Raw genomic sequence first — 72,089 nt, forward strand, 5'->3', positions numbered from 1 at the left:
AAATGTATTCAAAAAATTTAAAAAGGTAGGAAAGGGGGAACAGAGGAACTAAAAACAAAGTGGACAACAAAAAAATGCAGTCTATTAACAATCATATTAATAATTACATTAAATGGTAGTGGACAAAATATCCCAATTAAAGGGCAGAGATTACCAGAATAGACTGTTCTTTAAAAAGCAAGATCCAACTCTGTGCTGACTAGAGGAGATGAACTTTAAAAACAGAGTCAATTAATAAGGAAGACATAATCATAAATGCATATGTGCCTAACAATAGATCCTCAAGATACATAAAGCAAATCTTGACAGAATAAAAGAAGAAATAGAACATTTTACAATTATTGTGGGGTATTTGAATACTCTCTCTGCAATTGGTAGAAAGCAGGACAAAAAATTCAGTAAAGTCATAGGGAATCTGAGCAGCCATATCAACATCCCAGCCTAATTGATGTCTATAGAACACTATACCCAGCAACTGGAGAATACACATTTTTCCAGCTGTACATACCAACAAGGACCATATCCCAGGCTATAAGACAAATCCTAAAATAAATTATAGGATTGAAATAATAGTAAGATAGATCCTCTGATCACAATGTAATTAAATTAGGAATCAATTAAAATAAGTTATCTAGGACAATTAAAACAAGTTATCTAGGACAAATCCAAATAAATATATTGCACTTCTAAATAATCCATAGGTGAAAGAAGAAATCATAGAGAAATGATAAAATATTTAAAACTTAATGATAGGGAAACTACAACATAAACTAAAACAGTGATTAGAGGGAGTTTTATGGCTTTGAATTCTTACATTAGAAAAGAAGAAAGGTTTAAATTCAGTGATTTAAAATTCCACCTCAAATCCAAAGTAAACCAAAGTAAGTAAAACAAAGAAAATAATAAAGAGCAGAAGTCAATGTAATAAGAAACAGATAAGCAATTAAAAAAATGAGTAAACCCTAAAGCTAGTTCTTTGTAAAGAATATAAAACCTGATAAATTTTGTCAGACTTTGTAAGAAAAATGGAGAACAAAAATTACTAATATCAGGAATGAAAGAGGACTTATCACCACAGAAATCACAGACATTAAAATGTTAAAAAGAGAATATAAGAATAGTTTAAGGAACTTTATACTAATAATTTCTGCAAAATAGTTGAAATGGACAAATTTATATAAATATAAATCATCAAAATTTACACAAGATGAAATAGAGAATCTGAATTATAGGCCCGGGTAATTCACTGATAAATTTTATCAAACATTTAAAGAAGAGATAATATCAAACTTTCACAAACTTTTAAAAACTAGAGGAGGACAGGGTACACCTCCCAATTTGGTTTATGGTACCAGCAAAACTCTAATACCAAAGCATGACAAAGACATCGCAAAAGGGAACTCTACAGGCCAACATCCCTCATGAACACAGATGCTAAAATTTATAACAAAAATATCAGCAGATTAAATCCAACAATATATTAAAAGGAATAAAACATCATGAGCAAGGGAGACTTATCCTGGGAATACAAGGTTGGTTTAATATTCAAAAAATTAATATAATATACCCCATTAAGAGAATAAAGTAGAAAAACCATGCAATTATTTCAATAGATGCAGAAAAAGTATTTGACAACATTTAATATATGTTCACAATAAAAACTCTCAGCAATCTAGCACAGAAAAGAACTTCTTCAACCTGATAAAGGGCATCTTTAATGATGAAATATGGAACGGTTTCCTAGCAAGTCTGGAAATAAGGCAAGGATGCCCATTCTTACAACTTCTATGCAACATTGTACTATCAGTCCCAGCCATTACACTAAGGCAAGAAAAAGAAATAAAGCTTTTAAAGATCAGAAAGACAGAAGTAAAATTGTGTCTATTTGCAGGCGATAATTTTTTTGTGCAAACAATTCTAAAGAATCTACAAAACTACAATTAGAACTAATGAATTTAGCAAGATCACATGTTACACGGTGAATATATAAAATTTGATTTTATATTTTATTAGTTTGCAGCAAAAACTTAGAAAATGAAATTGAAAACCATTAATTTACAAAAATGACAAAAATACTTAGGAATAAATTTAACAAAAGATGTGCAAGACCTATACACTGAAAATGACAAAATATTGCTGAAATAAGTTGAAGACATAAATGTATGGAGAAATATACTGTGTTCACAGATTACAAGACTCCATGTTGTCAAGATGTCAGTTCTCCCCAAATTTGTCTATAGATTCTATGTGAAATTTTAGTAGGCTCTCTTTGTAACAATTAATAAGTCCATTATAAAATGTATATGAAAGTACCAATGACCTAGGATTACCAATACATTTTTTATAAAGAAAGACAAAGTTGATAGTCTTCTTGACCAAAGAACAGATGTGTAGATCAGTAGAACGGAATAGGGGGTCCCAAAATAGATCCATAAATATACTGTTGATTGGCTTTCAACAAAGGTGCAGGGGTAATTCAATGAAGAAAGAATGTCCGTTTCAATAAATGGTACTGAAACAATTACATGTTCATATACTCAAAAAAAAAAAGAAAGAAAAAGATGAAAGGGAGGAAAAAGACAAAAAGAGAGAGGAGGAACCTCTCACTACCCTCCTTACCTTGTAGCATATTCAAAACTAAAAATAGATCACAGACCTAAATATAAACCTTAGACTCTACAATATCTAGCATGAAATATAGGATAAATTGTTTGTGACCTTGTGTTACGGTTTTAATGTATATTCCCTTCAAATCTCAGATTGAAATTTATTGACAATGTAATGGTATTGGTGGGCCTTTGAGAGGTGATTAGGCCACAAGGGCTCCACCCTCATAGATGGGTTTAATGCCTCTTGAAAAGGGCCTTTGTGGGTAGGTTCTCTCCCTTTGCTTTTCCACTCTTCTTCCATGTGAGCAACAATGTTCCTTTCTCTGGAGAATACAGTGTTCAAGGCACCATCTTGGAAGTGGAAACCAGGCCTTCACCAGACACCAAACCTGTTGTTGCCTTGATCTTGGACTTCCCAGTCTCTAGAACTATAAGAAGTAAATTTCTCTTCTTTATAAATTACCCAATCTCATGTATACTGTTACAGCAACCCAAATTGGACTAAGACACCTTGGGCCATATTTCTTAGATACAAAACCAAAAACACAATCTGCAAAAGAAAATAAGATAAATTGGACTATATCCAAGTTAAGCAGGAAGCAAAGTATCACTTTACTAATAGCTTAAAAATTGAGGCTCGCCCAGGTCACATAGCCAGCAAATGGCAGAGCCTAGAAATGAACTCAGGGCAGTCTGACTCCAGAATCTACAATTTTATGCATAGTATTCTAACAACTCTACTTGTAAGATACAGTGTAGGGAGCATAGACTTCAACAGCACAGCTGTGCCTCTGAGCTAATTGGCCAAGAACTGCCTGCCTACTCCCCACCCTAATCCTCTGCCTAGACCTGAGAAATGCCTGAGTGCTTGAGTGTTAGCAACACTGAATGAGCTTTCAGCAAACCCAGCGATGCTTCATCACCAAAGAAAAATGTTATGACAGAGTTAGGACCAGGTTGTCTTCCCTGAAGATTTGCTAGCTCAATCTTGATAACTTGTTCTTGCTGAAAACAAGGGCTGTCCATGTGACTGGTGTCACTCCGGGGGCTATACTACAGTGAATGCAGTTAGGCAAGAGCTTACGCCTCAGTGAGAGCTTGTGCAGGGAGGGATGAGCAGGGTGTAGGACTGAAATCCACAGTGTGGGCCCTTTCCTGCCATTCCTGCCTCTGCTTTTTTCCTTTCTACGGTGCCTACCTTGAGACTAGGCACATAGTGTGTTTCAATAAAGACTCATTGCAGGCCTTGAGTCCAGTATACGGAGCTGCCTGGAATCCATGCAATGGCATTACTTCAGAGAGGGAGCTTATGGTGGGTGAGTTCATACACCCCTAAGACCAAACAGCTGCAGCACAGCACCATTTTGAGAGCCCAGACCCCATCAGACTGCATCCTGTCCTGGGGTCCAACAGCTCCTGTGTCTTCACGTCCCTAGAGCCCCACTGACATCGTCCTACATCCACCCAGAGGACTGCAGTGGCACGAAGCCAGCTGGACCCAGCAGTATGACAGGGGCACCAACACTCTAGCACACCTAGTGTCCTGCACTTTGCAGCTCACTGGGGAGGCTACCCCAGGACAAAGGGAACTGAATGTCATGCTCTCCAGCACCTGAGAGTCACCTGCTTGGGGGCACTGCCACTGACAGCAACCCCAACCCCCAGCAGCAGGGCTGCAGCACACTTATACATACCCTGAGGACAGGGTCTCCCCATCCGCTGCCACCATCCAAGCACTTTGCCTGGGGATGGGGGCATTTCCCTACCCTGCCCATTACAGCCTGCACCCATGTAGGCCTGGGGACAGGCCCATCCCAGTTGGCACCACCCCTCTCAGTGCCCAAGCATGCTTCCTGGGGACCTGGGAATCATCTCACCCCATCCACCACTGCGGGGATCTGTGCACTCCTCCTAGGGCCTGAGGATGGGCCCACCCAGCCTGCCACCACTGCTGGCACCAACTCACACATGCTACCTGGGGCCTTAGAGACTGGCCCACCCAGCCCATTGCTGCCACTACTAACACCAGCACCTTCCACCTGGGAATGTCAGGATTGTTCCACCACCATTATTGCCATCACATGCTGCCCAGGGGACGCAGGACTTTCCCATCTGCCTGGCTCACCACTGCCACTAATGGCAGCTGAATACGCTGTCTGAAAGCTCAAGAATCAGCTCACTTGGGCCCACTAACAGTGGTGTCCATGTATACTACCTGGAAACTCAAGGACAGGCACATTTGGTCCACTACTGTCACTACTCAGGTATGCTGGCACCTCAGTCTCCAGCAAAGCCTCACCATGGCCTCTGCTAACAACCACAGCCTAAGTCACTGAGGAAATCACAGACGTCACTGACACTGTTTACAGCCAAAGAAATCATACAGAGAATACACACCTGCATGCACCCAGAACCAAAGCTAATGTACTCTACCCAACCAACACCAGCGATACATCTATAGGAAAGAGTCTTCCCCATGAAAGCCAATTCAAAAAATTGGAAGAAATTATTATTACACCAGATGCACAGATATCAATGTAACAACACAGGAAACAGAAACAGCAAGGAAATATGACACTTCCAAAGGAACACAATAATTCTCCAGCAACAGATTCCAGTGAAAAAGAAATTTATAAAATGCCTAGAAAAGAATTCAAAATAATGATATTAGAGAAGCTCAGTGAGATACAAAAAAACAGAGATAAATAGTACAAAGAAAGCAGAAAACAACTCAGGATATGAATAAGAAATTCATCAAAGAGATAGATATAAAAAAGAACCAAACAAATCCTTGAAGAATTCAATGAATGAAATAAAAAATACAATTAAGAGCTTCAAAAATAGACTAGATCAAGTAGAAGAAAGAATTTCTGATCTTGAAGACAGGTCTTTTGAAACAATCCAATCAGACCCCTCCCCTGCCAAATAAAAAAGTGGGGGGAGAATAAAAGAGAATGAAGAAAGAGTACTGATATATGAAGCAACACTATAAACTGACCAAATATTCATGTTTTGGGATTTTCTCAGGGAGAAGAGATGGACAAAGGCTCAGAAAACCTATTTAACAAAACAATACCTGAAAACTTTCTAAGTCTATCAAGAAATTTAGACATCCAGATATAGAAAGTTCATGGAATCCCACATAGATACAACCCAAAAAGGTCTTCTCCAAAGCACATTATAGTCAATTGTCAAAAAGTCAAAGACAAAGGAAGAATTCTAAAAGCAGCAAGAGAAGAGCATCTAGTTACATATAAGAGGGTATTGCTCAGTAAAAGCCTAGGAGAGAATGGGATGATATATTCAAAGTGCTGAAGGAAAAACATTAGTAGCTAAGAATACTATACTCAGCAAAGTTTTCCTTCAAAAATAAAGAAGAAATAACATATTTTCCAGACAAGCAAAACTGAGGGAAATCATAGACCAGCCCTACAAGAAACATTCAAGGGAGTCCATCACCTGGAAGCAGAAGAACAATATCTACCATCATGAAAGCACACAGAAGTATAAAACTCACTAGTAGAACAAACATACAAATGAGGAAGAGAAAGAATTCAAATGTTACCACCACACACAAAAAAACACCAAATCAAATTGATAAACAATGAGAGAAAGGAACACAGGTTATACAAAACAGCCAGAAAACAACAAAATGACAGAAATAAGTCCTCAAATAGCAACAATAACCTTGAATGTAAAAGCATAAGATATTCTACCAAAAAGATACAAACTGGCTGAATGGATTAAAATTGTAAAAGGCAAGACCCAACTATACGCTATAAGAAACTCACTTCACCTGTAAAGACACATATAGTCTGAAAGTGAAAGGATGGAAAGTGGTATTTCATGCAAATAGAAACCAAAACCAGGCAGACATAGCTATACCTACATCAGATAAAAAAGACTTTAAGTCAAAAATAGTAAAAAGAAATAAGGTCATTTATATAATGATAAAGAGATTAATTCAACAAGAGGATTTAATAATTCTAAATATATATGCACCCAATACCAGAGCACCCAGATATAGAAAGCAAATCTTATCAGATCTAAAGGGGGAGATAGATTCTAATACAATAATAGTTGGGGACTTCAACACTCCACTCTCAGCATTAGACAGATGATCTTGACAGAAAATCAACCAAGAAATATTGGATTTAAACTGTACTTTAAACCAAATGGACCTAACAGACATCTACATAACATTTATTCAACAGTTGCAGAATACACATGCTTCTCATCAGCACATGGAACAGTCTCCAGGATAGACCATATGTTGTGCCACAAAATAAGTCTCAAAAATTCTCCTAAACATCAAAAGTCATATCTAGTATTTTTTCAGACTACAGTAGAACAAAACTAGAAATCAATAACAAAGTGGAACTTTGGGACCAGTACAAATACATGGAAGTTAAACAACATGCTCCTGAACAACCAATGGGTCAAGGAAGACATTATAAATAAAATTTAAAAATATTTAAATAAATGAAGATGGAAGCATAACATACCCAAACCTGTGAGATATAGCAAGCAGTGCTAAGAGGGAAGTTTATAGCAATAAATGCCTGCATTTAAAAAAGTAGAAAGATTTCAAATAAATAACCCAATGATGCATGTCAAAGAACTAGAAGAGCAAGAACAAACCAAACCCCAAATTTGCATGAAGAAAGAAATAATAAAGATTAGAGCAGAACTAAACCAAATAGAGACTAAAAAAAAAGGACCAACGAAAGTTGTTTTTTGAAAAGATGAACAAAGTTAATGAACTATACTAACCAAGAAAAAAGAGAAGACTCAAAAAAAGTAAAATAAATCAGAAATGAATAAGGTAATATTACAACTGATACTGCAGAAATACAAAAAAAAACCCTCAAAGACTATTATGAACAACTACAAGATAACAAACTGGAAAATCTAGATAAAATGGAAAAATTCCTGGACACATGCAACTTACCAAGATGGAATCTGGAAGTAACAGAAAACCTGAACAAACCATAAGGAGTAATGAAAAAGTCTCCCAGCAAAGAAAGGTCCAGGACTGGGTAGAATAAAGCAATGAAGCTTTATTCTACCAAACTTATAAAGAGGAACTAACACCAATTCTCCTCAAACTATTCCAAAAAATTAAAGAGGAATGAATTCTTCCTAACTCATTCTACAAAGCTAGCATTATCCTCATACCAAAACCAGACACAGACACAACAACAAAAAAAGAAAACTACAAGCCAATATCCTGATGAACATAGATGCACAGGTTCTCAACAAAACCTTGCAAACCAAATCCAACAGCACATCAAAAAGATAATACATAATGATTAAGTGGGATTTATCCCAGGGATGCCAGGCTCATTCAACATATACAAATCAATAAATGTGATACATCACATCCACAGAATTAAGGACAAAAACCACCATCTCAGTAGATGCGAAAAATCATATCATAAAATTCAACATCCTTCATGATGAAAACTATCAACAAATTAGGCATAGAAGGAACATACCTCAACATAATAAAGACCATGTGTGACATACACATAGCTAACATCATGCTGAATGGGGAAAAGCTGAAAGCCTTTCCTCTAAGAACTAGAACAAGACAATGATGCCTACTTTCACCACTCCTATTCGACATAAGCATACACCAAACATGCTCATGCCTTGATCTGGAACTTCCCAGCCTCCTGAACTGTGAGAAATAAATTTCTTCTGTTTATAAACTACCCAGTTTATGGTATTTTGTTATAGCAGCTAAAACAGACTAAAGACAACGCTCTTCAGACAAATCTGGGCACATGCATTTAAAGGTCATGCTGAGCTTTGCCTGGTGAAGGGAAAGAGTAGCCAAGTCTTCATTCTGTCTTCCTAATCAGTTTGGCTCTGGGCAAAACTTACCAACCCCTTAGGAAAAAATGTGTTGCCACTGTCTATTGGGAGTCCTTGAGCATCTCTCCCAGCCACACTTTGCTTCTCATGAGATAGATCAGAGTTTACTGCTTCCCCTTCATGTCTCTGGGAAGAATCCAGTAAATATGTTTTCCATCGTGTGTGTGTGTGTGTGTGTGTGCGTGTGTATGTATTAGATCAACATCCTGGGGAAAGGCCTTGGCTGACCCATCTTTTAATCAGTATAATTAATATTTTATGCACCTACACTGTATACTAGCCCAATGCTGACAAAACATGCTCTTTGCTTTCAGCAAGCTTTCCATCTTCATAGGGAAAGGAGGCTCACTGGTAAGCAGCGAGAATGTTCAACTAAGTCCTGGATCATACTGTACATGGTCTGACTCTTGTATGAGCAGATACAAGCCACTGTGGCCTGGAGGAGCTTGTGGAAGCCTTCATGGAAAGGACTGGGAAGGGCTTGAGGGACAGGAACATATTGTGAAACCAGAAAGCATGAACTAAAGCCAGGGAGGAAAAATTGCTGTCTGACCAGATGCACACATGACCAAGCCCGCTGGTGGTCGGTAGCCAGTTCCTCTGGGTTTTGGGGGCCTCTCTAGCCACATGCTCCTCTTAGCGGGGCCAGGCCAAAATTTCCACAAACATTTCCATCCTGAATTCAGCCAGGTTGGGATATTTCATTCTACCAAAAAGAGGAGCCAGAAACTTTGACCTGAATGCATAAAACTAAGGTGGAAAAACAATGTTTGAAATTTTTCTTCAGAAAAAGAAAGCCCCACCAATAATCTGGAAATTCTTCATAGGGCAGCAATTTAAACCAGCAGCTTAAAACTCCTTGACAGGGGAAAAACTCTGTGAAGCACCTTCCTGAACTTTGATCATGATCCTCTTGTTCCTGGGAGAAAGAGAGCCGGAGACATGGCCTTGCTGCCTTGGGTCTTTAAGAATTTGGGTCTGCCTCCAGTGTCTGATGCTACAGCCAAACCCCAGCCCTTCTCTTGCAATGCACCCACAGTAACACTGATCCCAGTGCATTCCTGCCATTCTTCCGCCTCGCAGCAAGCTTCAGGTCAGAGCAGTTGCAAGATCAGATTTGTTTGTGGAATAAAATGCTTTAACAGTTCAGCAGAGGATGGACGGAAAGATGAAACCAAGATGGCTGAAGCACTTATACCTGATGGAATGCTGTTTGCAAGACCACAGAAGAATGGTTGGGCAGTAGGATAGAGGGAGGCCTAGGGCCCCTTAGGGTCAGCCCTCAACTCTAGGCAGCGCTCCAAAACCTATAGTTGGTAAGGTCCACTTGGAAGGGCAACTGAGCAATGAGGAAGTCCCTGAGTTTACAGTAACCGCAGTGTCAGAGCCACAGTATAGGCGAGCTGCCTATGGGGTGGCCAAGGATCCCAGACCCCTTCTGCTTGGAGCTCTGCTTCAGAGATCTTTGAGCACCTTGGCTGCCTGGGTGTTCAGATTACCAGAAGGAGAGACAATGGCAGGGACAACGTTGCAGTACCCTTCCATAGATTTCCACGGCTTATGGGACATATTACAAGCCCATAATGACCAGAAAATCAAGGCCTTTAAATGTGGCCCTAATCCACCTGCCCAGCTTAGGTGCACCCTTGCACACTCCCTGTGTTTCAGCGAGGACAGTGTTCTCAGTTCCTCCCTGTTCCTCCCTCTGGACATACCCTTTCCTCATTTCTCTCCTTTCTTAATCCCACTGTCTTTGAGGTCCATGAAGCATTCTGACTTGATGGGTCCACAGTAAGCTCTTCTTTCTTCAGGGCTGAATTACACTAACTGAAAATCACCCTAGAGTTTGCACCAGCAAAGCATGAGCCACTAAAAGCATTGTTTGGCAAGAATTTGTTCTGAGAAATTTTCTTTTAAAGGTACTGAAATAATCATAATGGGAAAGACATGAACTTTCTTGGACGTCTCTACTATAATTTTGTTGTTTATCACTTATTTTTAATAATGGGGAAGGGCCCCCCATAATTTTTTTCAGTGTTTCTAAATCCCCTGGATCTGAACCCCGACTGTCCCTCTCTGACCACTTTGCCAAGTGGCAGCCTGTCTCGCACATAAGAGCTGTTAATCACATCTGCCTTGCATATGGTTATGTAACTGTTTCTGGTCTCACTTCCCAATTAAATAAGAATCTCCTTCAAGGCCAGCAAGAAGCGTTCTGCATAGTAAAGAGGTGTGCTGCATGGATGGCTGCTAGTACAGTGCCTGGCACACAGTCAAACCTCAACACGTTAGGTATTTCTGTTATTATTATTTTACTTCTTGGTATCACTGCAGAGATTTTTATTTTCTTCAAAGATTGAGTATGGCAACTGACAGGAGCCGTCAGTTGGATACTTGTTACATTTTATTGCAATGATATAGTACTTACTAAATTAAATGGTGGACCAGAGAGCCAGCGTGGCGTGATGAAAAGCAGAGTCTCCAGAGATGTGATAGTTGGGTCCAAATGCTGGCACCACCACTTGAGGCAGATGACCTGGCCGCAGGGGTCTCTGTTTCCTTGTCTGTAATGCCTACTTCATAGTTTTGTTATGAGAATGAAGTGGATTAATACTTCTGTGGTGCTTCAGACTGTGCCTGGAACATAGTAAGCCTGACGTGCATGTCTTAAATAGAGATATTACCAAATAGAGCTGGGGAGAAGTTTACCTAGGGAAAAAGTTTTCAAAGTAGTACCAACAAGACTGGTGCTATTTTACTGATTTGAGAAACTAAGTCCCCCTTTTTGGTAACACCATTTGCATATAAGCATCTAGCATGCTAATTCCATCAACTCTCACCTCTTTTTCAAAACAGATGCCGCAGGATCTCTGGCAGGATTTGACTAATGACTGACCTTAAAGTACATACCTTTATACAAATATTTTTAATTCAGACCCTCCTCTCCTTTAGGGCTGTGGATGCTGTGATATACCGCCCTGACCCCTCTTCAGGACTTTTGGGAGTCCTGCCACCTGTCAGCACTCTCCAGAAACCTACTCTCCGCTGGAGAGAGCGCTTGGGGCAGCCAACTCCAAGACTGGTTGATGTGGAGAATGGAGGCCCATCCGCCTCACCCCAACTTGGGGCAGCTCTGCAGGTCATCCCGGCCCAGAGTTCCCCATGGGGTCAGCTGAGGCCTTTGATGAGACTGACGGACATTCCAGCATCTCCTTTTGCCCAATCCTGTTTTTCTCCCTTCTCTTCCACAGATGTTGATCCTGGGTGCACTGTCTAGTAAGTGTCCTGCACGCTCATCTCTATCTCAGAGTCCACTTCCAGGGAGCTCTGCCTGCACCACCAGTTGCAGCAACGCCAGCAAATTCACTCATTTTTACTAATTCTGATTTGACTTCTAATTCACAATTACCTGCATTGCATCTGTAACTAAGACGACCCTACAGACTGGTTTGGCTGGGACAATCCATTTGTGACTTTCATTACCAAGAGATTTAATTATTATTAGTAGCAATGCTTTTTACTTTTAAAATATCCACAGTTTGAACAATAAATTATATAGCCACCCTACCTATATAAACAGTCCTAATGTTCCCAGGCCTCACTGCCAGCATGAAAAAATAGTACATTGACATAGTGTAAATTTCCTGAGCTTAGAGGTCCCACTAAATATAACTTCAGAACCTCAGCCCCCTTGCAGGACTCTCCACACTGACCCTACCCTTCTTCCTCCCCAGAACACCTGAGTGACCATCAGGAGCCCACACATTCTCAACAGATCACACTGCTGCTTGGCCACTGCTCTCCACCCTCTTCTGAGGCTGCTGCTTATACCCCAGTGTTGATGGCCTCCTCTCTGTTCCCCGGAGCAGAGGCTCCCACCAGCACTGTTGCTCTTGGGCATCAGATAGGTTCTGGGAGCTTCACCCTTGTCAGAAGGCCTAGATGGCTCTGGGAGGTCCCATGGATGCTCAGCCCAAACCAGGTTTTGAGTCTTTATTTCGGTTGTAGCTTGATATATCTATGCACCCCACCTCCATACAGTAAATGAAAAATCATCATTCCTCTGCATAGTAGACATTCTTCTCTCTGGATCCCACAGCAGAGTGGTGGGCTCTATGTGGGTGCAGTTGGTCTCATTTTATCTACAAAGCTCTTTCTCACTCAGGGTCACACATAGGCCATCAAGGTGGCTGGATCGGGTTAGGGTTTAATAGCCTCCAAACTATACCTGGAATCCCTATTCCTACCTAACCCTATGGCTCAAATTCTTTTTTCCAGGAGTTTTCTCACACTTCGTGCAAGTGAATTGGCACAGACAGACATGGGGAAATTGGAATCTAATTCCACATAAACCAGTTATGTATACAGGAAGTCCTTGTTCTGCATAGTAGTGCAAGACCCTTAAAATGACTGTGTAAGCTGAAACCCCGCAAAGCAATCTTAATAATGAGTGGGAAGAATTACAGTTGTTCTGTGACCTTTAAACATTTTTGTCAAAACATTAAACATTCTCTTACTGTTGGTTATAAATGCATAGGGAAATGAAAAATTAACAAAACTAATATTTATTTATTACATTGTAATTTAAAACATTAGAAACATTGAGAATTAAGGTGTTTTATTTCTTTGTAAAACACATATCAAACATCGTTTGCCCAGTTCTTGCCTTTTTTCCCTTGCTGTATAGCTTATGATACAGCTGGAGCAACTTTTCTATGCCTTGGTGAATTGTACTTTGTTCTAAGTGTAGTCTAGTTCTAAGTCAGCTCGTGATGTTTTATCCTTTGCTCTTGCAATGTCACAAAGTATCTGTAAGAATTCCTTGAAGATGAAGTTTTTTGCCAGTGCCACTTCCACTGGGACATCTTCATTTTCTTGGGATCTGGATGCAAATTTCCCAGCTACATCCTTACCTGTGCTAGCAGCTTCATTAGTAGCTTGACATTAATCAGTTCATGCTAAATTCTGGAATGGGGAAACAAGCCTTTACTGGCAGTAAAAGATTGTTCTTCAGTATCCTTGTAATTACCATTTTCTCTCAATGTGGCAACTAAGATCAATGCCTTGGCCAGGATGCAAGCCAAACTACTTCGGATTTTGAAATATTACAGTCTTCAATCCAAAGTGGAAAACTCTCAAAGCATAAGCAGCTTTCTGTTCGTATTGTAATTTAAACTAAAAGATGAAGCAACATTACCTTGTTTTTAATACACATTGGATTTTTCCAGTGCAGTTTGTTCCATAGCTCCATGCAGGCCATGGTGCATCTGATCTTTGCTCTGCTCTTGCCAATTTCAAATCTTCAGTCTAATCACATACAGTTTACTGCCAGCGTTATCACATTCTGTTTCTTTGTTGCATTTTTATTTTTGTTAGCTTACCCTCTATCAATGATCCAATTTTGTAACATTTTCGTCACATGGATTTATCACTGGAAGACAAGGAAGCAACACAACTTCACATTTTGCTGTCTGGGCATGAACTGAATAACAGATGTGCAATGACTAATCATGGACAGGCTTTGAAAGAAGTGATGTGATTGGTTCATCATGATGTGCATCTGTTGTTTATGTCATAATTTGTGGACTGGCAAGCAGGCAATGAAGTTTGCACTTTATGCAATTATAGTTAATATACTGTGGTGACTGAAATTTGAACTAGTTGTTGGGAACTGGTATTATTTTACTAAACTGAAACTTGTGTACATCAGTTCCATAAAAAGCAAGGACTGCTTTATTAATGTATACCAACCAAATATTTCTGGGCATATTTACAACACAGCACTTCCTCCTCCTTGTGGTTGGATGGTTCCACATGACCAGTCTAGCCAATGGATTGTGAGCAGAAGTTACATGTGTCAGTTCCATGCCAAACCATTTGATGGACAATCAGTCCTGTCCTAGACCCTGAGGATATCAGAGGAGGTGGCTGCTCTGTTAGCCTAAGTCTGTGAGCAACAAGGGTGAGCAGAGGCCCCCTGCTGAGATATGATGGACATGTAGCATAAGCAAGAAGTAAACCTTTGTTTTAAGCCACTGAGATCTTGGGGTTATTTGTTTCTATAGCATAACAACTCATTATGATTGATATAAAATATAATCAGGAGGTAATCTAGGAAAAGGAGGATAGAAAGCTGGGCAGAATTTAGAACCCAGAAATTGGCAGCTGATAGTCAAAAGGGCTCCAAATTTGTGGGACTAGGAGTAAAGGAAGAATCAGGGGCATGTACTTAAAAAAAAAAATTTCTATGATAAAAAAAAGAAATTAGCACAGACACAGAAAAGAAATGTATAAGTTAATAAATCATTAAAAAGTGAAGGTTATCCAATGGCTTAATGGGTTAATGGGCTATCATGGAGTGGGACTGGCGGCTTTATAAGAAGAGGAAGAGAGACCTGAGCTAGCACTCAGCCCCCTTGCCATGCGATGCTCTGTACCACTTCAGGACTCTGCCGAAAGTGCCTACCATCAAGAAGTCTCTTGCCAGACATGGTGCCTTGACCTTGAACTTCTCAGCCTCTGTAACTGTAAGAAATAAATTCCTTTTCTTTATAAATTACTCAGTTTCAGGTATTCTCTTATAAGCAATAGAAAAAGACTGTTTCCTCACCCCTCCCTCTTTGCCCTCTAGAGGTGACCACTTACTTGCCTTTTATGGAAACACCCTCCTTCCTTTCCTCATGCCATTATCAGTCCACATGTGCATTCTTCAACACTGTGGTTTAGTTTTACTTTTAAAATATTTTAAAGTCTCTTTTAATGTACAGACTTCCCCTTTACTGCACTCCTTTCCCCTTGTGAATGTATGTGGTATAAGAACTGGATCATTGGTAGAGTTTCCCACAGCGTGGATTTTGCCACTTGCACCCCCATGGTGCTGTTGATGTGTTCCTCTGGCCCCTGTATTTCCTGTATATTGCTAGTTGGATCTATAGGCTTGATCCAATGTGGGTTTGATTATTTTTGGCAAGACAACATCATAGGTGGTAGTGCCTTTGTTCTCCAGAACGTGTAATCATTTTTAAAATAATTATTATTTTAATAATAACCATAGATGTTTAATTCCAAGATTCAGCCTAGACCCATTCATTTATTTGGGGTTTCAGAATGGCAAAATTCCAATTTGAAATGTCTCCCGTTCTACTCTGGTTACCAGTGATGCAGTTCAAATGGGACCATCAGGGTAAACGCCGATTTTTTGTTTGTTTGTTTCTTCAGAATTCAAAGCTTTGTCACATCCAGGTACTAGCTGCTAAGATCTGAATGTTGTCGAACTGTTGTAAAGGCCAACCTGGGCCCCATTGGCCCAGCCTTCTCTCCCCAGGTCCTTTGACCTCCTGAGAGGTCACCCCAGGCCCTGTGAATCTCAGTTTTTCTTCCCATCTCCCCATCCCATCAGAGCCCACCTTCAAGGAGGGAAGGTCCTCATGCTCGCTCACCTTGGGAGGTAAATTGTGGGCATTTTCCACTCTAGGGAATGTGGATTTTAAGGCCTCTCTCTCAAATATTGTCTCACTTAGTCCTTGTGGAGTTGAAAACAGGTAGCTTCAAGCCCAAATTCACCTTGCAGTTGTGTTTTGTTTTGGCCATCACAGAGTGTTTTCACTTGTTGGTTTGTTTTGCTTTTAAGTGGAGCAAGACTGCATATAGGCAGGGGCATATTCTCTGCAGTTAGATCAGAGCCCACCGCCTCCCCTTGCATTGTACCCACCCTGTGTTCTGAGTCCCTTTGTGTTGCAGCAACCTTGTAGGTAGGTGTTACTAGCCCATTTTGCAGGTGAATGGACAAGAACTGGAGAATTGATGTGGGGGACTTAGGTGAGGCACAAATGGAAATGGAACAGCCATTGAGTGCTCTGGGAAGGAGACTACAAGTCAAAGGAGAGAGTCCACACCGGGAAGAGCCAGCTATAGGGCCCTCTCCATCCAGCCTGGTGCAAAATAAAACCCACATTCTTTTTTCTTCCCTTTTACAGAGACAGCTCAAGGAAGCATGATAAAATGAGGCCTAAGATAATATTTGGGGGGGAAAGTTTATTTTTTTATGGTCTGTTTGCATTACACCATCGGGTGAAGAGAGGAGGAGAAAGACTTGTCCCAAATGGCAGAGTTGGAGAAGCACAAATCCAATGTCAACAGTTGGAAATACAAGTGTTTGGTTTCATTAAACTTCTTTTTTAAAAAAACGTTCTTCTTCCTTTTCCTGAGGCAGTCCTTTTCCTGAGGGGACATAGAGGTGGAAGAAACAGGGAGGGAGGAGGGAGCAAGCCAGGGCCAGCGAAGGGGGCTTGTCTTGAGGAACCTGCTCCCCCTGTGAGTGTCCTCAGCCAGCCCAGGAGGCTGGCAGGCCTGACCAGAAGCAGCCAGCCGGAGCCTTCCCCTGGTTCCAATGACGGCTGCTAAGCAGGGGCAGGCAAGTCAGAGTTTCAGCATTTGTCTAACAGCTTTTTTTGAAAGGATTTTTTTTGTTTTGAAAACCTGAGTGAAAATGAACAAATAATCAAATCCAGGTCACCCTGGGGAAAAGTATTTGGCTTCTGTGTTCTCCTGTGGCCCCACTGGGCCATAGCTGGCCCCTTCTCCTTCCCCACTACCATGCTGGCCTTTGGCTGCCCCAAGGCAGAGGCCATGTCTGCAGAGGCAGGAGAGGTAGGTTAAGAATGCAGGCTCTAGTCAGACAGCCTGGGGGTTCAAGTTAAAATATCAGCTCTGGCACTTATTAAATAGGCCACCTTGGACAGCTTCTTAGTGCCTCAGTTTCCCCATTGTAAAATGGAGATGTGATAGTACCTCATGGTCTGTTGAAAGAATTCAATGGAAAAAATGCTTACTACAGTACCTAGCATGTAGTGTTCAGCAAATATTTGCTGTTATTCTATTATTTTTAGAGCCCTTTCTGTCTCCCTCCCTATGTCTTTCCATTACATGCCACTCCTGAGCAATCCCACTGGATTTGTCCAAATAGATAAACTCACTCAAAGAAATAAAAATAGGTGTTATCTTGCAAGGTATTTTGCACACTGTCCACTCAGACCTTCTCTCTCAAGCAGTTTCTGCACAGCTCTGTGGATACCACATCCTTCTCTCATCAACATGCCCTAGTTCTTGTGGCACAATCTCCATGGATTACCCTCTCTATTCATTTCCATCCACCCAAATCTAGTTCAAGGCCCACCTTGCAACAGAATGTTGGGTCGATCTGGCTTCAGGAATGGCTTGATTCAGGGTCTTGCCTAAAGTCACTAGGATCTGGTTTCATCTCTTGGTTTTGCTTTTTCCATGTTGGCTCCACTCGTAGACCCTACACACCTGGTGGCAAGAGGTTTGCAGGCAAAATGGGCTGCAGATTCAAGCCCAGTGAGAAGGATAAGTTGCCTTTTTCTTAATAGCCCCAGCAGACCTACCAGGTGTTCCTTGGCTATGATTGGGTCCCAGAACCATCCCTGGACCAATCTTATGGTTGGGGGATAGGGAAGGAATGTGGTGCTTCCACCTGCAGTTCATGGGCTGATGAAGAGGAAGGAATGTTTGCTAGAAAGAAATCAGGATAGTTTCCAAAATAAGGGAGAATGGGGAGCCCAATGGAAGCAAATGTTCACCATGCACACAGCCTTTCCAATATCCATCGCCAACGATTCCAGCCAGTTCTCTTCTCTGGATTCCTGATCTGATTCATCATGATGTCATTCATCTTGGCAATGTCTTTTCTACCTGTTTGTTGAGAATAAGTCTCACTATATCCCTTACTTTGCTAACTGCTTTTACCTAAAGATTGTTTCTGTGTCCTTCACTTGGCAATGAAGCATGCCCTGACTTCTTGAATGGCACTGTCGTCTCTCTTACTGATACTGTATTTCCCATATATACATGTCTTACCTTTCTTACATATTGTAAACTCCCCCAGGCAAGAAACAAGAATACTTCTTGCCTAGCACCTTGTATATAAATGCTTGGTTATATGTTGTTGATTTATTGAGAATTTAATATTTCTTTTCTTATACTTTGCCTTGGTTAAATGCCTAGTAGGTACTAAATAATATTTTTTGAACCATAAAATCTAGAAGGAGCACTGAATTTGGACAGGCTCTTATAATCTAATGCAGCTCCCTCTTTCATAGGGGTTAAAACAGCCCAGAGTAATGAAGTGAGTATATAAGCAAGTTAGGAAGACTAAAAACCAAGATGCTTTGGATCATAGTTAGCACTTTGTATTTGTTGATTGACTGATTGTTATTTCAGTGCCTTTTCCACTGAAACTCTTTGTAAGATGAGGAACAAGGCAAGGATACCTACTCCTGCCACTTCAATTCAACATAGTACTGGAAATCCTAGCTAGAGCATTAGGCAAGAAAAAGAAATAAAAAACATCCAAGTTGCAAAGAAGTAAAATTATCTTTGTTCACAAGTGTCATGGTCTTACATGTGGAAAACCCTAAAGATTCTGCACAAAAAGACCTGTTAGGATTAATAAACAAATTCAGCAAAGTTGCAGGATATAAAATGAGTATACAAAAATTAGTTGCATTTTAATACACTAACAACAAACAATCCAAAATTAAATTAAGAAAAGAATCTCATCTATAATAGCTTCAGAAAGCATAAAATACTTAGGGATAAGCTTAAAGATTTGTACTGTGAAAAGTATAAAATATTCCTGAAAGAAATGAAAGAGACACAAATAAATGCAAAGACAGCTTTCATAGGTTAAAAGAGTGGTCCCCAATCTTTTTGGCACAAGGGACTGGTTTTGTGGAGGACAATTTTTCCATGGACTGAGGTGGGGGTGTGGAGATGGTCTCAGGATGAAATGGTTCCATCTCAGATCACTAGGCATTAGATTTTTGTAAGGAGCACACAACCTAGATCTCTCATGTGTATAGCTCACAATAGGGTTTGCACTTCTATAAGAATCTAATGCCACCGCTGATCTGACCGGAGGCAGAGCTCAGGCAGTAATATTTACTCGCCTGCTGCTCACCTCCTACAGATCTCTGGATCTCACTCACTCTCTAGACCCAGTCACCTCCTACAGATCTCTAGATCTGTGTGGTCAGGTTCCTAACAGACCAAGAACCAGTACTGGTCCACAGCCCAGGGGTTGGGAACCCTTGAGTTAAAAGACTTAATATTATTAAAATGTGCATATAATCAAAAATGATCTACAGATTTAATGTAATCCTTATCAAAATCCAAATGCCATTTTTTTGCAGATATAGCAAAAATCCTAAAATTTATGGAATTAAAAAGGACCCTAAATAGCTAAAACAATCTTGAGGAAGAAGAACAAATCTGGAAGCCTCACACTTCTTGACTTCAAAGCATATTCCAAGCTACAGTAATTAAAACAGTATGGTAGTAGCATAAGGTCAGACATATATAGACCAATGGAACAGAATAGAGAGCCTCAAAATATACCTATGCCTAGACAGTCAAATGATTTTACCTAAAGTACCAAGACTACACATTGGAGAAAGGACAGTCTTCTCAACAAATGGTGCTGGGAAAACTGGATAACCACATGCAAAAAAAATGAAATTAGACCTTTATCTTACACTATACACAAAAATTAACTCAGATTAAAAATCTAAACATAAGTTACATGAAACTATAAAACTCCTAGAAGAAAACATAAGGGAAAACCTTCATGGCATTAGATTTGGCAATGATTTATTGGCTATGACACCAAAAACAGACAACAAAAGCAAAAACAGACAAGTGGGCCAACATCAAATGAAAAAGTTTCTGCACAGCAAAGGTAACAATCAATAGAGTGAAAAGGCAACCTATGGAATGAGAGAAAACATTTTCAAACCATATAACTGATAAGGGCTTAATAAGCAAAATACAGAGTTTTAAAAACTCCTACAACTCAATAACCACACAACAAAAGTAAAAATAATCTGATTAAAAAGCAGGCAAAGGACTTCAATAGACTTTTCTCCAAAGAAGTTATGCAAATAGCCAACAAGTATATGAAAAGATGCCAACATCACTAATCACTCAGGAAATGCAAATCAAAACCACAATGAGCATTGTATCTGTTAAGATGGCCATTGTCAAAACAAAAACAAAAACAACAAAAAAACAACCAAAATAACAAGTGCTGGTGACAATGTGGAGAAATTAGAACCCTTGTATACTGTCAGTAGGGATGTAAAATGGTGCAGTAGCTGTGGAAAATAGAATGAAGGTTCCTCAAAAAATTAAAAATAGAATTATCACATGATGCAACTGATATAGTTTGTCTCTGTGTTTTCACCCAAATCCCATGCAGTGTTGGAGGAGGGGCCTGGTGGGAGGTGACTGGATCATGGGGTTGGTACCTAATGCTTTAGCAGCATCCCCCTAGTGTTGTCTTGTGACAGACTTCTCACGAGACCTGGTTATTTAAAGGTGCGTAGTGCTTCTCCCTTCGCTCGCTTCCTCCTGTTGTCATGTGAAGATGTGCTTGCTTCTCTTTCGCCTTCTGTCATGATTGTAAGTTTCCTGAGGCTTCCCCAGTCATGCCTCCTGTATAGCCTGCAGAACTGCGAGTCAATTAAACCTCTTTTCTTTCTTTCTTTCTTTTCTTTTTCTTTTCTTTTTTTTTTTTTTTTTGAGACAGAGTCTTGCTCTGTCACCCAGGCTAGAATGCAGTGGCGTGATCTCGGCTCACTGCAACCTCTGCCTCCAAGGTTCAAGCAGTTCTCCTGCCTCAGCCTCCTGAGTAGCTGGGATGACAGGTGCATACCACCACGCCTGGCTAATTTTTTGTATTTTTAGTAGAGACGGAGTTTCACCATGTTGGTCAGGCTGGTCTCAAACTCCTGACCTCGTGATCTGCCCACCTCAGCCTCCCAAAGTGCTGGGATTACAGGTGTGAGCCACCATGCCTGGCCTAAACCTCTTTTCTTTATTAACTACCCAGTCTCAGGTAGTTCTTTAGAGTAGTGCGAGAATGAACTAATACAGCAGCATTCCTCGTTCTGGGTATTTATCTAAAAGAATTGAAATCATAATCGCAAAGAGATATTTGTACTCCCATGTTCATTGCAGCAGTATTCACAGTAGCCAAGGGTTCCTGCTCCCATGAGAATCTAACGCTGCTGGTGATCTGATGGGAGGCAGAGCTCGGGCAGTAATGCTTGCTCCCCTGCTGCTCACCTACTACTGTGCAACCTGGTTCCTAACAGGCCACAGAGAGTACTGGTCCACAGCCCAGGACAACCTAAATGTCCATTAACAGATGAATGGATAAAGAAAATGTGGTCATACATGCAATGGAATAGTATTTTGTCTTTAAAAAGGAAGGAAATCCTGTCATGCTACAACATGAATGAAGTTTGAGGACATTATGCTAAGTGAAATCAGCTAGTTGCTGAATGGCAAATACTTCATGATTCCACTTGTATGAGGAATCTGAAGTACTCAAACTCTTGGAAACAGAAAGTAGCTGTCAGGGGTTGGAGGGGGAAAAGCAGGGAGTCACTGTTCAGTGGGTACAAAGTTTAAGTCATGCAAGATGAAAAAGTTCTAGAGATCTTTATTACTGTATAACAGTGTGCATTTGGTTAACAGTACTGCACTTAAAACTTTAAGAAGGTAGATTTCATGTTATATATTTTTGTGCCACAATAAACAAATAGGTTACTAATGGTCTAAAAGAAGTTGATGGAAGAAGGAACCTTATATCTACTGGTGGCATTTAGGGTCTTCAGGCATGTGGAGTCAGGAATATCTGGGGTCGAGGAATTGATCCCAAGTTCCCCTAATCACACATGGGCTAAAGAGTGGGCCTCATATTCTAACCGCTGAAATGATTCTGCATCTGGGTCCACACATCACTAGAACTCCAGCTTGCCAGCCGGGGGCCTGTGGGCTGGGGGCCCAGAGTGCAGACCAGCTGAGCCCAACATAGGAGACACAAGTACAGCCCTTAAACAAACAAAACAAACAAAGGAAACCCCTATCCAGACATTCATTCTTCAGGGAACAGAGATTAAGGAAGGGCAGGTTCTTAACAGGTGAATGAAATAAACCCACAAAATAAGAGGCATACCAAGAGGGTGTTAAACCAGTTTGGACACTTCATCCAGAGCCTTTGCCACTACCTGCGATGACAGCCCAGCGGGCTCCTTTATCCACAGGTAGTTCCGTGCCAGGCCAAAGACTCCCGTTTGGGACCTGGCCGGGTGCTTGGTCCCAGTCTAATCCACGCTGAGCTCTGGGAGAGCCCCGAGGTGAGACCTGCCTAAACTGGTTCCCAGACCGGCCAGAGGGCCCTCAGGGTCATTGCTCAGCCCTCACCCCAGGGAGAGCGGAACCTAAATGTCTCTCCAGTTCTCCTCAGTCCTCTTTACAGTGGACCCGATGGAGGTAAAGACCAGATAGAGGGGAAACCGAGGAGCCAGAGCCAGAGCAGGGGCTGGCGATCAGTCAACACGGCCCCTCTCTCCCAGGAAATCTCCAACAGACACCTGCCACTCACCACCCCCGCCTTCCACTGTGGGGCCTTTGGCTTGTGGGGGCCGGCAGGGACAAAAAAAAAAAATATGGAACAGTTGACAGGATACTGCCAGGAGACCTCGGATCTGATCCTTGCTTTGCCATTTTCTAGCTGCATGACCCCAGGCAACCTCTGCAGGCCCAGCAGCCCTAACCTTAGGAGGGTGTCAGGTTGAACAAGATTCCCGCCCTGTTCCAAGTGAGGTGATGGTTGATTCTGATGCCATGCTATCACCTGTGCCAACTAAACATCCACAGATCACATCTCTAGAACATTTGGGTTCCTTGGTGCATGATGCAGGCCAAATCTCCACCCTGGCTTGTGCTATGGAGACACGGGGCAGTGCCTGCCAACAGTGAAGGGCACTGCTCTGGAGCCAAACTGCTATATTCGAATCCCAGCGCTGCCCCCTTTCCATGCCTCAGTCTCCCCATCTGAAAAATGGAGATAATCCCCATCTCGTAGGGCTGTTATAAGGATTCAATGAGATGAGTTAGACAAAAACTCTCAACAGTGCTGGCACTTGGGAAGTGCACTGTAAGGGCGGGCTGTTAACTACCCTTAGTGTAGTGGCTCCTGAGGACTTCACCTCCAGGAAAGTTGAGCCTTGCACAGACCTGGGGCTGGGAAAAGGTGGCCTTGGATGTTCTCACCCTCACTCCAGAGGAGAGGATTGGCCTTGTGGCCTGGAGAGTGGACCTCCCTCCCACCCCCAACTCCAGGGGGCAGTTGGGAACATGCTGTTGACACTGACCGGCCACACCCCACGTCTGCATGGTGCAGCCTGGCAGGCCGGATGTGGCCTCCTTTCCCAGAGGGCTCGAGCCAGACGCAGCTCGATTACTGTGGAGTGCATTTCAGGCCTCGTCGCTATTATCAGCTTCTCACTTTCAGCTGCTGGATCAGGGGCAGAAGCCTTCCCTTCTTCCCTCTGCCCCATGGCTGGGTGTTTGTTTTCACCGCAGGTGCAGATGTGAGTGTCTCCCGTCCTGGAGAAGAGTCGGCTCAGACCCACCCCAGACACTGCCCCACATCTTCTAAATTGGAATCCAACTCTCACCTCCCAGTTCCAATCCAGAATGAATCTGTCCTGAGTGAGAGCTGGGAGGTGAGGAAGGGGTTTTGTCACGACTGTCCAGTCCTTGCTACCAGCAGATTGAGGTCTCTGAAGAAAAAAGCCTTTGCTGTGGTGATGACTAACACACCAGGAAAGATAAAAGAGAGGGAGAGGAAAATGATAGAGAAGGAGAAAACAAGATTTCTGCTAAAGCTATAAGCATTAGCTTTCCCAAATTTGCCATTCCCGTCCTAGTCCTTTACTCATGTGGTACGCCCCTGCCCTTTCCTCATCCTCCCAGAAGCACCCTCCCCGCCGCATCACGCCTCCCCTAATGGACAGTAAATTCTCTCCCTGCCACACCCAGGTTAGTAAAACTTCCATATGTCAGATTAATTCCTTAGAGGAGCGGGGGATGGGTGAGTACATAGAATTTTGGCTTTGAACAGACAAACCAACAAACAAACAATTCTTTCATCAAAGTGCTCCAAAGAGAAGTTCTTCCAGGGAAAGGGGACAGTTTGACAGATAGTCCCATATCTTCCCTAGGTTTCTGTCTTCATTGGCACTGCCCTGTTGTTCTCACTGCCACTAAGTCACCTTGTCCGCCTTGTTCTCTTGCCCAGGTGTGGGCTGTGCCCGCCAGCCCCCTTTGTACAGCTCAGACAGGCTGGAATTCTCTAAGAATAACCTCACAGGAAATCAACGAAATGAACAAAGAGAATGCAAACAGCTGAACAACAGATGTGCTTACTGAATGCAGGTACCTAATCCTAAAACAACCAAAGTCTCGCCACCATGGCTGGCCAGGTCTGGGTTCCTCCCTGACTACTCCCAGGCCCCGCCAGAAAAGACCCTCCCAAGTAAAGCTTTTTGATATCTCCCACCCCCTGCAGCCCCCCAGCCCAGAAGGTGGTAAAAGAAAGGATAGGTGGTGTGCAGAGTGCAAGAAACAGCTGGCGGTGTGTCTGAGCCGAGGTCCAAGGGTGGGTGGGGAGCAGAACCCTGCTCCTGGGAATCCTCCCCCTGCCATACCCAGGTTAGGAAAACTTGGAAGTTTCAGGCCTTGTCACTATTACCAGCTTTTCACTTGGGAGTTTTACTAACCTGGGTATGGTAGCAGGGAAGTCGCCCCCATCCCCCAACTTGTGATTTTTGGAGAAGGGAACCTAGCGAGGGGATGGGAATGGTGAAGCCAGGCTTGGAGCTGAAGCTGAGGTCTAAAGGTTGGGGGCAGGTGCCTGCCTCCAGTTCTGCCTCTGTCTCTCTGGCCCACTCTTCCCTGGGCCTCAGTTTCCCCATTGGTAAAAGGAAGAAGTTTGAGTAGGTGATCTTTGAAGTCTTTTTCACCTGTATCATTTTCCAGGTTTGCAATTCTCTCTCTTTGACCACCGGTTCCTACAAGTTAGAAAACTCCAGGCCACCCAGATAGGTCTCAGTAAAGACATACACTCCCAACACAAGAGTGACAGCTAACCTTCCTGCAAGTTGAACAGGTGCCAGAAACCACTGTAGCTACTTTACCTGTGTTGGCTCATTTCCTCCTCACAGGAGCCCTAAGCCTCGTATCCCCATTTCACAGATGAGAAACTGCAGCAGAAAGAGGTTAAAACATGTACCAACATCCCAGGTGGTAAGAGAAAGGACGGGGCCTCAGGCAGTGTGCTCCAGAGGCTGTGCTCTGACCCCCCAGGCCAGACTAACTTCTTCTTCATAGATGAGTGACTATATAACACCTCTAATAGACACAACATGCCAAAGGTGCAAACAAACCAGATGTCCATCAACAGACAAATGGCTAAACAAAACATTCAGTGGAATATTATTCAGCCTTAAAAAGGAATGAAATTCCGATCCATGCTACAACATGGATAAACCTTGAAAACGTTACAAGTTTATGCGCTTTTAACATTATAAGCTTTAAAATATTATAAGGCTAAGTTAAACATGCCCAGCCGCAAAGGACCAATACTGTATGATTCTACTTATATGAAATATCTAAAATAGACCAATTTATACAGGCAGAGAATCGATTACAGGTTATCAGGTGCAGGGGAGAAGGAGGGATGGGGGAGTAATTGGAAAAGAGTTGCTGTTTGGGATGATGAAAAAGGTCTAGAAATGGATGGTGGTGATGGTTGTACAATAGTACGAATGTACTTAATGCCACTGAATTGTATACTTAAAAATGGTTGAAACTGTAAATGCTGTGTTACGTTAAAAATAAATTTTGGCCAGGTGCAATGGCTCATGCCTGTAATCCCAACACTTTGGGAGGCCAAGGTGGGCGGATCACCTGAGGTTGGGAGTTCGAGACCAGCCTGACCAACATGGTGAAACCCCGTCTCTACTAAAAAAATACAAAATTAGCCAGGTGTGGTGGCGCATGCCTATAATCCCAGCTACTTGGGAGGCTGAGACAGGAGAATTGCTTGAATCCGGGAGGCAGAGGTTGCAGTGAGCTGAGATTGTGCCATTGCACTCCAGCCTGGGCAACAAGAATCAAACTCCGTCTCAACAAATAAATAAATAAATATTAAAAATATCATAATAAAATAGATCTCACTTATTGAGCTGTTGCTAAGACCCTACTGTGCTCAGTGACTTACAGACTTCCTCGTTTAACCTTTACAGCCACCCTGTGAAGGAAGCTCCCCTGTCATGCCACCCACTTCACAGGCAAGACAGCCAAGGCTCAGGGAACAGATTCCCTCAGGACCCACGGGCAGTGAGTGGCGGAGGGGACACACACACCCAGGTAATGCTGAGAGCAAACTCAGAGAGGAAGGTGAAGGACAATCTGAGAAGGCTATGAACAAGCTGAGGCGAACCAGGGCATGGGGCCCACACCCTACCTGTGCCTGCCAGGTGCCAAATTCCAAATTCCACGTTTATCTTTTCTCACATTTCTCCCTGCATTCGTTGTATGTTTTCTTCCCTGTTTTACATCCAAGCAACACCTTCCTTCCTCATTCCTCCACTGATATCACTGCGTCTGCCTTGCGTCTGCTCAAGACACCTCCCATCCCTTTGGGGGTGGGAGGGGGCTCAAGGCCTGTGAAGCCTTATTCTGTGCTGAGGGGGAAAGAGGCCCAGATCTCCACTAAAGGGGACCAGAAGTGGCCAGCTCCTCCCACACCCCCACTGAGGGGCCTGCCAAGGCCAGGGGCAGCTGGCTGATGGTTGACTGTCCCCAGGAGAACCTCGGCGAGACTGGCCGGGTGACTCTATGGGGGTGCTAGGCCCTGGTGGGTTACCAGTTTTGCCCAGTCTTGGCTGACCTCCTATGTGAGTAGTGTCAGGGCAGTGAGCTTCCTTTGCAACTTAACTTTTTCTGTTCAGAAAACAAAAGTGCAGCTCGCTGCCAGCCTCATTTAATTTTACATCAACATGCTCTTTGAGGCTGAAGCAAATAGACCGATTTTCAATGTGAAAATAAAATATAAAAACTGTTCTTGGAGTTATTCCTAAACACAACTAACACCGGAAGTATCTGTTTCAGAAAAATCAGAGTCATCAAATGAATCTTTGGTCAAAAATTGTCTGAGAACGGTGTTAACATCACTCATAAGAATGCTACGTTTTCAAGGATTTGACATTTTCGGCAATCGAGAATTGCTATACTTTGTAAATGGAAACACCACTACTAAAAACAGAATGCTATAAATAGAATGATGTCTTTTGTTGTCAAAGTCAAGACATACTAGAGTGATGCAAAAATAATAGTAACAGCGAGATATTTTGTGGCAAAGTTATCATGGGGTAAAGGTTGCAGCTGCAAGTGCAGCTGGCAAGTATTCTCAGAGCAAACAGGAAAAGGGTTAAATAACTGAGAAGTGCCCATTCCCACCAAGGCACAAGACATTTTGCATACAGGTCGCCCAGAAAAGCCAAGCACAACTACACCCAGACTGCCTCACTCATGTTCAGTTGTAGCCCCACCTGAGGCATTAGCCTGGCCCCAAAGGACCTTAGACACTCCTCACACAAAAAAGCTCAGGCAAAACTGCCAGATGACAAAGGCTGTGACTCTGGGGGCTGGAGGGGATTTTTGTGTATCTATGACTTGCTCTCCCCACCCGGCATCCCCCGAGACATTTCTGCAGCATTCCATTCCCCCTGCACCCTGTAGCCCGTGACCCAGATGTCTGCGGATGAGCTGTGACTCCGCTCAGCTGGGATAAATGCCTAGTTTATCCCAAGAAGGGTGACCACTTGCAGATGACAGATTTCAAGTGTAGGCTTCCATGCTCTCAGGAGAGTCACTATTGCCTAACAGAAAGGACTCTGGTGTCCCGCTTCTGGGGTCTGACTCCTGACTCTGTCACTAACCAGCCCACGGATCTTGAGCAAAGCTGTGGCTGAATTTTCCTCATTTATAAACTACAGATGATGATATTACCTACCTTGTATATTTAAGAGAATTAAATGGGATGAAGCATATAAAGTATTTAAACCAGTGCCTGGCACAAAGGTCCTATTTTATCTATATTGGCTGTCGTTATGGCAGACAGACATTGTTAGTCAGTCAGCCTCAGCCCCAGATTCCTTCTCAATATAAGCAGCAAAGTAAAGCATCCAGGCTAGAGGATGTCTAATCTTGCTTTCAGCTCGAGAAGTTTCTGACTGGTAGTACCGTTCCCTTCTCACTGAGCTGAGACTCCTCTACTCCACCCGTGTCTCCTATTATGCCAATGCTAGAACAACTACCCTGCACCCACCCCCAACACGCACTTTAGATCCAGAATCGGTCCCTGGTTTCCCCATGCATAATTTTAAACAATTTTATTAAGAAAGAATTTGCATACTATAAAATTTATCCATTTAAACTGTAAAATTCAGTGCCTTTAGTATATTCAGAGATGTGCCCCTATCACCACAATCAATTTTAGAATATTCTCCTACCCACCCCCCAAAAAACCCTATACCCCTTAGCCATCACCCATCAATCTCTCCATTTCCCCACCCCCACCCCTACCCCCTGGCAAACACGAATCTACTTTTTGTCTATAGATTTGTCTCAGCTGGACATTTCATTTAAATGGAATTACATAATATGTGGTCCTTTGTGACTGGCTCATTCACTTGGCATTGTTTTCAAGGTCCATTCATATTGTAGCACGTTATCAGTATTTTGTTTCTTTTTATTGCTGACTTCTATTCTACTGTACAAATATAGCAATTTTATTTATCAGTTAATAGGTTGGTGGACATTTGGATTGTCTCCATTTTTTGACTACTATAAATAATGTTGCTATGGACATTAATGTAGAAGTTTTTGTGTGGATGTATGTCTTCATTTCTCTTGGGTTGATGCCAAGGAGTGGAATTGTTGGGTCATGTGGTAGCTCTATGTTTAACCATTTGAGGAATTGGCAGAATGTTTTCCAAACCAGCTATACCATTTTAAATTCTACCAGCAGCATATGAGGGTTTCATTTATCTACATCTTTGCCAACACTGTTATTAGCTGTGTTTTTGATTATAGCTATCCCAGCAAGAATGAAATAGTATCTCATTTCCCTGAATAGCTAATGATGTTGAACATCTTTTTATATGCTTTTTGGCCATTTGTATATCCTCATTAGAGAAACATCTATTCAAATGCTTTGCTTTTTTTTTTTTTTTTTTTCTTTTGAGACAGGGTCTTGCTCTGTCACCCAGGCTGGAGTGCAGTGGTATGAGCATGGCACACTGCAGCCTCAACCTCTTGGGCTCAAGTGATCCTCCTGCCTTAGCCTCCCAATAGCTGGGACCACAGGCACATGCCACCATGCCTGGCTAATTTTATTTTTTTAACTTTTAGTAGAGATGAGGTCTCGCCATGTTGCCCAGGCTGGTCTCAAATTCTTGAACTCAAGTGATCCTCCTGCCTTGGTTTCCAAAGTGCTTGGATTACAGGTACGAGTCACCACACTGGGCTCTTTTCTCACATTTTGATTGGCTTATTTGTCTTTTTATTATTGAGTTGCAAGAGTTCTTTGTATATTTTAGATACAAGTACCTTATTAGAGATATGATTTGCAAAAATTTTCTCCCATTCTGTGTGTTGCCTTTTTACTTTCTTGATGTATCCTTTGAAGCATAAAACTTTTTAACTTTGATGGCATTCTGAATAACTTTTTTATCTGATATGAGAAGCAGAGGTAAAAATATCATGATTTGTAGATGACATGACTGTATATCTTGAAAACCCAAGAGAACCTATTGAAAAACTGTTGAAAACAAGAGAATTCTGTAATGAATCCGGTTATTAAATATATAGTAAACAATAGCCTTTATAGAAATAAATATGTAACAGAAGATATAGTAGAAGAAAATGCTCTATTTTCAATAGCAACAATAGTATAAAATACCTGAAAATAACTTAAAAATTTCAAGAAATATGTGAAGGAAACTTTAAAATACTCCTGGGGACACAAAAGGAGCTTGAAAAGAATAAAAAAGTATATTATATTGTTAGATATGGAGATTCCACGTCATGAAAATTTCAATTTTCTATTCAGTTATTTTATAAATAATGTAAATCCAATACGATTACAATAAAGACATCTATAGGACCTTTTTCATGGAACTAGAACAGATGATTGTAAAGTTCATATTAAAAAATAAACAAACAAGTATAGTCATAAAATAGTGAGCAAGCTTTGGAATGAGAATCAAGAAACCAGGGCTTTAGGCCCAGCTCTGCCCTAACAAATGGAAGGACGATTCATCATTTCTATTGGGACTGCAGTTTCCTCATCAGCAAAAACATCCAGGCTAGAGGATGTCTAACCTTGCTTACAGCTCTAGAATTTTCTGATTGATTCTGTTACAAGACTGTTAGTTCAGATACTCCAGACTTGGCCAGTGCCACATCCACTCTAAGTAAGTCAGGACAGTTCAGCTTGGCAAGGCACCTAAGAGAATGCTTGGCCATGTAGATGAGCTTCTGGGGCACCAGGGAGGCCCTTTACCAATAAGCAGACTTCATCTGTTTCTGGCATTGCTCTATGGGGTTTAGTTGGTTGATTTGACCTGACCTCTCTCTCCATTACCTGTCCACTGAAGAAGTAAGCAATGTATTTGGGTCTTGGTGCAGTTCCTCTCAGATCCTTTCTTAGAAGCCAATATGAATAAGAGAGGGGAGAAGAACGGGGAGCACAGAGAGCCCACCAAGGGAGAGTGAGCCACTCAGGGCAAAAAAAGAGAAAACGGAGGCACAGAAAACCGACACTGCAGAGCTCTTAGTCCGAGAGAGACTGACATAGTTTGGCTATGTCTCCACCCAAATCTCATCTTGACTTATATCTCCCACCATTCCCACATGTTGTGGGAGGGACCCCGTGGGAAATAATCGAACCATGGAGGCAGTTTCCCACAGACTGTTCTCATGGTAGTGATTAAGTCTCACAAGATCTGATGGTTTTATAAGAGGAAACCCCTTTTGCTTGGCTCTCATTCTCTCATCTGCCGCCACGTAAGATATGCCTTTCACCTTCTGCCGTGATTGTCAGGCCTCCTTAGCCACGTGCAACTGTGAGTCCATTAAATTTCTTTTTCTTTATAAATTACCCAGTTTAGGGTATGTCTGTATTGGCAGTGTGAAAATGTACTAATACAGAGTCCATTCCAAGAGGATCACCCCCATTTAGCCTGATATTGGAAACATACACTCAAGCAGAGAACCCAGATAAAGGTTAAGACCTAAACTTAAAGTGAAATTAAATCAATATCTTTATCTTTTATAGATAAATCAATATCTATAAAAGAACACGTGCATCATCAACTAAACTCAGTATTTGTTGCTTTGAACAGAGTAGAATAATTTGCACAAGAAGAAAAGGAAAACTTTATCTTCTCTACCCAGACAGGAAGGACTTTTTAGGGAAAGGAAGCTGTAAAAGAATTCCTTGAAGGAAGAAGAAGATAATACTTGACAAAGCTTGCCAGAATTTGCTTTCTCCAAAATCCAGAGAATACGCAGGAGAGAGCGATGAGTGTGTGACAAGAGAGCAAATAAAAAGTTGAACCTTCGCTTGAAGAGAGGGAGGAGCCAAGGAAGTGGGGAAGAAATACTAGCCACCATGGCCAAGCACACCGAAAGGTTCTGCAAATGTACTGACATAAAGTAGGTTAGACAACTCTTATTTTCCTGGGAGTGGGACAATTCCCTAATACCAGGGCGCTGCAGGGAGTTTTGGAGGTGACATTCTGGGGACTGGCATAATTCCCTATGATATCATTGCAGGACATCTAGAGAGCTGGGGGTCTGATCACCTCCCATCATACCTCAGAAAAGTTCATATTACTATATTGCTAGTAGCTGAGCGATGGCTTGAATTTAGGTCAACTCAAGTAATTGCTAAACTTCTACCATGCATCCAGATTCATGCTAAGGACTGTGGTAAACAGAAAAGAAGCTAGAGTAGAAGTTTATAGCTAGAAAAAAGAATAATTCCATATTGGAAAGTTAATGATTTGTAAAACTCACCCAAGTCTAGCATTCAATGTAAAAATGGGTAGAACGGTGAATGAAGTAGGAGTTCAAAGGTTCAGAAGACTGAGTGGTCAGGGCGGACTTTACAGAGAAGGTGGAACTTGACCCTGCTCCGCATCTCTGACAGGAAGGCCTCTCTTCCTTCCCATCTGCCCCCAGGCATGCAAGGACCAAGCCAGGGTCAAGGAGTGGAAGAAGCAGCTTACCTTCTGGAAGCCTAGAGGTAAGGCTCTAAGTGAGAACTTTCTCCTGGCCTAACTTTTTCAGTGCTGTTTGTTTGGAAAGGGAACAGATTTTCCTGTTACAACAGCCAAGAAAACAGAAAATAAATCAAGGAAAGAGTGGCAAGGACCGGCCTGGAAATGAAGTTAAAATATCTAGGCTTGGTGAAGACACCACAAAATGGTTTTCTCCTCAAAGTGGCTGCACAGCTTAGAGGGGCGGCAAATCAGACTGACTGCTCTAATGGATCTAGGGACATATTCTTCTCCCTGACAACTCCACCCACACCTCTTCCCACCCCATTTCCTCCAAAAGCCTTTTGCAGATGGTGCCTCTCAGTTCCCAGAACCAGTCTGGAGCAATGATTAAAGGACAAAAATTCCAGGAACCATTTTTTTCTTGTTGTACACTTTGGCAAATGCTTCAGCTACACGAAGACACAGTGAATCATTTAAGAGTAACAATCAAGATGCTGGAGGGAAATTAAGGATTCCACTGAGCATGGGGCCAGTCTTCAAAAAAGTGGTTGTTAGCGAAAAGGTAGGATGCTGTGAACACTCTTTTTGGGCACCCTTCATCCCCACAGGCACTCAGGCCACACTTTTGCCTCCTTGGATCCCTCCTCCCTTTCCCTATTCCTATGGACAAGAATCATTTCCATTACTACGAAGTCTCTACATATTCCAGATTTATAATATAATCATGAAAAAATAAATAATGAAAGTCTCAGGACCTTATAGGATCAGATAACCACAAATAGTTCTGTATACCATGGGTTCCCAACCTCTGGGCCGCAGACCAGTACCAGTCCATGGCCTGTTAGGAACCAGGCTGCAGAACAGGAGGTGAGCAGCTGACCAGGGAGCCTTACCACCTGAGCTCCACCTCCTGTCAGATCAGCAGCAGGATTAGATTCTCATAGGAGCACAAACCCTATTGTGAACTGCACAAGCGAGGGATCTAGGTTGCGCACTCCTTAGGAGAATCCAATGCCCAGTGATCTGAGGTGGAACAATTTCATCCCAAAAACACACCTCCCCCACCTTTTGTGGAAAAATTGTCCTCCATGAAACTGGTGCCTGGTACCTAAAAGCTGGGGACTGCTGCTCTATACAACATCCAACATTCCACTGAAAAGACACCAGGTTATCTTTTGCCCATTTCAGTTTTTCACAATGTTTCCTGACATTGGAGAAGCTCTCTCAGAATGCAGAGATAAAGAACAAAGAGATCAAAACAATTAGAGAGAACATAAAGACAAAAGACAGAAAACAGAATCATACTTGTGAATTCTAGGTGATTTGAAGAAGAAATGAGAACAATTAAGTACTGACCTAAAAAGGTCTGATGAAGGGACTCCTTTATCCAGACTGAATAGTCACCTAGGGTGGCTGTAACAAACTGGGTGGCTTAGAACAACTGAAATTTATTCTTCTATGGTTCTGGAGGCTAGAAGCCCAAAAGCAACATATCAGCAGGGCCATGCCTTCTCCAAAGGCTCTAGGGAGGAATACTTCCTCGCCTCTTCCAGCTTCTGGAAGCTTCCTTGCCTCTTCCAGCTTCTTGGCTTGTGGCAGGATTACTCCAATCTCTGCCTCCATCCTCACTTGGCCTCCTCTGTGTGTCTCCTGATGCATTCTCTCTTTAGAAGGACACAGTCATTGGATTTAGGGACCACCATGAAACCAGTGTGATTTCTTCTTGAGATCTTTTAACCACTTCCATCTGCAAAGAACTTATTTTCAAATAAGGTCATATTCTGAGGTTCTGGTGGACATGAATTTTGAGGGACTTTACTCAGCCTACTATACAGAACAAATCAGTTAAGACACTGATAGGGAGACATATCCTGGCAAGATTCTGGAAATAGAGGGATAAAAAAATTACACAAGCAGTAAAAGGTAGTTTTAGCTACACAGAGTCAGCTAGCCTTTAAACATCTCTACATTATGGCAAAAATCAATTACACAACATCTCCTAGGTCTTAAGGGAAAGACATTTTTAACTTAGCCAGATGATGATTTTACCATTCATGTATGAATGTTTCAAAAAAATTCTTAGATATTCTCAGGTGTAACTTTTCTGAGAAAATTGCTCTAAGATCCATGCCAGCCAATGGAGAGGTAAAGTAAAATGAGCTACAGAGTGGGCAAGTCATAATGTAAAGGAGTGTTGGAGGGTGGCGAAGTTATTTAATCATAGCAATAAGTTTAAATAAATATTGTAAATATAGCTTCAAACCAGTGTAAATAGTAATTAATTTTTCAGAGAGAATGTGAGTCATGTAAAATGTTTGTTATGTAATAGTAATGCATTGGGTCCTCACATCGCAATCACACAACACACACACATCCAGAATAAATAGATGGGAAGAGGTAGAAGGAAGTACAGTCAGCCCTTCATATCTGTGGATTCTGCATCCTTGAATTCAATCAACTGGGGATCAAAAATTGTTGGAAGAAATAAAAATTAAAAATAATACAACAATAAAATGATGCAAATTTTAAAATACAGCACCACAACTATTTACATAGCATCTACATTGTATTAGGTATTGTGAATAGTCTAGAGATTATTTAAAGTAGATGAGAAGATGTACCTTGGTTATATACAAATACTGCACTATTTTATATAAGGAACTTTGGACTTCAGTATTTGGTAGGGGGAGGGATGTCCTAGAACCAGTCCTTCACAGTTACTGGGGAAGGACTATAAAAGAACATTAATTTCTTCTTCCAACATGTGGCTTTTCAGGATTTTTAAAAATTCTCAGCACTGGTATTTAGAAAAAATATGGATTCACATATGTCTACTTTTAGTTTTTAAAAATGACAAAATGGGCCAGGAGTGGTGGCTTACGTCTGTAATCCCAGCACTTTGGGAGGCCGAGCCGGATGGATCATGAGGTCAGGAGTTCGAGACCACCCTGGCTAACACTGTGAAACCCGGTCCCTACTAAAAAATACAAAAAATTAGCCAGGTGTGGTGGCGGGTGCCTGTAGTCCCAGCTACTTGGGAGGCTGAGACAGGAGAACGGTGTGAACCTGGGAGGCGGAGCTTGCAGTGAGCCGAGATTGCACCACTGCACTCCAGCCTGGGCAACAGAGCTAGACTCCATCTCAAAAAAAAAAAAAAGGCAAAATGAACTGTGTAACAGAATGAACTGTGTAACAAAATGAACTGTATGTATGTGTGTGAGAGACAGGGAGTGGGCACACATAAGAGAGAGCAGCTATCTCCCTTTCCCTTTACTTGACAGAAGGTAATTTCTAAAGAACCTGTCCTGTCCCCATTGTTAGCTCTAGTCTTTTTCATGTTTTCATCTTCCCCTAGCCCATTGGGCTCCAATTGTGGTTTTGTTTCCTTTGTATCCAGCCTGTGTACATTCTTGTTGGCAAAGGGAATTGGAGAGAGGTGGAGGAGGACAGGGGTGTCAATAGATGCACAGCTTTTCTCTATACATTTTGTCCTCTCCTGCCTCAGGGTCTAAATTGATGCAGTTGAGCAGGGATTGATGAGGATGGGTGTGTCAGGGGAGATACATGCTACCTGGATACTTCCCAGACTTTTAGGGCAACGTATGCTATTTCTAATTTTTTATTATCAACAACATAGTAGTGAACACTTTTACACATACTTTCTTTGAAACATTTATAATTTCTGTCACTGCATATAGAGTGAGACTTTTCCTCTTAACTCGTAGAGCAACCAGGACACAAAATCGAGACCAAAGAAACTTCAAGTACTTTTAAGATGGCGACCAATGATCTCTGCCTCTCGGTATTCATGCCCTTATGTCATCTCTTCCTCTTAAGTGTGAGCAGAACCTAGTGACTTGCTTCTAACAAATAGACCCTTACAGGGGTGTGTTTTTGTCTGTTTAGGCTGCTAGAACAAAATGCTATAAGCTGGGTAACTCATAAACAACAGAAATGTATTTCTTACAGTTCTGGAGGATGGGAAGTCCAAGATCAAGGCATGGGTAAATTGCTGCATCTGGTGAGGGCACCTTCTCACCATATCCTCACATTGTGGAAGAGCAAGGCATCTGTCTGAGGCCTCTCTTAAAATGGCACTATTCTCATTCATGAGGGGTCTGCGCCCATGATCCAGCCACCTCTCAAAGACCCCACCTCCTAATATCATCACGTTTATGCTTAGGTTTTCAACATCTGAATGTTTAGGGAACACAAACATTTAGACCATATCAGGGAGGGAAGACTTTCCTCACTCTCCAAGATTCAATAATTGTGTCTGTAAAATAAACTGATGACAGGCAGGTCAAAAGGACAAAGGTATACAAATTCATTAATTTGTAACACTACACTCAGGGGGTCATCACAGGGGGAAAAAACTGAATACCCAAAAAGTGATGACATTTGAGAGTTTATATACCATCAGTAGGGGAAGGAGAGGGAGGACATAGGCCACTCTGGAAAGAGTAAATGATTTTTAAGAAAGATGAATGGGCCCTTAGAATAATGGCTGGTAGATATGTTAGCTCAGGACAGTTCATCTGGGTGTGGTGTTGACTTCTAGTCTCTGCTCCTGTGATAAGGGTAAATCTTCCTTAGTTTATGAAACCCCTGCAGAGGGATTTAGGACACTTGAGTTCCTTTTGGGGCATCTGTCTTCAGGCCCTAAGGGAGTTCAGAGAAGGCCTCTCCCTGTGTGTACTGCTTTTCAAGTGCCTTCAGCTGAAGATAAGCAATGAACCAAAGTAGCGTATTTTTAGCATATTACTGAACTCCTTCAACTCCTTGTAGGAAGGAATAGAGCATACTTTTCCCCATAGGATCTAGCCTGTGCCTGGCTCTCAATCAGTGTTTGGTGAATGGCATTATATGTGGAAGGTAAGAGGCAATGCGGTCTTCTTACAGATCTGGCCATACTGCCACTCTTGGGGTTAGGTTAATGGTCTTCCCACCAAGGCATGATGCCTGGCCAGGAGTAACCCAAGACTTCCCAAAAGATATGTAAAGACAGGTCATTTTAAGGGAATCTAATTCTAGATATTCAACTTCTATGACTATTTTTCCTAAGAATGTCTCATGGTCAGGGCTTCTGTGGGTTTTCCTTTCCCACTTCCCTTTTGCAATTCCACTTTACAAAAGAAAGGGATCCCACTAAACTGTCTTGAGCCTTAATTAATATCGTGCATTGTTCCCAGGAGACTAAAACCTCCAAAGTATCAAATGAAGGAACACGTTAAGATATGCAATTGGGCTTTAAAAAATTTGTGGAAAAAATAAAATTAAAGGATAAAAATAAAAAATATAAGCTTTATTTCTCAAGACAAACTCCGTCAAGTTCAAGACACTTTTGTAAGCAATATACCAGCCATTGAGTTCATCCCTAAAGAACTGAGGAGCCTGGAAGTTTAACCATGTCAATGCAGTCTCTTTCATTTGTAACTGAAGAAAAATGCATGCCTTTTAAATATTTGTTAAGATTAGGAAACAAAAATAAGTCAGAGGAAGCCAAATCAGGACTGTAACATGGATGCGTAATGATTTCCCATCAAAACTCTCAAAAAATTGCCTTTGTTTGCTGAGAAGAATGAGCAGGAGCATTGTAACAGTGGAGGAGTCTCTGGTGAAGATTTCCCAGGCACTTTTTTGCTAAAACTTTGGTGAACTTTCTCAAAACATGCTTATAATAAGCAGATGTTGTCATTCTTTCGCCATCCAGAAAGTCAACAGGCAAAATGCCTTGAGCATCCCAAAAAACTGTTGCCATGAGCTTTGCTCTTGACCAGTCTGCTTTTGCTTTGACTAGGCCGCTTTATCTTTTGGTAGTCATTGCTTTGATTGTGCCACGTCTTCAGGATGGTACTGATAAAGCCATATTGCTCTGAAAGGGGCTACAATTATTTAAAGAAATTCTTCAGGATCTGGATTGCGCTTATTTAAATTTCCACTGAAGCTCTGCTGTATTCTGCAGCCGATCTAGGTGCAATGGTTTTGGCACTCATCAAGTGGAAAGGTTGCTCAACTTTAATTTTTCAGCCAGAATTGTGGAAGCTGAACCAGTTGAGGTGTCTATGGTGTTGGCTATCATTTCTGTTAATTGTTGGTCCTCTTCGATTAGGGCACAAACAAGATTAATTTTTTCCTTGCAAATTGATGTGGATGGTCTGCCGTGGTGGGCTTCAACTTCAACATCATCTCAACTCTTCTTAAAATGAGTTAGCCATAATTTCTTTGGGGCATTGTCCCCCTAAACATTTCATAAAGCATGAGTGATGTTACCATTCTTCCACCTAAGCTTTAGCATAAATTTGATGGTTTCTTTTGCTTCAATTTTATCAGAATTCATGTTTCTCTGATAGGGGCTCTTTTCAAACTGATGTTTTATCCCTCTTAGTGCCTCAAACTAGATCCTGGATAGATATGTTATAACAAGTTAGCATGGGTTTATTTTGGTGCAAAAAAAATCTGAAATTCATGTGTAGTTACCTTATATGACACATTTCCATGAACTTTTTGAAGACTCCTCGTATTTCATTTAACAATGGAAGAGTCCATTCCCTTACTAGTATTGTCAAAGAATGTTCCTTTCTGTGGGATAGCAAAGCACACCAAAGGGAGAGCTAGGAGAAACACTAAAGGTGGCAGCACCTACGTCCTGCAGGTGACAAACTCATGGCAAGTCTCCATACCTTATCTTTCACTCCACCAGAAAGAAAATTCATAAGTGATGAACGTTGACTCCAGGATGCATGTTGACATGTTTGATTGAATTTAAAAATGCAGAAAAAGTCAGGCTTTTTCTTACTGAGAGTCAGTTTGATTGATGGTGAGGTTGGCTTTACTAATTAAGTTAAATGGTGGACAAAATTTATAAGTGAATGAGCTAAATCTGCAGCTCTGTGTGTGTGTGTGTGTGTGTATAAACTTATTTTTAAAAAATTGTACTAGTAAGATATATCAAAATTATTAATATCTTGATTATTCTAACCTTTTCAGAGTATATCAGAATTAAATGAGGCACTTCTTGTGGAAAAGTGACACAATATAATTTTCATGGAAGAGATTTTTAAATGTACTTTCTAGAAATTGAGAATATGAATGAGTGCAATGACCAAAAATAAATGTTCACAGTTAGTTGATTCTCCATTCTTCAAAGAAGTTCAAACTGATGGAACACCTAATTGAATTGTCAGCTGACAGATCATTAAAAATAATTTTTGATGATAGATGACCATATGATTTGGGTATATAACTGGGAAGGAGTTTAAATAATTGATTATCTTTGATATAACAAAACTTTTTCTATTTCGATCATATTTTGTGAACATGTTTTCTCAGCATGTGCATCTATAAGAAAGAAAAAATAGGAGAATTGAAGCTAAGCACTGTCTCATTTTATCAATAAGTAATATTCATGCATATATAGAGAAGAAGGCTGAAAAAAGAAAGCCCTCTCAGGTCATTAAGAGATGCATTTCCAATAATATTGCATTTTTGGTTATTTATTAAAATTCATATTATATTGGCTGGGTGCGGCGGCTCACGCCTATAATCCCAGCACTTTGGGAGGCTGAGGCAGGTGGATCATGAGGTCAACAGATCGAGACCAACTTGGCCAACATGGTGAAACCCCATCTCTACTAAAAATACAAAAATTAGTTGGGCCTGGTGGTGTGTGCCTGTAGTCCCAGCTACTCGGGACTTGGATGCTTGGATTCCTACAAGAAAGTGTGCTAAGGGACCTGGGCTCACACACATACATGCATACACACACACACACCCGTGGACACACACACGTGTATGCACACCCACATACCATCTACCCCATCCACTGCACAGCCTACCCTTCCCCCTAGCAAGCCCTGGATATGCACTCCAGGGAGAAAGGGAGGGAAGACTTAAGCATACAGGCTAATGGAGAAGACAATCCCCACACAAAGGCTGAGTGAGGGCATCAGAATGCCTACGCTCTCTGTCCCCAGTCTAAATGAGGGACAGAATTTGTTTTCTTAAAAAAAAAGATGCTTTAAAGGGTCCAGAGCCTGAAATATTTACAATGCTTCTTTAGGACGAGCTGCAACAGAATAGAACCACTTATATAAATAGCAAGGCCATCATAAAGAAAGCAAAGTCTTAGGGAAGGGCAATCCATGAAGGCTGCCTGGAGGAAAAGAGACATTTAAATTAGTTTTTGAAGGAGGTTTGCATCTCACAGAGGCTACTAAGCAACAATTCCGATTTTTATTGTCTCCTTGAATGTTCCCTCTGTGGTGAAGAGATCACACTGAAAATACTAGAGATGGGCTGGAGACAGATAAGCTGAAATTTGGGGAAGGGAATTGAGAGGGGTGGAGGGGGATGAGAGAAGAAAAGTCCTGTGTCAAGTCTAGTGACACTGCCCTACTTCGTTTCATTACCAGAGATGAACGGAACTTGTAAATGATGACATTGTAAGCATAAACACGAGCCCCTGGGAAAAGCATCTCAGCTACCTCAGTAAGTACAGATCTGCTTCCTGCCTGCCTTCGAGAGTGATCCATGTGAGCACCGGGAACTGACAGGCAAAACTTTCCTCCGAGATCAGTGAGGTTTTAGCTGTAAAGAGCATAACCTGGCACAGCGCTGAGCCTTGTTGGGTTGTCCTGGCTTTGGGCTGTGGTCATTGAACCCAAAGGACGTGGGGCCAGCGTGTCCTTGGACCCAGTGGCACAGCCACGAGGGATCACCAGGCCCATTGCTCAGTCCTCTTCTCCTTGGGTGAGGTGAGCACAGAGCAGTGGGTGGTTACCCACTTTCCAGCCCAGTTTGGTCCCTCTCTTCTAGGCACTCTTGGTTCCAACCCAGCCAGGGGGCTTGCTCTAGCCCAGAACCTACCTGCACCTGTGTTGTCCTGCTCAGGCCACTTCCCTCCCAGAAATGCCCTTTGTCTGCACACCCCCATGTCTACCTTCCACCACTCCGCCAAGCCTTATCTCTAAAGTCCCCCGCCTACCCCGCATAAAGACTTCTCGGAGTCCCCATCCACCCACCCAGCCCTTGAGCTGAAGTCAGCTGTCCGCTAAGCTGCAGCCTCTGAGTTCCTGACCTGTAATTCTCTCATGATTATTTATGTTGTCTGATTTCCCCTCCCAGCCTGGGGCAGGGATTATCAGCTCCTCTTCAACTCCATGAACATGAGCTGAACGCCTTCAGGGTACCAGCAACTGTGCAGGGTACATCAATGAGGGCGGGAGACGTGGCCTTACAGCCAGGAGCTAATATCTCCGTAGGAGAACTGAGGCTTAAACAGCCTGGCCAAGGTTGCCAAACAGCCCAGAGCACCACCCTCCATGGCCAAGCTCCACGCTCATTCTACAGCTGTAGCCCAGAATGTGGCTTAGTGCCAGATGACTGATTTTTCTTTCGCTGTATGCAGACCAACTGTTGAAGGGGTGATGGTCCAGGAAGCGGTGGTTGGAAGGAGGTACAGCAAATATTGCTCAGTGCTTAGTCACTGGGCATGGGCCTCCCAGGAATGATGGCTGCACCCTCTGTCATAACATTGTATCTATCTGGAGGCCCAGGAGGGACTCTGGGAGCCAAGATTCCTACCGGTCCCAGTGGAGTACAGGGAGAACATTCAGTTCACAACCAGCAGGTGGTTCCTCACTTTCTGAGAAGGTAATGAAAGTTTTGGATGTTCTCCCCAGAAATGCTCAAAAACATATGCACATACTGTTTTGCACACAGCTTCAGGGAATCACCCACCCCCAGAAGCCTATCCATGGAGCCCTGCACTAGTATCTCCATCTAAACAATGGGTCCTTTAGTGAGGATGCTGAGAAACAATGGGCAAAACATAAATATTCTGAGGGAATGGGTGCTCAGAAAATGTTAATGAATGACCTTGACTTTGACCAGGCCAAGATCCCTAACTGTGGTCACTGATGGGTATTTCTTATATTCTCTGCTACAGCCTATGTGAGCCCTTAGCTGGAGCTCTCCCAGATTTCAGGTAGAATAAGCAGCCCACTGCAGGGGGGCATCTGTGGGGTTCAGGGAAAGCCCTGCTTCTCAAAAGCCCCTTCCTCCAGCCATCTGTCTTTGGACTCACCATCCCTGGAACTCTGCCATTAAAATAACATCCTTTTGAAGAATCTTTTTGAGTTTATGGAGCCCCTTTGCCCCTCCCAGAAGGAGCTCAGGGGTGAAGGAGAGATGTATGCAGAAGAGAAAGGATCTCAGCAAATTAAGGTAGAGAGCAAAGAGACTTCCCAATCTGGACTCAGCCTTCCCTGAGGGTGATATTCAGACCAGGAGCCTGCAGTCTCTAGAAAATTTGGATTTATCCAAGCTAGAAAGGTTTTCCCAAAAGGGGTGTAGAGGGATGAGGATGCAGATTTCTTGGGTTTCTATTATGTGCCAGATGATTTCCACATATTCTCTCATTTAATCCTCACAGTGTCAGGAAGAGCAGGTATCATTTTCCGCATTTACAAGTGAGGAAACTGAGGCAAATGTGCCCAAAGTTACACAGCTAGTATGTTGCAGAACCCATAAGCTTTCCTACCGTACAATAAATTGAGGAAGTTTGCTTTGTTTTGTTTTAGGACAGAACACAGATCGAGCCTGTGGTCAGTTCAGCTGAGAATCAGGGATAATTTGGGGAGACTAAAGTTGCCCTGAATTACATCAACTTTAGAAATTGCCAAATGAGCAAAAACCCTATTTCCCATGGAACCAGTACTAGTTTGCAGAGTGATCTTGAGAGCTAATCATTTTTATTTTTCAGTATACACAACCTGCAGCTCTTAGGACGCTTATGCAAATCTGGCCAGGCGCAATGGCTCATGCCTGTAATCCCAGCACTTTGCAGGACGATGGCAGATGGATCACTTGAGGTCAGGAGTTTGAGACCAGCCTGGCCAACGTGGTGAAACCCCGTCTCTACTAAAAATACAAAAATTAGCTAGGCGTGGTGGCGGATGCCTGTAATCCCAGCTACTTGGGAGGCTGAGGCAGGAGAATCGCTTGAATCTGGGAGGAGGAGGTTGCAGTGAGCCGAGATTGCGCCACTGGCACTCCAGCTGGGCAACAGAGTGAGACTCCATCACAAAAAAAAAAAAAAAGAAAAAAAAATCTGAAAGTAGAAAGATTTTCCCTAAAGACCTAGGACCACGTCTTCCAGAAGCTGGGGATGATGCTGTGACACACACCTCTGCAAGGATGCCATGTTTGGGAGCCCAGGGGAACTCAGAAGCCAGGCCCCTGTGAATGTGACCAGGACTCAACTGTCCATACACTTTATAGTACAGAAAAATCACTAGCCTGGGAAAATATTCACTTCCAACACATTCATTATTTCAATATTTTTTTTTTGGAAAGTATTTTTATTTACTTTGCCTCTTTGGCTTCTCCTGTTATTTTCAAAAACAAGCATACGCCCATAAATGTGATAGTCATCATGGACATAGCAGCTAACATCCAGAAATCTACTGCAGACAAAAAAGCACTTTCCTTAAAAATTATGATTACAGAACATCATCGAGGCTTTATAAGACAGTCGGTGTTCACATGGACACAGGGAGGGGAACATCACACACCGAGGCCTTTGGGGGTTGAGGGGCAAGGGGAGGGAGAGCATTAGGACAAATACCTAATGCATATGGGGCTTAAAACCTAGATGATGGGTTGATGGGTGCAGCAAACCACCATGGCACATGTATACCTATGTAACAAACCTGCATGTCTGCATATGTATCCCAGAACTTAAAGTAAAAAACAAACAAACAAACAAAAAACAAAGTCAGTGTTGAAATAAAGAATTTTTTTTTGTAATAAGCAACTTTTAGTATGTATATTTCTTCCTGTTTCTCTTACGGATAAATTTATTTTCAACTAGATGTTTTAAAATAAATCACTCTCCTAGTGACCTCATTAGACAGGAAAATAGGAACCAACCAGGGCATCTACATGCAAATAAATATTTTTGCACACTAATATTTGCAAACTAATTACTTTTGAGGTCAGTTAGAGAGGTTTCTCAGGCAAAACCATCTGGATAATCTCTCCAAAAAACAAAACCTTTTCCTACTTAATAGAAGGTTCTGCAGAAAACATTCTTGGCACCTCAAGTTGTCTTGTTGCTAATCAGCTATTATTATAGGGGTTCACTGCAGAACAATGTCCTAAAAGCTCTTTATCTCAGTTACATAAGCAGAATGGCATTTCAAAATCTCATTTTTAAAAGGCATTAGTCACCAGTATAACAAAACACATGCTCTGTACCAATAAAATTTAATGTTCAATAAAAAATGCTTGTTTACATGCATTTTTATATGCCTCTATATAAAAAAAACCCTGTTTTCATGAGATGAAGTATTTTCCTTAGGTCAGTGGACACTCCCTCCCATTTCTCTGTCAAAACCCATCCCATCTCATTGTCATTTTCCCTGGAAAGAAGGCAGAAATTCAAGAGAAGAGGAGGAGCAGATTTGGGAGTTATGACTTTGTGATTTGAAGCTAAACGGTAGCTCTGCCTCCCTGCTCACCTGACCCAATCTGACATGAGTAACTACTATACGCAGACAGTTAGAACCAGCTTTATCACATCTCTGCACCAAAACCCACCAGGTTATGAACCTGCAAGAGGGTCCCCTTCCTCTACGCCAGCAGTAAAGGGAGAACCAGAGCATGCATGAGGACAAGAACAATGATAAAGGCTGGTTTCTTTTTTCGTTTCTTTTTTTTTTTTTTTAACTTTCCCTTTGTTATTCTGAAGTCCAGAGGAATCCATCAAAACAACGGCTTGTTAAATTAAACATTTGCTCCATCCAAAATACTTGACTCCTATAGGGTAGGGTAATAGTTCACTTTAAGCCACTATAGCTCTATTTGATATCTTCAGGCTAAAATTTCCCCTTCAGTCTAATTTAAACTTCCTAATTAAAGTTTATGGACTAGCAGTATCTAATGTTTGCCTGTGTTACTAGGTTTGATGTATTTCTTACATGCATTCAGAATTCACATAGCACAGCATTGTAAAGATAATACTAGGTCATTCACAGACTTGTCTTATGTGCTTAGCAACCATGGGAAAGGGTAGTCAGACTTAAGGTAGAATTTCTTGTAGGTAATATTTTTCTTTTTGGTACTATAAACAAAAATGCGTTGTATTAAGTAATATTTAATTCTAAGAGATTAAAATTTTATTCAATAGCAGGTTAAATGATTCATTAGTCTTGTTCATTAGATACCAAAACCCCAGCAAATAAAAACGTTTTAAAATTAAGCTTCATAGTAACAGAGTGGAATCATAAGGACAGAGAAATATGTCCTGGAAACTATTTTTATGTGGGCAAACAAGTCCAGCTACCACTAACTCTTCCTTTTCCTTGCCTGAAAGCCTTTTCAAATTCTAGACAAACTAGTACTTCACTGTCGGAGTTCAGAAAGAGAATGGAAAAACAAAACTAAGCTGACACCATTTTTTGCCCATGATGTCATTTTCTGTCTTCCAAAGCCTGTGGGTCTGATTTTGATGTCAGGGTGCGTAACTCCACAGTGACAGCCCCAAATGTATTTGGAGAGGGAAACAGGCTTTCAGCTCCATGGCACTTTCCCCATGAAGACAAATATAGCCCGGGCTGAAATCACTTAGTGTCAATCAAGGTAACCAGATCAGCTCAGCGTTAATAATGAATTTGGTCACGTGCTCCCACAGAGAGCAGAGTGTGAGATAGCTGAGCACTTGTTCCATGTGACACCCACTGGCTTCTATGTCAGGCCACAGTTCTCCCAGCCCAGCTAGGAAGCAACAGGGTAATTTAATCTGCCACCCACTCTAATTACTAAACTCAGAGAATTATCAGGGCGGCCCGGAAAGGGCTTTCAGAGCACTGGGTCTAGGCTTGGTGGCTGGTATGCAAGTCATGCCTGGGGTTGTCATTAGGGTTTCAGGTTTTGTGGGGTCCAAGGTTTATACAACTTGAGGTCTCTTTTTAAGGAAAAGAATACAAAATTACAAATACAAAATTAGGAGCAGGGCCTGGGAAGGGGACAGTAGAAGTGAAAGGCCCAGAAGCTTGTTTCGTTAGCATCAGAGTAAAGCCACCTTTGGTTGTCATGGAAACCTAAAAATCATTAGCCGTTTGTCTGTGTGCTGGATTCTGGATTGACTCCATGTTGGTCCATCCTCTCTACTCTTCTGTAATCTTTTGTAGTTTTCCATGTTTCTTCACGTGGAGATGAACTATACAGTACTACCATGGGTCAGTCCTCTTCAAATAAATATATGATTATGTTTCTGACAGGCACCAATCACCAGTGGTATGCTTTGGTTGTTCTCTATGATGTCAACTTTTAAAAGTTAAGGATATAAGGGGCTGGGCACAGTGGCTCACTCCTGTAATCCCAGCACTTACGAGAGGCCAAGGCGGGTGGATCATTTGAGGTCAGGGGTTTGAGACCAGCCTGGCCAACATCATGAAACCCCACCTCTACTAAAAATACAAAAATTAGCTGTGCTTGGTGGCAGGTGCCTGTAATCCTAGCTACTTGGGAGGCTGAGGCAGGAGAATCACTTGAACTCGGGAGGCGAAGGCTGCAGTGAGCCGAGATCGTGCCATTGCATTCCAGCGTGGGTGACAAGAGCAAAACTCCATCTCAAACAAACAACAAAAAAAAGTTAAGGATATAAGGGAACAGGAGAGGCTGTTCAGTGGGTACAAAGTTAGAGTTGGAAAGAATAAGTTCTGGTGTTCTGTTCCACAGTAGGGTGACTGCAGCAAATAACAATGTAGTGGATATTTCAAGATAACTATACGAGATTTGGAATGTTATTACAAAGAAATGATAAGTGTTTAATATGATGGATATGGTAATGACTCTGATTTATCATTATGCAATCTATACATGCATTGAAACATGGCACTGGACCCCATAAATATATACCATTATTACCATTGTTGTGTCAATTATAAATTAAAAAATCAATTTTTTAAAAGTTAGGAATATGTTTCAAATATCTTTAGTTTCCCCTAAGTAATCTGCAATAAAATCCTTTGATGAGAATGACCACAGACTCAATTACCAGAAGCAAAAATAATAGAACAACAGAGTCAGGGAGGCCCTTAAAGAGTCAGTTTTCAAAACAACAAAAGATTGCCTGTCCTATTTAAGTACTTATAAACAAATTAAAAGCATTATTACCATAAATGGGAAAAATCAAATAGAGTTTATTCTCTAAAATGCAATGTTGGTTCCACATTTCAAAATAGTTTTAAATTAATAGACTAAAAGAGAAAAAGTATATGATCATTTGAGCAGAGGCAGAACAATTATCTCACGAACCGTAAAACCCATTCCCAATACCTCTTACCAAATGGAAATAGAAGAAAATTTTCTTTTCTTGATAAAGAATGTTGGCTAGAAACTTGAGCAAGTATCATATTTAAGAAGGAAATAAGAAAATTCTTCATATTGATGTTAGGAATAAAATAAAGATCCTATCATTATTATTCCACATTGATCTGAAAGTCTTAGATTTTTAAATGATAAGAAAAAGAAATAAGCGATACAAATTTAAAAGGAAGAAACAGAACTGTCAGTATTGACTGACAACATCACTGTATACCTAGAAAATCTAAGAGAACTCTCTGAAGTAAATGATCAGAATTTACAGATTTCATTAAGTTAGGAGGCCAAGCACAATATTAACATATAAAAACTATGGCTTGCTTCTATTCTACAGTAACTATTACAAAATGTCATGAAAAATATCCTATTTGCAAAAGTCACAAAACTACAAAACACCTAAGAATAAACTAAAAATGTGTAAGAGCTAAATAAAGAAAAATGACAAAACTTTACTAAAGGACATACAACAAAACCCAAATAGAGATAATGTTCATGTTATCTGGTTGAAAAATCCTGGCACTGTGAAGATGCTTATTCTACCCCAGATTATTCTATAATTTCAGTGAAATCACAGTTAAATTCCCAGTGAGAGTTTTCAGATACATTACACACTGATGATACAATTATTCTAGAGGAGAAAATGTGAAAGAGAAATCCGAGAACATTTTTAAAAACAAATTCTAAAAGAGAGAACACGCTCTTCTAAGTTTCTGAAGTAGCCCAGAAGAGCCTGGCTTGCGGATGAGTAAGAAGGAACTTTCAGACACATAGCGTATACAAATTGCATGTCATTGCCATGACCTTCAAAGATATGAGGTTGTAACAAGCAGGAGAGCTTGATAAGTACAGCTTCTTGGGTTTTCCCTAATTCCACTATGACAGACAGGCCTGAGTGCCGGCCATAGCCAGCCTGCCAGGAGAAACTGCCAGATGGTAAGTTCTAAACACTGCTTTTTTCTGGAGCTCAGAGATTCTCAGCCATAACATCTGAAAACTCCAGAAGGGTTTTACAAAATCACTCTTGGTAAGCCACATTTTCTAGATCTATTATTGGTTTCAGTTTCTTGCCATAGTGCTATAATGTCATATTGCTGCATTAAACACAAATTAAATTATAATAACCAGGCATCACACATGTCTAGTTACACTAAGACAATACAACAGGCCATCTGTGATGCCTGGTTATCATCACTATTCCTCCTCAAACCATCTTCTGATGGACTACATCAGAAGTGTAGGAGAGCATATTTTCTCTTTTAGAACTCGTTTTTCAAAATTTTAGGCAGCTATGTCATTTATCTGCTGGGACGAGCTGATCAAGATAGGCCTGGCCGTTGCTTTTTATGATATCAAAACATAATATAAAGCTATGAGAAATAAAACATTGTGCTATTGGTATAAGGCTTAAAAAATAGCTCAATAGAACATAAAAGGGAATCTAGAAGTAGAGTCATGGATATACGGGGAATGCATTATATGATAAATGTGGCACTTCAAATAAATGGGGAAAAGATAGACTGTCCAGTTGGGAAAAATTAATTTACATCACCACTTTTAACTATTGAAAAATATGAATTTCAGAAGGTTTAAAGACCTAAACAAAATGCAACACTATAAAATATTAAAGAAAATATTAGAGATGCCACATAAGGTAAGCCTATACAAAAACTACAGAAGAAAAAGGGGTTAAATTTCACTTTGTCAATAAAATTCTGTCAATGAAAGTGACCATAAATATACTACAAGAAAAGTAACAAATTAGGAAAAGATATTTGCTCATATAAAACAAAGGATTAATATTCAAAATATGTAAGGAACTCATTCAAGAAAAAGACAAATAGCTCAACAGAAAAATGGGTGAAAGATATGAACTGGTAATTCGTATAAGACAAAGTACATATCCAGAATCTACAAGTAACTTAAACAAATTTACAAGAAAAAAAAAAATCCCGATCAAAGAGTGGGCAAAACGTATGAACAGACACTTCTCAAAAAAAAGACATTTACATGGCCAACAAACATATGAAAAAAAGTTCCTCATCACTGGTCATTAGAGAAATGCAAATCAAAACCCCGATGAGATACCATCTTACACCAGTTAGAATGGCGATTATTAAAAAGTCAGTAAACAACAGATGCTGTCAAGGCTATGGGAAAAACAGGAACGCTTTTACACTGTTGGTGGAAGTGTAAATTAGTTCACCCATTTCAGAAGACAGTATAGCAATTCCTCAAGGATCTAGAACCAGAAATACCATTTGACCCAGCAATCCCATTACTGGGTATATACCCAAAGGACTATAAATCATTCCACTATAAAGACACATGCGCACGTATGTTTATTGCAGCACTATTCACAATAGCAAAGACTTGGAACCAACCCAAATGCCCATCAATGACAGATTGGATAAAGAAAATACGGCACATATACACCATGGAATACTATGCTGCCATAAAAAAGAATGAGTTCATGTCCTTTGCAGGGACATGGATGAAGCTGGAAGCCATCATCCTCAGCAAACTAACACAGGAACGAAAAACCAAACACCACATGTTCTCACTCATAAGTGGGAGTTGAACAATGAGAAAACATGGACACAGGGAGGGAAACATCATACATTGGGGCCTGTTGGGGGGTGGGGAGCAAGGGGAGGGAGAGCATTAGGACAAATACCTAATGCATGTGGGGCTTAAAACCTAGACGATGGGTTGATAGGTGCAGTAAACCACCATGGCACATGTATACCTATGTAACAAACGTTCTGCACATGTATCCCAGAACTTAAAGTAAAATTTTAAAAAAAGACAAAGCACAAGTTAATATTACATATTAAAAAAATACCCTCCCTGCTCACTAGTAATAAATTAAATGATAGTGAGAATTTCTTTTTTCCCCCTGTGGTCAACAAGTCTGTTGTTTGTCTGAGAAAGTCTTTAATTTTTTCTTATTTCTGAAAAATATTTTCATGGGGTATAAAATTCTGGTTTGACAGTCTATTCTTTCCCCCTCCCCTCCCCCCAGCACTTTAAAGATGTCACTCCGTCATCTTCTGGATTACTTAGTTTTTGGCAAGAAGTCTGCTATAACCTTTGTTCCTCTGTATATAATGTCATTTTTCCCCACTGCCTTCAGGCTTTTCTCTTTATCTTTGGTTTTCAACAGTTGGAATATGATAACCCTAAGTTATTTTGTTTTGTTTTCTGTATTTATTCTAATTGCTGTTCTCTAAGCTTCTTAGATCCATGGTAGAGTGTCTGGAGTTAACTTTAAGAAATTCTCAAGCGCTATTTCCTTAACTATTCTGTCTTGTTCCTCTCATCTCCTCCTCCTTGTAATTTACATGTATGTTAGACTATTTGATATTGTCTCATAGATTTTGCACTCTCTGTTCTATTTTTCTTTCTTTTCACCACTCGTTTTTCCTTTTGTGCTTCAGTTTGGCTAATTTCTACTGATCAATCATCATTTTCACTGATCCTTTCCTTGGCTATACAAGTATACTAATGAGCCTGCTGAAAACATTCTTCATCTCTGTTTCTGTGTCTCTCATTTCTAGCATTTCTACTTGATTCTTCCTTATTATTTCGTCTTTCTACTATAATAATCCATCAGCTACTGCACATTGTCCATCTTTTCCATTAGCACCTTTAACACCTAAACCATTGTTATTTTAAATTCTCAGTCTGATCATTCCATGTGCCATATCTGAGTCTTACTATGTTGATTGCCCTGTCTCTTGACAGTATATTTTTTCCTTGTTTTTTGTATGTTTCATAACTTTTTGTTGAAAGCCAGAGACATCTTATATATAATAGAAATTAAGGAAAATAGTTTTTATGACTGGAAATGAACATACCTTTCCCTCTTCTAGGCCTTTGGGATGGGGATTTGAGTCAATCTATTTAGGGGATGCCTTGTGGCAGACACTGTTGGTTGTCTCCTTGGCAACAATTTCTCCTCTCTTCCTTGCTAAACACTCCAATTGTTCCAGTATGGGGTGATGATGCCTTTTGGAAAGATAGGGGCTTCTTCCCAGTTTCAGAACATGAATCATGTTTGGTTCAAGCTAATCATCGAAATCTGATTCCCTTTTTCAGTGTTTAGTTTAAAAGTCGACCTGTGACTTAGTTCACACTAATGATATGTAGAATGAAGACTGCAGGAGGGAGCCTGCAAAAGGTTCTCCCCTATGATAAAAAAAGAGGTATATGGTAGAGACATACACCGGCCTCCACCCTCTCTACCTTCCTGCCATGTGAGGATATGATGTTTGAAGCTGTGAAAGCCAAACTGTGAGCATGAAGGAAAAACCAAAGGAACTTTGGAGAAGTTGACCCAAAGCCTTGACATGACTGAACTGCTGACTAAATCAACCCTGGAATCACCTGTCTCTGGAGTTCATACATGAATCATCTATCTGGTATGAAATCCGGATGTAGGTGGTTCCCGGGTTATTGGTCCTGTTTCTTACAGGGGAAGCTATCCTAAAGAATATAATGCTTAAAAAGCATCCATTGACAAAACGAACACAAGGCTCAGGGCTGGGCCTCTATTCACTTCCAACAATGTTCTCATTGCTTTGTCCCACCCCCTCTGTGCCCAGGCATGTTGACCTTTGACTTCTTCTAGTGCTCCATGACTTACCCATGTGTAAGTCCTCTCCAACATCTTTGCCTAGCTAATTCCCATCCATTCTTTATGGGGCATTTTTTTTTTTTGGAGGCTTCTCTGGCCACGAGCACAGTTAAGTGGTCCTCCTGTGTTCTTCCGTAGCACTCAGGACTGTACCCTAAATAGTACTTGTCACGTGGAATGGTTACTGTCCTTTGCTAGATTGTAAGCTCTATAGGGCAGGGACCATGTCTGTCACACTCACTACAGTGTTACTGCATACAGCCTAGGCCTTCGTATGTACTTGGTCCACAATAAATATTTGCTGCTGAACAGATGAATGAAATCTCACCATCTAGAAAGAAAAAAAAGGGGCCAGGCGTGGTGGCTCACTCTGTAATCCCAGCACTTTGGGAGGCCGAGATGGGCAGATCACGAGGTCAGGAGATCGAGACCATCCTGGCTAACATGGTGAAACCCCATCTCTACTAAAATACAAGAAAAAAATTAGCCAGGCGTGGTGGTGGGCACCTGTAGTCCCAGCTACTCAGGAGGCTGAGGCAGGAGAATGGCGTGAACCCGGGAGGCAGAGCTTGCAGTGAGCTGAGATCGCGCCACTGCACTCCCGCCTGGGCAACAGAGCGAGACTCCGTCTCAAAAAAAAAAAAAAAAAAAAAGTACATACAAAAGGTAGAAATAAACATATAAGTCAGTATCAAATAATTCCCACTAAAGTTCAAGGGAGTTGGATGGAGTAACCGAGGAAAGTGTTCCAGAGGAGGTGGGAGTGAGCTGGACCTTTCACGAGTTGTACCAGAGGGAGGAGGACATTTCTGGCAGGATGAACATCAGTGTGCCAGAAATGGGAACAGGGAGGAATACAACATGAAGGCTGGATCCAAGGTTTCAAGTTAGTTGAGTGTGAGAGATAAAGTTGAACCAGTTTGTAGAGTCTTGAAGACCAGAGAAGGGGTTTGAGCTTCATTTGGTTAGAAAAGGAGAATCTCTGAATGACTTTGAGTGGGTCAGTGGCATATGCAGATCCCAGCTATGATAATTAAATCTGAGACCACACGGGATGAATGGGAGCAGGTGGGATGAAGCCGTGGTGACCAGTGAAGCAGCCACTGTGACACCCTAATGTGTGTGTGAGGAGATGGGAGCATTTGCTTGAGTAATGATCTCTCTACCATTATAAGCCCATGATTGTGGAATAAAAACTGTGATTAGGGCCGGGCATGCTGGCTCTCGCCTGTAATCCCAGCACTTTGGGAGGCCTAGGCAGGTGGATCACCTGAGGTCAGGAGTTCAAGACCAGCCTGGCCAATATGGTGAAACTCCGTCTTTATCAAAAAATACAAAAAAATTAGCTGGGCATGGTGGCACATGCCTGTAGTCCCAGCTACTTGGGAAGCCGAGGCAGGAGAATTGCTTGAACCTGCGAGGCGGAGGTTGCAGTGGGCTGAAATCTCACCACTGCACTCCAGCCTGGGTGACAAGAGTGAAACTCTATCTCCAAAACCAAAAACAAAAACAAACAAAAAAAAAGAACTGTGATTAGTATAAAAAGCAAATACAAAAGATAATTTTCTCAAGACCAGTGAAAGTCTAGAAAAATAAAAAAGTTTTTAAGATAATTTTTAAAAGACCAATAGAGAGAACAAGTCAGGCAAAGATGACTTCCCATCATGACCTACAGACAGGATATCCAGACCAGGAAAAGGAGGGAAGCTCCCCAGACAACTCCTTTGGCGACAAGACTGAGTTCTCTTCAGACGTCATCTGTTTCTGCTGAGGCTCTGAGGAGAAACTTGGGTTCATTTTTGTAAATTCCAATGTCACTCACAGTTTGTAGTGTTTTCAACTGCAAGACAATTTTCCTGCTGTCACTAAAAGTGAAACTTTTCTCCAAACTACTAAGTTAAGGTTAAAACAATACCAAAATGGGTGAGTGCTGCTTTTCTCCAGAAATGCCTTTTAAAAGAGGGTGGGAGGAGAGATATTCAAGTAAGATTTTTTTTTTCATCCCACAGTCCTTTAATTATGGTAACAGTTTGAACATTCCTCACACCTTTCATGTGAGGTGATCAAAAGCAATTTTATCACACTCATGGTTTTATTTATATGCAGAAAATCTCTTCGGATTTCAGTAAAGAGGTGAGATTTATTATATATTTGCATCAAAGCTACCAACTCATATACCTGACAGCAAGTCATATTTTACCAAAAATTGAAGACTTAAAATTTTACTGTCATGAGGTTTCCAGTCCCCTCATTGTGTTTTAGCATTCCTGCCAAACTTACCCAGAGAGAAGAAGGCGCCTTGAACTCTCCTGACCCCACTGTGTCACACACGTCTGTCCTGCACGCCATACTCTATCCCAGTGCTTCTTGACAGTCGGGTCTGAGGTTTAAGAAATTCTCCACAGGAAAAAACCTCAAACCACAGAGCATACCTTCTTCTCACATCTGGAGCCGTATATCAACAGCTGCCCTCACAGATCAGCCGCCGGCTTTTCTGACAGAAGGAAAAGGATGTCCATCTCCAGACTTAGGAGTTGGCTCTCCCGGGTGCCTGTCCTTATCTTCTTTCTCCCAGTTGGAATTCTCGTTTTCCCTTTGGGAATATCCCTCCTCCTTCTGGTGTTCAGAGTCTTTGGATGGTCTGCCCGTGATATCCTAAGAACCCTCAAAATAATCCCTCAACCAAACTGGTCTCTGTAGCAAGTGATTCAGCTACTTGTGATCTGGGCCTTCAGGCCTCAACCTGTGAAGTCAAATGTCTTCACCACTAAAGAATATATGTATTTTAAAATACTGAGGCCCAATTGAGTCTGAATCTCTGGGGGTGAGGCCCAGGCATTGGTTCAATTTTTAAAGCAGCCCAGGTAATTTTAATCTGCAGCCAAGGTTCAGGCCTTTGGTGAGATGATCTCTGAAGTTCCGTCATCTTTTACATTCCATGATTATAGGGGGTGCTAATGTATAACTAGGGTATACCAACCTCCTTCTCCTTTCATTGACAAACACTCTGGGAACATGATGGTTAATCCTACAATGGCAAGGACCTCTTTCAGTGGCTTAGCAGTGGTTGTCTAGAGCTCTGTGGTGAGGTTTAAGGCAGTATCGGGCTGAATGGGAAAGAGAGCTGTAATCAACTAGCAGTGACTGCCATGAACAACGGGGAGAGATGGGCACTCAAGAATGTCCCCAGCCCATCCTGATCCAAAGAAGAGACCACACAGGAAGAGATCTCAGACACTAATGTAGATCAGTACTATCCCTTGTTTCAGGTATGCCTTGCCATGTGACAAAAGGTTCCAAATCGTACTGGCTCAAAACAACAACCAGTTACTCACGATGGTGAAACGTGAAAAGGGTATGTGAGAGACAGGTCATCTCTTTCCAAATGTTGTTAAGGAGGGATCATGATTGGGACTGGAGGATCCAAGACAGCTTCACACTCCCATGTCTGGTGCCTTGGCTAGGAAGGCTGGAATGGCAGGGGGTTGGCCGGGCCCCCTCTGCAGCAAGGTAGTCTGACTTCCTCACATGGTGGCTCAAGGCTCTAAGACAGTGAAAGTGGAAGCTGTCAGGCTTCTTAAGGGTCTCTTACAAGAAGAATTCTCCTGGCCAAAGCAAATCACAAGGCCGATTCAGGTTCAAGGGGAGGAGAGATACACTCCACTTCTTAATGGAAGGCCCAACATGCACATCTGGAGATGGGAGGAATTGTTGGCAACCATCTTTGCAGACAGTTTACCATACCATTTACTAGCCCATCAGATGGTTCCTATCACGTGTCTATTGGCCTGAAAATCATGTTATAAAATAGGGGAAGGGAATATGTTGACATGCTTGATTATCCATCCCTAATTTAAATTGTTTAAATAATATCACCATATGCATATACAATATAATATGCATATACATATTATATTCATAAATATATATCTTTACATCATTGCCTTAGCCAATATCTAGATATTAGCAAATGTGATCATTTGCTACATTATTATCTTCACCAGTGACTATTGGTAACAGAGAATGTGGTTGAAATTTAGCCCTAAATCCCTTGGCAAAATTATATTGTATTTCAGAAAATAATTGGAAATAGAAAATTAAGAATATAATAGGAAAATGAAGAATATAATTATATATACAAATATAATTCTTAATAAGAAAATTAAGAAAATAATAGTTGTTTACCCCATAGTACTCTTATCCTAAACCCAAATTGGCAGATGGACAGTGTGCTAGGTGTCAGTTTCAGGATATTGTGCCCAGCAATTAGGTTAAGAGCAGAAGTGGAATCAGTGGATTAAAACCCACTTCTTCCAGGAAATTACAACCCCAACTCCACTGTGACCTCATCCTCACGCCACACCTGCCTAGCTTGTCTGTCCCCTTCTGGGGGCTGTGTTCACTTGTCTAAGCCCTTTGTTGTACTAAATCATACCATATGATCCCAACAACTTGGCGGGATCTTCTTTTTAAAAAATTACTCTTCAAATAGAACCCAGCCCTGACTCTGTTTTTGAATCCATGTCAAGAACAGTGTAACTGGGACCACTACTCCAAGTGGTAATTTATTACCAAATGAGTTTCACTTGTTTTCACATTATAGTTCTACTGTTCAAAATTCCAGGACAACTTTCTTTTGTTATTTATTTAAACAAAAGTAATACCTTGAGTGTTTTCTAAATCACACGATGATTCATATGAAGCCACAGAGGTATAGACTGTTTGTCCCATGAAATTTACTGGGAAAAAAATTAACATGAATGATGTCATACACATGATCATGTAGACTGTACCCAATTATTTATCCAACAAACATTTATTGAGCACCCAATATGTTCATGACATGATATTAAGCACTAAGAAAACAGAAAAATAGGACTCCCGTCTGGCTCTACTAGTCTGAGTAGGGAAGGCAGATATGTGATCTATTATATTATATTGTATATGATATATTAAGTACTCTAATAATAATAAAGAAAATACTTAAGTAGCACATGTCATGAATCAGGCATTGTTCTAAATGCTTTAATTTATACTATTCACTCTTCAGAATAACCTTATGATATAGATTCTTTTATTATCCCCATTGTATCAGTGAGGAAGCTGAGGGACAGAGAGACTAAATGACCTGCCCGAGGCAAACCCCTAGTAAGTGGCAGAGCTAGGATTTAAACCCACATAGTCTAGCTCTAGAGTTCATTCTCTTCACCACCACACAGAGGAGATGGCAACTAATTTGTCCTGGAAAGTGGGAAATAGTCCTAGTGAAGCAGGAATGCTACCATATTAAAGGAAAGGAGGAGTTCCCCCAAGAAAAGAAGAGAAATTTCCAGGTGCAAGGATAAACTTGAGGGCGGGGAGTACTTGAGGACTGCTGAGAGAGCTGGCGAGGCTGTCCAGCCGGGGGTGTGATAGAGAGTGGGGAGTGAGCGGGAGAAGAAGCCCTGTATAGATGACCATGAAGGCGAGGGTCCTATGTCGAGCCCATTTGAGGACAGCCGGCTTTCTCACATCCCCTGGTCCAAGACCTCACCCCTAATTAAGAGCCATGTCCTCACAAACACCATGTTGGAATCTGGGAAAGAGAGATGGAAAATAACGGTCATAGAATCTGCATGTGTAGTTTCAGTTTTCAGAGTTCCTTAGCACACATTCTCTTAACTATACTTCATGTTTTACAGTTGAAAAAATAGATGAAAAAATAAATGTTACCCAGGAAATAAGTGCAGAGCCAGGTCTCAGACCCAGGTCTTCAGATTTCTTAGCCAATGTCCTTTCCACTGTGACCAACAGAGTCCATCTCCATCACTGCACCCCAAAAATCTCCAAGTGTCCGTTCTGCTAGTTCTGGGCCCAGGACACCATTGTCACACAGATAGGGAAGGACACTTAGAACACTGAGACTCCAGAGGAGGCAAATGTACCCATGGTGAAAATGACATTGGAGTGGGAACCAGGAAACATAAACTTCAGTCTCATTATTATCACAAAATCACAATGTGACCTGCAGGCCTTGGTGTCCTCACCTGTAAAAAAAGAATGTTCAAGATGATTTTCAAAGGGACTGTCTCGGCCTATCTTTCCGCCTCCGTCACTGTCTACATCTAGCTTAATTAGTTTAGTCAACTGCTGTTTTTAGCCATCACTGAGTGTTCAGTTCCACTCAAAACAGAACTGAGTTGACAGAACATGCCATCAGAGCTGGAAGCTCAACATCCGGGACACAGCATCAGAGACGTCTGTATTCTAACCAAGTTCCTCTCTTCAGTTTAAGTTAACCTCGAAGGGCCCAGCATTTCCATGCACCACTGCGGGGTCTGCTTTGTAGCCTGAAATCAGATACGTGTCTCCCTATTAATATCCTCACACTGTCTGAATGCATTTTAAAAGCTCACCCAGTTTGGCAACCTGTGGGCACGTCTTTGTTATTGTTGGTTGGAGTCTTGCATTCTTGACTTAAAAGTTAGCACCAAATGCAGCTTTATCTGATCAGGAAGGCATGAAATAGAAGGAATGGGTAAATTTCCTTTGCAAAGCAGACACCCCTGGATGTGTTTTTCATGCTAGAGATATGAATAAATGGCAGACGCTGGTTCTCACCAGGCAAAGTGAGTGCCAATGAGGTCACAGGGAGAGCAGTGAGCATGCAAAGATGACAACACAGACTCCATCTACCTGACCCAAGGGAAGGGACATAGGAGACCTAGGAGGTAACCAGGGCATAAGTAATTATCTGCAGTGACAGAAAGCCAGGGTTTGGTGAATGGTCAAGGTAAAATGGAAAGGCAGGCCTTGAATTCAGGTCTCCTAACCCCTGGTCCTGTGCCCCTTTCCTCTGCACATGCTGCTGCAAACACTTGGATCCAAACTTGAACTTCATAAGGGCAGAGAATATTCTACTCATTAATGTGTGCTCAGGGCTTGGCATACAAATTCAAGAAATACTTGTTGAATTTCTTGAACTCTAGCTTGACTAAGGAGAGAGGCTGATCTTTATTAATTTGCTGAAGTAGGAACAGAAAAAAGTTAAAATCCTTACAGTGCCTGCAATGCCATATATGAATCTGGCCCCTGTGATCTCTCTGACCTCACCCCCTTCTACTTCCCTTATTGCCCACTTCCCTCTGGCCACTCCAGCTGTCTTGTTTTCCTTAAACATGCCAGACATATTCCTGCCTCAGGGCCTTTGCACTGGCTGTTCCCTCTACCTGGAACACCCTTTCCTGGATACGCTCATAGCTAATATCCTCTTCTCCCTCAAGTTTATATTCAGACCTTACCTTCTGTATAATGCCTGCCCCAAACACCCTCCTTGAACATGTAACCCACCCCTGACTTCAGTATTTTCAGTCACTCTTACCCTGCTCTGTTTTGTTTGATGGCATTTTTTTTTTTTTACTTCTGTTTACAGTTTTTATTCTTTATGATTGCTATTTATTATCTGTTCATACCTATTGGAATGTAAGCTCTATGAGGGCAGGGATTTTTAAATCATTGATGTACTCTACAGACCTAGAATAGTATCTGATATGTAGTAGACTCTCAATAAACATTACTGAATGAATGAATAGGTCTGCAAAGTTACAGCATACTTTTATTTCATATAGAACTTTTCTTTCTGGTCTATCCAAGTGCGAATAGACTAAACTGTGATAGACCGAGACTCTCTTTGGTGCTATGGGATTGTCAGGGAGGAGGGACTCTGTTGCCTTTGTCCAGGGCAGAAGGAACAGCTGTGGCCTGAGTCACTGATCTAGTATCTTTTCCCACTGGGCCTGGGCCCTTTAACTCTAGATAAGGCTCCTGCAAACAGAAATAGAGAGGCAGATGGGAAAAAAAAAAAAAAGATGCATCCAACATAGTTAGATGTTCAGGGCGGCTCTCACATCTCAGGAGCAGTAAGGAATAGCACTGAGCATTCTATACACGGCAATTCCAGATACTAAGGAAGGGACATGATGTAGCACCAGGTCTACAAATGCAGCAGCGCAGGAGCCAGGACGGGGCCTCAGGAGCAGTCTGATGCAACAGATATTCAGTTCACCGGGCATGGCTTCTTGTAGACCCAGGCCAAGTGGACTCTGAGCAGTGGGATAGGGATGGGGAGGGGGGGTGGCGGGGCAAGAGAGGGTTGCCCAGAAGTTGTGGAATCTCAGCAAGGATGCCAAGCCAGAGGCTGGCTTCAAGCAGCCAGACGTCTGAATGGAGCAAGCTGGAGTCTTGGCTATTGTGGGGCTGAGGCCCTAGGCTGGCCAATGGGGGCAGGACCCAGCAGGGACAGGAGCTGCAGCTCAGTAATCAGGCTAGCACTGTGCTCAGTTACCTGATGGGAGAGACAGGCAACTCAGGAGAACAAGTCTGGAGACCCTCAGCACCCCCAACCGCAGCCCAGGCCTAGGCTGGGAAGCGGGGACAAACGGAGTCACAGCAGGAGAGGAGCCTGGAGCGGCTCCCACTGTGGAGGCGGGAGGAAAACGGAGCAGGGCAGCTGGGCTGGGCCGACCCAGGTACTGAAAGGCTTCCTCCCAAGAGGAATGTCTGGGTCCAGTCCCTCTCCCTTTACCAAGGCACTGTGGAGAGAGGCGGCACAGGCTTTCCGAGTCAGGATCAAACTCCAGCCTCACCACAGAGCTGGGCAAGTTCTTACTAGGGCAGGGCTTCTTCGCCCTTTTCGTTGCAGGAGTGCTGAAATAACTAAAGGAGAGCAGCTCCCACAGCCTCCCAGGGGTCCTGGGGCTCCTTCCCCAGCACTCTCTGGATGACCAGGTCTCTGACCTCCTCCTGCCTGCCCCAACCACAGCCCAGCCGAGGCAGCCTAGAGGACAGGGGACCACAGCAGGCCTGGGCCTGACAGCTGAGCTCCCTCCTCTCCCCACTGCCTAGCCAGAGCTGGTTTATTTGAACTAAGAATTTAAATGTAAATATGCAACATCCCTTCCCCTCGCCCTCCACTCAGCGGGAGGGAGCGTGTGTCCACCTCTCTCAGCTACAGCAGGAGTGCCCTGCGCACCCAGATCCTATCTACTTTGAAAAGAGCAGAAATATTAGACACAGCTAAATAAGAAAACACAGATTATTGCTGGAGACCCCTAAGGCCTACTTTGTCTGTGCAATAGTTTGTTTTACTTTTCACAGAATTTATTTTGGCTGCAGCCAGATTGATGGTGATTATATCTGAAATCCCTCCCACATATCTGTCACATAAACACTTCGTTTAATTCAGGTTTGTAAAATTCTATGGGCCAACGGGGAGCCAGCTTTCAGATTAATTAGCAGACGCTAATGCTGGGCATCTTGTCACATGGTCCAGCGGTTCAAAGGCTGAGGGCACAAGAGGGGCCGAGCAAGCGGCCCTGGCCCATGTCTCAGGAGTTTGATCCTTTTGGCTGGTAAAGGAAAACCAAGGAAGACACGGAAGGGGAAGAAGGCCGCTCACTGTCCGGCCTGGCTGGGGAAACGGATTCCGGGCTGCAGAGTGGGCCAAAATCTCCCATCCGGACCCAGCCAGAGGGGGGATATTCATATGCATTTTGAAGTCGATGCAAAATAAACCCCCAGCTTCCTCGGAGTTTCTGTCGATAGCATCACTGGATCCGACACCTCCTGGGAAGGGGAAGGGCCTTAGGGGCTAGCGCTGGGGAGTGAATGCAGGGTCCAGAGCCTTGGCAGCAATGGCTCTGACTCCTGAGCCCCGCGGACTGCCCACTCCCCAGTGGTCGCCCAGGCCCTGCCAGCGCTGGGCAGGATTTCCTTCTGTGTGATGGGAGCATGGCCCTAACATGCTGCATATGCCCACCAGCTGTTGCTGTCTTTTGCCACTGCAGGCCAAGACAAGAAAAGCATTATTTCCTCACTCCTTCTAATCTCCAGGCCTCACTGACTTCACAGGCCTGCTTTGGGCATTGTTCACTGGGAGCTTCTCTGGGGTGAGTTCCCCTTTGCACAGAAAAGGCTCTTTTATTCCCCCCATTCCATTTACCTTTCCCTTTGATATGGAGTTCTTCCACTAAGGGGCTGTGTGGAGAGTGTATAGTACTTCAAGGGGGATGCTGGATTTGGCTTTTAGAGGTTAATTGTATCCTTACTGCTTCAGAAGCTGCTGTTCCATCTGCAGGAATGGTCCCAAGCCTGGGAGAACTCCTGTCAGTCAGAGAATGAACATTTTGCTGAGTGCCTAAGCCTCCGGTCTTTAGATGAACTGTCTCATTTAGTTAAAAAAGCCCGGCCTAAGAGGTATTTTTGAACCCATTTTCACATGAGGATTCTGAATGGAGAGGTACATTCTGAACGGAGAAGTACATTCTGAATGGATTTGCAGGGGGTGAGCCAGCCAACAAGTGGCTGAAACAGCACTGAGTCTATGGCTACCCGAGTCCATGTTCTCATACAATCCACGCAGACTGGAAGTGAGGCTTCCTCACACTTGTCTTTACTCTGCCACTAACCAGGATGGCCCAGATCAATTCCCTGGCCTTCACCAGACCTTGGTTTCCTTCTGTGTAAAGGAGGGGTGGGCAGCACCTCCCCAGGCCCTACCTTCCAGGGCCGCCTGCCTCGATTCTACGTCCAAATAACCACAAGAACTGGACCATCCCCAGCTCCTCAACCTGCAGAGGGACCGGAGGCCAAAACCCAGCTCCAGCCAGATCCAGTTACTAACCAAACACTTGTCTTTCTTTCCGACTGAAACTGAACGTGCCTGTCTGTCGCTTAGGGCTTTTGACCAAGAGTGCTCATTTTTAACCCTTTCACAGCAGCTATGTTTTCTGCAGTGCATAAAACACAAGGCACCGATTTGTCAGACATGACTCAGCTCAGACCTCACCTGGGGATACCCTTTGAAAAGAGAGACCCGCAGGAGCCCAAGAGGGGCACATCATTTTTGGCTTAGCTTGTCCTAATTTTTCACTCCTGTTCCCCTTTGTAAATGGCACTTTGGAAGTGTCATTATTTCACCGTCCTTTTTAAAATAAAGGGTGCCATTGTTTAGAGGGCAGGAAAGGAGAGGCTAGTTTGGAGAGAAGAAGGGGTCTGGGACAGGAATTGGGATCAGGGGTCATGTCGTGGTACAGGTATGTATGTTCCCCAAGGGGAAGGTGGGCAGGGCCAGGGCTCCCTGACAAGACCAGGGTAAGAATTTTGTTCTTCTGTACTAATTTTTAAGGGCTTCCAAGATTTTTAAAACTCCACCCCCAGCACCAAAAACAAACAAAAAAGCAGCCTCTGGGGACAGTACTGTGGAAACAATGAAAATCCAAATTCCAAAACTCTTGGGTTCACCCCAGGATTAAGGACGTGATAGTCAAAGCCAGGAAGCAGTGGAGCCTGAGCGTTGGCCGCTGGGCTCAGAGGCCTAATTGTCAGACTGTGTTTCCAGATGCAAGCTTTCTGCCTTTGGCACAGACTTTTTCTCTAACAGACTCACTTTGGGGTCATTCATCAGTGCATAAATGCACACCTGGGAGGTGGGAGGGACAAGCTTCCATTTTTCTGGCTTTATAAATACGGAACTCACATTTCTCCAATTGACATTTGCAGAGGCATGATAGATTAGAGCGCCTTCCACCGCAGAGCAATTTCAAATAAACCCAAGTCTGCTGGTGCAGGCTGCAGCCATCCATACCCTGCAGAGGAAATAAGCCTTCCCTTCCAGCCTCTTCCTTTCAGGTGAGCAAAAGCAAAGAAACAAGTGTGCAGAGGAGTTCCAGCTTTAAGCTTCCCACCCAACAAGGTCGGGAGAGGAAGGTGCAAACTCTCAGCTCCATTTGCTACTCAGCAAATGCAGGAAACTGGAAGTCCAAAACACAGAGCACTGAGGTCCCTAAGATCACCTGGGTACCAAAAAAGTGGAGTCCCCAGTGTCATTAGCAGTAGGAACCAAGAGCAACCTATATATGTTGGCCAAGTAGGTGGTTGTCCAAATGGAGGTTTAAAGCACTAGCAATGCTGCCTGACCCAAAATATTGTCTGCACCTGATACCTGGAATGACACCATTGGAGATGTATTTCTTTCTGTTAGCCATTCTCTTACTTAGGTTTCTCTTCCTTGAGCAAATGTGCCAAGTGGGAAAATACATTTGGCTCCCTAACTTTTCAGAGTGAATAAGTTCATCAAATCCCTTTCTAAAGAGGACCAGAAGGCGCCCTGACATTCCTTCATTCATTAAACAAAAATTGAGCATCTACTTTGCATCAGCACTTTGCTAAATGCACTAGGAAAACAAGGGTGAACAAAAGCAGACACAAGGGCCCAGTGCTGCAGTGTGCACCTGTAGTCCCAACTACTTGGGTGGTCAATGCAAGAGGATTGCTTGAGCCCAGGAGTTTGAGGTTACAATGAGCCATGATCACACAACTGCATTCTAGCCTTGGCAACAGAGTGAGACTGTACCTTTAAAAAAAAAGAGAAAAAAAAGCAGACATGGCTTTTGCCTCTATGAGCCTACAGTCTACTTTGGAAGACAGTCACACAATCGTCCAAAGAAGAGGAAACTACGGTTGTGACACAATGAAGAAGATACCCTGAAAGCCCATGATGGGGGCCAGGAAAGCTGTCCTGCCCTGACAGGGTGATGGATGAACTTCTGAAGGATAACTCCTGGCTCCTCAAGCTGACTCCTGAAGGGTGAACAAGGAGAGGGAAGGCACTCCTGGCAGAGAACAGCATAGGTGAAGGCCCATGAGCACCCCAAGAACATTGAAGGGGATTGGGTGGGATGGGGCAGTGTTGACAGACAGGTGGGAAGGAGCACCAAAAACAGAGGGAAGAGACAGAGGCAATCACTGCCTATTTCATCTCCCTCCTCTGGCTGCAAAAGCCCCTCCTGGCTGCACCATATTCAAGGGGCAAATATGATGGTGACCTGCGGGCAACCCTTCTGCAAAGGGGCTGAGACAGTGAAACAATATAAGTGCTAACCACTATTAGTGACCAGGAGGCTGAGCTTGGATGGTGCAGAGGCCAAGTCCGGCTGCTCTGTTCGGCTGAAGCTGCAGGGGCTGGCCTGTGCTGGTGGGTAGCTGGCATCCTCACCTGCTGGAGGCTCCTGGCTCGGAGCCTTTGCTTACTTCATTTATGATTCTCAGGAACTGACAGAGAGAAGTGCATACCTGGAATTTCTGTGCTGATGGCAGGCCTGATGCTCCCATCCCCACTCCCCGATCCACCACCTCGGGCAAGCCAGAGGCACACTTAGAATTTGACAGGCTGTCGTGGCCTCCCACTTAATTATATTGTCACACAAGCTTTCAGGGATCCCAAGGAGAGAACTCTCTTCAGGGAACTTGATTCTCCTTCCGAAGCATGCACTGGCTCCGCATAGCCCTCCCCTTACCACCTTGGGCTTTCCCTCTGAAAGCTCCAGAGACAGCTCAGCAAGTGCCAGATTGGTATTGGAAGGGTGTCACGAAGTGGGTGGTGAGGGGGAGGCTCCTTCAGCTGTGTTCCCTCACACTCTTCTCTCCCAGTCATTCAAGGCTCAAGCCTTCATTTTCTAAGACCTGTCAATGGTGGAGGTGGAGAAGCCGCCATTACTGAAGTTCTGGAGAGAGCCCAAGAAGCGCTGGAGGTTCAGAGAGGTGAAGAGCCCCCTGCAGCTGGCCAGTGAGGCTTAGGTCTGTCCTATCCACTGACTGCAGCAGCCTGCTGTTAATAATCAGGACCTAAAACTCTTCCATCCATATGGCTCCCTGCTGTTTGGAAAGTACTTTCACATATGGCATATTATGGAAACTGCTCAAGAAGGCTACAGGTCTCCCAAAAAGTCTTCTGAGTTAGCAATAGAGTTTGCTTTCTCACCTTTTCTTAAATCTCAAATTGTGGAAAAAGAAGGCTCCACATATGCCATCTCCATTTCATGACTTGCACGTCTCCTTCCATATTGAGTGGAGCTGCTTTCAGTGCGATGACCACTAATGTTGCAGTTCTAATCCCGGGACACTTCCTGAGTCCTCACTGACTCTGCTGTATTTGTTCCTATCACCCACCAGTTTCCAATTCACCTCCACCTCCTCCCAGGCCATCTTTCCTCAGTCCACCTCCTCACAGTTTACCCCCTCCCAATCCACCATCTCCTCCTCCCAGTCCACATCCACCTCCTCTCAGTCTACCTCTGCCTCCTCCCAGCTCATCTTCTCCTCCTCCCAGCTCACCTTCTCCTCCTCCCAGTCCACCCTCACCTCTTCCGAGTCCACCTTTTCCTCCTCTCAGTCTACCTCCTCCCAATTCACCTCCTCTCAATCCACCTTCTCCTCCCAATCCACCTCAACCTCTTCCCCGTCCATCTCCTCCTCCTCCCAGTCTACCTCCCCCTCTGCCTCATCTTCCTGATCCAGCACACCATACAGCTGTTTCAACCTAACTCAAGGCTCCAACCTGAACCCACCTTTGATTTGAAAACATTGCTGAATAACTGCAGTGGCCCCTTAAACAAATGTCATCATCCACAGACAACAGACAACAACATACCTATGTAGAGATAAACGTATGTATATTCTGTCTCCAAATCATTTTCAATAAATGTTGCCACAACACAGCTCAGCTATGCAGACTTTTTTTTTTCAATCAATATCGCCTCAGGCTAGCAAATAAGGAAGGAAATCACTGGGAAATGCATTATTCATGAGCTCGCCAGAGCGCTGATGACTGGCAATGATAAAGGCCCCCGTGTGAGCAAGCAGCAGTCTGATAGCTCTGTATCAAGTCAATCTATCCAGGCTGCTTCCTGTTTTTGGGAGCAGGAGTGGGGAGATCAGTTCTCAACACTTTTCTCTTTCATTTAGGAGAGTGGGCCCGTGCACCTGTGGGAACTGAACTTGTCTTTTGCTCAGGTCATGACACGTGGGGAACAGGATGGAGCAGAGGAAGGAGAGAACTGAATTCCCTCGGGGGACACACTGATGAGAATTAATTAGAGGTCTGTCCTGGGTAGTTTTTCATCTCATACCTTCTAGTGAGCAAGAAAGAATCTCTCTCCGCTTTTGAGAATTCTAATTGGCAAAGGGAAGTAATCACTGGACATTCATCCGTATGGAGCCTTTTCCTAGTGGAAAGCCTGAGCATAGAGCAAGTTAGGGATGCCCTGTGCCCCTTATCAATTAGCTTTCCTAGCAGAGACACGAATGAGGAAGGGGAGAGGGACAGCCTCTGGGGCAGGGAATCCTGGGCTTACCCATGGATCCTCCACCGGCTCATTAAGTTACCTCAGGCGAGGTGCTCCCCTTCCCTCTTAAGTAAAAAGTCAGGAGCCCACAGGGTCCAGAAAAGAGACTTAAATTTCTTTTGAAGTGTTGCATGAGCTAGAGAGGGAGAGAAAGGGAAAACTGAGGGGTAAGAAAAAATTGTCATGTTCAATTAAATTTCAAATCATTAACAATACACGCTCATATGCATAACTCATGTGCACCTGAGAAATGTGTTATGTAAATGAACTCAAAGTTCCAAAGAGCACCAGTTCACACACTATCACACATGCAGGGGTTGTGAATCCCAGGACTGTACCCATAGAAGACATGAGGATCACAGAAAGAATGGTACCATGGGGTCACTTCCAGCCCTGCTAAAACAGCTATGGCCATAAGTTGTTGAGCTTCCAGGGGAAGGTAAGAGTCAGTTGTCGGATGCTATTTGTTGCAGGTCCCCACTCCACTGTCTGCTGGACTCCAAGCGGGTTGTGTGGCTGGTATATCTGGATGGCAGGGTCCAAGTCAGAGATCAAGGGATGCAGCTCCAAAGGAAGGGGGTTGGGCAGAACAAGGTCCAAGGGTCCAGTCCCCTACTTCCCACGTGGAGGGGAGCCAAGGTAATATCATCACCTCTTGGTCCTGGCCAGACAGGGGTCTGCAAAAAGGAAAATAAAATCTCGGGACCCTAAACTCACTATGCCAAAGGGAAGAGTTAAACTTGGGAACTGGGTCACGCAAAAACTGCCTTCCTTGTGTTTCCAAACAGATAGCTGTAATCTCACATGCTTACTCTATCTCATGTAAAATGTAGATTCACTGAGCCAGAGGAATGCATAATTGACTTTCCCCCACTTCCTTCTTTTCACGTGTAAAATGCAGATTCACTGAGTGCTGATCAGCACCTCACAGGAATGTGACCACTTGCCTCATTGCCTACTCACTCTCCTTTTTTGTTGTCTTTTTTCTTCCCCTTCTACTTGCTCTGTCCCCTTTGTATATTGAGGTTCACAAAACCCTCTTTGGAAAAAGCACAGGACACAGACACTACTGTGACTTGTGTTTCTTTTTCTCAGGCATGTCCCCAACCTTGGCAAAATAAACCTCTAAATCCACTGAGATCTGCCTCAGTCACTTTTTGGTTGACAGGTCACAGATGAGTGTGCAGGGTGAGTGAGAAGGTGCATGAGGCAGGGCATGGGACGGCTATGCTCAGTCGTCATTCAGCCAAGAGACAGTCAATCTGTGCAACCAAAAAAGCCCCTCTTCCATAAGTCACACCACTTCTGTGAAAAGTCTGAGTTACAGATTTCTTTCTTTTTCATATTACTTTTGATATTTTCATATATACACAGGGCTTTGAATGAGGTTAACAAAGATTGACAAGTAGAAACCTTGTCATTCCACTTCCCAAATAGAAAAAGATCATTGCTTATCATTGGCATAGTGGATACATTCAAGCACGTGTTCCTCAAGTGTGTGATAATTGTTCTTTTAATTGAGCTACCTTTCCTCCTGCAATCTTATTCATATGATGGCAGTTGCCTGAAGGAAAGGCTCGCAGGAATCTCAAGCACACAGAACTATGTTAATACCCATTGGGCAGTGACAAGAACAGCTGGGGATGAATACAACTGGCCCTCTGTATCTGGGATTCCACATCCATGGATTCAACCAACCTTGGATGGAAAATATTTGAAAGACAAAAAGGATGTTTGTGTCTGTACTAAACATGGACAGGCTTTTTCTCTTACAATTATTCCCTAAACAACACAGTATAACAACTAGTCACATGGCATTCACATTGTATTAGGTATTGTATAACCTAGAGATGATTTAAAGTATACAGGAAGATGCGTGTAGGTTACATGCAAATATTACCCCATATTGTATCAGGAACTTCAGCATCTGTGGATTTTGGTATCTGAAGGGGGTCTTGGAAGCAATCCCCCATGGATACTAAGAGACAACTGTAACTTTCTTTTTTTTTTTTTCTTTTTTTTGAGATGGAATCTCCCTCTGTCACCCAGGCTGGAGTGCAGTGGTATGATCTTGGCTCACTGAAACCTACACTTTCCAGGTTCAAGACATTCTCCTGCCTCCGCCTCCCAAGTAGCTGGGATTACAGGCACCCACCACCACACCTTGCTAATTTTTGTGTTTTTAGTGGAGATGGGGTTTCACCATGCTGGCCGGGCTGGTCTCTAACTCCTGACCTCAAGTGATCCGCCAGCCTCGGCCTCCCAAAGTGCTGGATTTACAGGCTGAGCCACTGCAGACAACTGTAACTTTGACAAAGCTCGTGCACTGTACTCTTTGGAAGCCCTTTAGCTTCCTGCACAGATGCCACATCTAAGAGCCAGAGCCAGGCAGTGAGAAGGACTGGCAGCAGTAATACATTGCCAGCCGGCCAAGAAAGGGCTATGGAAGCAGTTCTGCTATCTGTTTTCTTTCTGGGTCATGAATTTGGGTCCGTTTAGCATGGGGTGGAAAACAACAATAAAAACCCTCTCCTTCCCTGAATCGTTCCAGGGTGTGTCCTATGTCACAAAAGAGCACCTTAAAAATCATCTGGTCTAGTGCTTCCCAAACTGGGGTTTCCCAGAAAACTTTTTCTAAGAGAGGTTAATAGGTAGGCTGTATAAAAAGAATCTCATGGTTAAATTAGTTTGGGAAACACGCAGTATGCCTCCCATATATTCATAATGCTTATTGTAATATTGAAGGTACTGAGAGGTATTGCAGTCGATTAACCTTAACTTTGATTTATTCAGTATCTAACAAATTTATCCATTTTCTCCTCTTAGCACAGTCAATAAAATACTATAGAATGAAGTTATTTTGGTTAAATCCATATCTGCTCCTGCCCATCCTCCCTCTTCCCCTAACTTTGTTGTTCCCATCTCACCCATGCATAACTTTAGCAAGTTTTTTTTTTTTTTTTTTTTTTTGAGACAGAGTCTCACTCTGTCACCCAGGCTGGCTGGAGTGCAGTGGTGCAATCTCAGTTCTCCCGGGTTCAAGCGATTCTTGTGGCTCAAAGGTGTGTGAGGCTACGCCCAGCTATTTTTTTGTATTTTTAGTTGAGACAGGTTTTCTCCATGTTGGCCAGGCTGATCTCGAACTCCTGGCCTCAAGTGATCCACTTGCCTTGGCCCCCCAAAGTGCTGGGATTACAGGCATGAGCCACTGTGCCAGGCCACTTTACCAAGATCTCAAAAAGGTTAGGCGAATGTCCAGATGAAGTTCTCAAAACACCTGCTTGAAGAAGGCAGCTTGCTGGATGTGGCTGATGGTTTTACTGACCCTAATCCTTCACTCTTCCCCATGTCCATGCCCTTTACTGCGTAATATTGCAGTTCCTTTTCCCACCCCTTTGACACCGAGTTTGGTCATGTGACTTGGTTTGACCAATAGAAATGACAGTGTGCCAGTTCCCAGTCAGGGTCTCAAGGAGCCTCTGTGATTCCTCCTGCTCTCCTCCACCTGTGCTATTGCTGTGAGAATATGCCCAGTTAGCCTGCTGAAGGATGAGAGACACATGGAGCAGATCCAAACCACACCCATCACCCCAGACAAGGCCAGCCCAGGTCAGCCATGGCCAGCCAACCACCAGACATGTGAGTGAGTCCAGCCAAGCCAAAGTGCTTGGCCAACTCCACACTGATCCCAGAGGCGTGAGCAGTAAACCTTGATTGTTGCATGCCCTTCAGGTTTTGTGGTTGCTTATCATGCATCATGAGGCATTGTTGAGGCAGTACATCATTGGCAAGAGAAAGAACATGGGCTTTGCAGTTGGTTATGTTAGATTCCAATCCTAGCTCCACTGTCTGTCAGCTGTGTGTACCTGAGCAAGTGATGCAACTTCTCTTAGCTTTAGCTTCCTCATCTTGAACAAAGATAACCTCAGAGCATGATTATCAGGATTAACAGAGATCATGTAGGAAAGCTCCTAAAATAGTGCCTGGCCCGTGGTAGGTAGTCAGTGAATGTTACTTCTTTTGTATGGAATCCTTTAACTGAGTGCACAGAATTTTTAACTAAGGCTAAGTACTTTGGCATCTTCATTCATAGATTTGAATGGTCTGGAGTCAGAGCTCACCAAGGTTTCCCAGGCATAGGGGCCATCCTGATGTACACACTATTTAGCAGCCTGCCTATATCACTTAG

The sequence above is a fragment of the Mandrillus leucophaeus genome, unplaced genomic scaffold, assembly GCF_000951045.1.
Source record: "Mandrillus leucophaeus isolate KB7577 unplaced genomic scaffold, Mleu.le_1.0 Scaffold190, whole genome shotgun sequence".
In the NCBI taxonomy this organism is placed as follows: Eukaryota; Metazoa; Chordata; class Mammalia; order Primates; family Cercopithecidae; genus Mandrillus; species Mandrillus leucophaeus.